Source organism: Cherax quadricarinatus, chromosome 56 (assembly GCF_038502225.1).
Source record: "Cherax quadricarinatus isolate ZL_2023a chromosome 56, ASM3850222v1, whole genome shotgun sequence".
In the NCBI taxonomy this organism is placed as follows: domain Eukaryota; kingdom Metazoa; phylum Arthropoda; class Malacostraca; order Decapoda; family Parastacidae; genus Cherax; species Cherax quadricarinatus.
In genome coordinates, this window is record NC_091347.1 from 24,837,064 (window position 1) to 24,909,152 (window position 72,089).

Genomic DNA, 72,089 nt, shown 5'->3' on the forward strand with positions numbered 1-72,089 from the left:
TGAGTGATGCATGAGTGAATAATATGTGGACCACGGGTGCTTGCACCTGTGGAGCTGGCCAGTTTTTGTGTGAATGGACTTTATACTTATTATACATATTGTGTGTGGTAATATTGATTTACGGTAATGACATTGTATTTTGGAGATTTGCTATAATAATTGCACGTATTTGCTCCAACTTGTTTTCCTGGTGCCTTGCACTGCATGGTGTTGATGCTGTGATCATGCACGGTGTCCAGAGATATGATGTGATATGTTTGTATTAATGTCTGTGCATAATTGTTCGTCACTGGTGTTCGGCAATTCAGTTTTGTTTTGAGAGTAAAGAGGTTAATGCACGTCAGATAGTGTAATAAAGTTGGGCAACAGTGGTGTTATAGGTTTTTGTGGTTAGGTGCGTGCTAGGCACAGTCTTTATGTGTTACTTATGTCATGGTTATATTTTATGTTGTATTGTACTGTTGTCAATAGTACTATGTAATGTCCATATAAGCTGTATAGAGCTTGAATGTCATAGTTGAAGCTGTGTTATTGTTTTAACACTGGAATTGCATGTTTAAATGTGTAAAGGCTTACATGTGTTGGATTTTGAGACTAAGTTTATTCTTATGGTTTTGTAGTAATTTTGTATGTCTTTGTGACTTTTCTATATCACCATTGTTATGTAATACATATTGTTATGTAACTGAACCATTAGGACAATTACATAAATTAATGTTGGATCATTGCTGTGTGACTTTCGATTAGGCAACATTCATTGTTTATAGTATGTTAGGTTGTAAATAGTTTTTTTTTTTTATATTTTATTGAAAAACGCAATACATAGTTATACATGTAGACAATGTAAGCAATGAAACGTATCCATTATATATAACAAAAGAAAACTCCACATTCCCTACCGTAGCACTAAACTTATACATGAGAACTAAACTAAGACAGCCCACAGCTTCATATACAGGTGGGTTTATTACATCCAAAATTGCAGCCATAAACACAATATGCAATATAACCCAAAGAATGTCACAGGTATTGACATTTTACATAAAATTGTATGTACGAAGACATTCTCAATTATCCAAAAATTCTTTACACACTTATTATTGTTGTATATTAAACTTCATATCAATACATAATACGTAACACCTCAATAATTACGAAACAAATAAAGGTTTGAAAATAATCTCCAAACATCACCACAGAAAAACTAAACACAGTACAATATAACAAATGATTCATCCCACCTCACTTCCATACACTACATTCATCCCACCTCACGTCCATACACTACATTCATCACCACAAGCAAAATTACACAATCACGTATATTTAGTAATATTTTCCAAATATAATTTCCAGTTTTAAATAACAAACTTCTTCTACTATATAATGAAATATACATAGTCATTACTATTAAACATTAACTTAAACAAGACTATATTCTTATTCTACAGACCTCAGCAGTTCTTGCCTCACCATCCTAACCCTACTTGACACATTGTACATCAACACGTCCTTATATACCCAACACTCGTCATTAATATTCATTGAACTTCACCAAATACCAATATACAACCCATACTGAGTACATGAAATTCTCTCTTACATACTGCTATATACACTTGATGTATGATAAAAATCACACACATTACATTATCTCATTATTAGCAGTACATTTGGTACACAGACATATTTATCACGCCCGCATGTCCTTTGCTTTAATACAACCACCAGTCCTGATAATACATTACAACATATTCCAAATTTAACTTATCCATAACATACATCAGTATACCATTCTGAGTATGACAGTATACTTTTCACATGCACACAAATATTGCTCATTTCCATAACCATATAAAAAACGTAACTTTTCCCTTACAAACCACCACAAACTTACTTAAAACACACTCCACAACTACGCTGCCATTTCACACCATATCACGGAACTCCTCATACATTCCCAAATTCTGAGACGAGCCCGATGCAACCCCTGAAAATCCGAACACATCGCGCCCCCCCCCCCCCCCCCTTTTTTTTTTTTTTTTTTTTTTTTTTTTTTTTTTTTTTTTTTTCCTTACTCACGCCAACAAACCTCTGACATTCATACTTCGATATCCTTCAGGAAAAACCCTTTCCCATCTACTTCCATATATCCCCCTATTACGACTAAGTGTTTTGTACATTGTTGCAGCCAATACCTTCTTTCGCACCATCCAATCCCCATTACCCCTCATGGCCCATGATACAAAAACAAAATCAGTTATGATGTACACCAAAGCACGCTGCACAGACTCTTCCACACCTCCCACATCTAAACTCAATGCCCTTAATACCGATATCCCTCCCCCACCCACCCTCCTCAAAATCCCACCCATCCACTCCCGTATACACTCCAAATTTTTACAAAAATATACTACATGAAAAGCTGTCTCCCTATCCCCACACACCCTACATACGTCCTCCACCATCAACCCTCTCTCCCGAAGCACCACACCAGACGGCAATATTCCATGAAGGAAACGAAACATTACCTCTCTCACTCTTGGTCTGATGCGCACCAACCGCAACCTTACCCAAATGTCTCCCCATGCATACATTGGGTATATGCCCTCAACATTTGCAATCACCCTCACCCCTACAGCACGCTCCAGCACACCTACCCGTATCCTAGACGGATTTCTAACATACAATAAAGCTCGCAGCACATCCTCACACTCTCTCATCTCTGATCCTACCCACCACCTGCGTGCCTCCTCATATAATGCTTGCACGCCCTTCCCCACACGACCTTCCACTCGGAGAACCCCCCTCTTCAAATATATACACTTAACCCTTAATCTTATATCTATTAAACCCAATCCACCTTTGTCGACCGGTAGCATAACAACACTTCTACCCAACCAATCACACCCAGAACCCCATATATATCGAAAAACCTTTTTTAGCATTCTATTAATGTCCGGTCCTGCCAACGGATATACTGCTGCCACATGCCAGACCATACTATATAACATCACATTCACCACTATTACACGTTGATGTATCGTCAAATGCAAGGGTCTCAAAACATTTAACCTACCCACCAACCTATCCACTGCCCTCCCAGAATTAAGCATCCGTGCCTCCCCGGCATTTCCCATATAAATTATCCCACACACCTTTAGTCTATCCACCACACACCAACGCACAGCTGTGTCCCATCGCGCCCTCCCTACCCAATTCCCTAAGACCAATAATTTCGATTTCTCCACATTCACTTTTAAACCTGTAACACCTTCAAAACCACCAATTACATCCTCCACCTCATGTAAACTTTCCTCCCTGCTCATTAGAATTGTTGTATCATCCACATACCCTATTATTCCCATCCCACCATTCTCCACACCACGTACCTCCCCTAAACATCGCCCCACTGCCCTATAAAAAGGGTCCTGTATACAAGCAAACAACAGTTGAGACAGAGGACAACCCTGCCTTATGCCTCTACCCATTGAAACCCACTCACCCAATTTCCCATTCACCTGCACACGTACACCTACCCTATTATACAAAGTCTCAATCCAACGTACCATCTCTTCCCCAAAACCCTGCCTCCGTAAGATATGCCACAGTGCCTTTCGTTCTACGCAATCATACGCAGCCTGCCAGTCCAATGCTAAGACACCTCCCCCCCTTTCATTCTCCCCCTCCATACTTTCCACAAAATCTTTTATTATTCCATGTCCCTCATACATCGTCCTTCCAGGCACCCCATACTGACCTCTCGCAACAACTCTATCTATCACGCACTTCAGCCTGTTCCCCAAGATTTTTGCGAATATCTTATAATCAGCACATAACAACGACAACGCCCTGTAGTTCTGCACTGTAGTAGGGCCTTCCCCTTTTGGAATCAATACTACTACTGCAGTACGCTGCAACTCGCCCATCCTCCCCTCACTTTTCATCACATTCATCAGGTTCACTAAAAAATCCTTCAACACACTCCAATTCTTCACATAGAATTCACAAGGTAACCCATCTATACCTGGCGCTTTACCTCTCGCCATATTCTCCAAAGCTCTCCATACCTCCCCCTCTTCAATATCCCCACCCAATGCCATACGATCACTTCCACTCAGCACACAAGATACATTCTCTCCCAATCTCTCTAAATCCTCACCGTTCACTCCTACACTCCTCAAATATTTTCCAAACCAACTATCCATAAAACCACTCATACCCTCAGTAGTTCTCAACTCCTGACCCTTCGTATACCCACCTAAGTCCTCGTGTACTACCAGCTTATCAATTTCCATTGCCAACCTGCGTCTCCGCTGACCCCGTAACACACAGGCTGACGGCCTGTCACCCCAAATCGCCTCCTCTAACCCACCTTGCACCCTCGCCTCATCAAATCTCTCATTGTGCATATCCCTTATCTGCCACTTTAATGCTTCAATTTCCTCCATTGGATACACACCTGTCACAGCACCCCTCTGATAACAACCCTGCAACCGCCCCTCTAAATACTGTTGAAGCCCAAATGTCATCCATGCCTCATTCTTTCCCCTTCGCACATAGTATTGCCTGATCCTCGTCTTTGCAACCCCATCCCACCACCCCAATAAATCGCTTGCACTCTTACCCCCACCCCATAAGTCCTCCCACAAACTTTCAAAATCCCCTCCCTCCACCCCCTCACCCAGTAGTCGTACATTCAGCTTCCAGTACCCCAAATATCTCTTAGGCAAACCGTCCCAATTTAAATCAGCATAAACCGCCCTATGATCTGAATAAACGACATTCACCGTCTGCACCCGCGTCACCCTCACTCCCCTTGTCACATACAACCTATCTAATCGTGCAGCATATCCCTTTCTATGAAAAGTGTGCTCTATCTCGCAATCCCCTCCATCAACTATATCCCTCAATCCCACACCTCTCAATAGATCCCCTAAACCTGCCAAAAAACACCCTGCCCCTCTCGGTTCCACATCCTTCCTGCGCACCACACAGTTCCAGTCGCCACCAACTATTGTCACAGACGGTAATGACCGCAAATAATATACCAATACGTTATTCACAAATTCATTCTTTACCCTTACATCATTCTCAGCCGGCACATACACACAAATGACTGCCATCCGCTCACCTCTCCACCACCCATCTATTCTTAACACACGACCCCCCCCCCCCTTCACTCCTAAGAACAACAAACGGGCTCGTCTCTCGGATCAGGATTCCCACCCCCCCTTCATTCGCTCCGAATACATCACAAACACTCTGTACCCATCCACCTCCAATTCCTTTCCCAACTTGAAATTATGTTCCTGCACAAAAACAATGTCTATAGCATAACGTCTTAAAAATCCCTTTACCCACAGACGCTTCTCACTCGCACACAATCCATTAATATTCACTGTCATGCACCGGAAACCTACTTATGTGATTTCACCCTCTGCCCCTTTTCACCTTTCACTGACACGCTTTCAGTGTGTCTGCTGCGTCCACTTTTCTCTCCACTGCCCACTGGTGGCTTCCCCTTATCCAACACCTGATCAGGCGTACCTTTAGTGCTCCCACGCACCACATCAACCCATGGCTTTTTCCCCGGTCTCTGTGCCGGGGTCAAAACATCATCAGAGTCAGAATATGTCGCCGCCCTCTTACGGTTGACACACTCTGCATCCATTTCCAACTCACTGGATGCCTCCCTGTGAATCTCAGCAGTCACCTCAATTACTTCCACCACTCCTGGCGAGTCATCTGCCATGTTCGCCAATCTTCCAAGTTGCTCATCTTCAATCTGAACATTACTCCTCACCATGCTTAAGTTATCCTCAGCAACTTGCTTCTCAAAGGATTTTTCCTGCACGTTCACCAGTAGGCCTTCCTCTACCCGCACGTCACCAATCTGCACAGTCTTCCCGTTCTCCATGGCAGATGCCTCACTTCCCACCAACTGTGACAGTGATGGGCTGGTACCCACCAGTGGCAGCTCACGCTCCACTTCCTCACTCCAGGAAGTGCCACTTCTATGTACAGGTGCCTCATCAGCATGACCCACCTCTGGTTCTGGCTCTTTCACCTTCTCACTACCTAGGTCCTTTCTCCGCTGCCATCTCCCACACTGGGCCGCCATATGGTCATATGCACCACATAACCTACACGTCTTCTGCTGCCCAGCGTAGTACACCATTACCTGTGTCCTAAATGCGTCCAGTATGACGTAAGACGGGATGGCATGCCTCAACTCCATCTTGATCGTGAACGTACCATCCGGCTTGCCGGCATACGCCCCATCCGTCCATTTACCAGCCATAGCCAGGTGTACAGGTCCATACTGTTCAAAAACATACCGCAGATCATTCTCGTCCGCCTCAAATGGCACATTTCGGATTTTCACCCATGTGTAATGCTTCGACACGTCGATTAGGCGAACACGTATCGCTGAATTAACATCCACGCTCCTGTCCTGGTACTTGTCAACCAGCCGTTCATACACTCCAGCTGAACTTAGCTTGACGAAAATACGATAGGCACCATTTAGTGCCACACCATACAGTTCTTGATCCGCAACACCATAGGTGTCACGGATAATTTGCGGTAAAAGCACTTGTGCAGACTGAGGCGTTATTGCACCACGCAATAATTCAATGCACACTGTGTGCAAACGCCTTCTCACAGACTGCGCCATGTTGTGAAAATATGTCTTCTCCAATGGCCAGCAGAGGGCAGTAGTCACACGTCCGCACTCTGCGCAGGTCAAGCGGCGAATGAGTTGTAAATAGTGGGGTGGTTGGATAACCACGGAGGGGGGGGGGTAATATGTCTGTATAATATGTTCAGTGCAATGCATTGTATGGTCTGTAGTCGATTATTAAGTACCATTTCGAGGGATGTGTATATAAAAGTGTTGTTCATATCAGGTAATTCTGTTGGGTAGCTCCAACAGGTTTGGGTTAAGTGATAGGATGAGGGAGCAGGGAGGGGGGGGGGGGTGTACCCACACGGAGTTGTAAGTGTGGTGTGTAATATTATATGTAGGGAGGATTGTGTTAATTATCGACTTAAATGAGTTTTACATATTATATTTTGTAATGTCATGTTCTAAATAAAATATAAAAAAAAAAAAAAAAAAAAAAGAATCCCTGACGTTTCTCGAGACAGTTGTCTCGGATGTTGTGAGCAAACAGTGATATGAATCCCTTGTTACCTGGCAGCGAGTGGTTGGCCAGTCAGTGTGGTAGTTATACACAGTGGTGAGCGTGTTCCCGTTTTATAGTTGAAAAGACTAGAGTTTTAAGAGTTAGTGGTGCTGATAACCTTACAGCTGAAGGACCTCAGGTGTGACGAAGTTGTCTGACATACGCAAGGTAATAATAATTTGATTAACAGTCTTAAATTCTCTATTTCTATTCTTTTTTTTGGGGGGGGGGCTGGATACTTGCACCAGAATATGTCTTTGTCACTTTCTTTCATCCCTATCTCGGCTCATTTAAATGTATACTAGAGGTTTACAGGGTGTGTGTAGCCCTTTTAGTCTATAGTCTTTTTAAGCCTGGTTGGGTATGGCTTAAAGACTATAAAAAATAGGTTGTCAGGTTGCATATCGTCTGACAATCAATAGGAAAACTTCTAGTTCCTAACGACCTTATTGGAAAACTATATTATATATAACGTAGCAGTATATGTGTAAGCAAAGTATAGGATTTAATGTACTCCCCGAAACTCTCTCCAGGTAAACTCCAGGTAAACTCCTTGTGTACACTCAGTACACAGATATATTCGTCAAATATATGATTAACCAATGCTTAAAAAATCCCGTTTTATATAGCCTTTTCTCATTAATTTTTCATATAGTATTTATATGAATGTTTATAGAATTTTTTTAGTTCTCCAAAGGAAAATTGGGAAGTTCTTTATTAATAAAGCTCATTCAGCAGGTTAACTCGGGACACCCAGAAATGTTTCCAGTGTACATACTTTATTATCAGGGAAAAGATGACTTCGATCTATATCAAGGTGAACTGTGATAGCCATTGTTAATCCTCATTATTTTTCATGTAAGTAAATTAAACTTGCACATACCTCTCAAAACTCCTTTCTGAAGTGTGTTCGCGAGAGAATTAAGATTTGCAAAGTGTGGAGTTTTCCACTGTTTCTTAATTTAATAAGAATGAATAACCTGGTGTTCGAAAGTCTTTTTTTTTGGGGGGGGGGAAATTTTGTGTAGGTATACACACGCCTATACATATTAATTGCCTTCTTGTTTCCAGATGTATGTTTGACGTAAACGGCTTTAGTGCGCCTCAGGTGAGTAGCTATTGGGTAATTACAATACACAGATTTAACAAAGATCCCTGAAATGCGCAATTTTATGAAGGTTTTCTTAGCCAGGTTAATTTTAAGAAATTGACGTTAGTTTCCTTTTTTAAATATTAAAAATTGTCATTTTTAAGTGTTAACTAATCCATTGTGGAAAAGTTTGCTATTTAAACCTGATCTTGCGAACTACGTTGTTGTGGCCACTTCAGTATTGTGGTCAACAGCATCCCAGGACTCTGTTCCTAAAGTAATAGGTCAGCATTTTTTTTTTTTTTTAATATTTAACATCGTTAAAATTTTCTCCTGAAGTTTTTATTTTTAATTTACTTACTCAGTTTTTAAAATTTGACCATTTTTAACGACTTGGCATTTTTTTAAGAACCCTTTCATTGTAGGAACTTAACCTCGAATTGTTTTCCCTCGATAATTTTGCTATAAATTGTAATTTTTTTTTATAGCAATGTGACTGTACAAGCAAGATCTTGACTAACAGTAGTATTTTTCAAAACTTATTTAATTTCTCTCAACTTTGTAATACCAGTAAAACACTTAAAATTTCTTAAACATGGAGCCGCACCTGATTTTTATTGCTTTTATTTGAATTTTCAATTAAGTTAAGGGCACCTTAGCACTAAATGTTAACTTCATGATATTCGCGAGTAACTCTGCTCACCAGTCATGATGACTGAACAGAGTTTTCTCTTCCAGATTTAACAGCTACTGGACGCATGATGACCCAAGTGGTGATAGTCTGCTTCTTGACACTGGTAAGCCGCCGCTGATGGTTTGTACAGTGTAATATACTGGCAGCAGGTTCCCTGGCATACTAATGAATGGTTATTACTCCTTTTAAATACTTGCACTAATGAATTCCTGTTTTAATTTTTGGTGGCTTGTCAAACACTTGCATTATTGCATTTTCAATTCAACTGACGCAATGTATTCGCCTGAATGTTTACTTTCCACAATTAGCATTGTCAATTTTATGCCAAGTCCAAAGATTGGTTTAACTTCCAGTAACCGTAATAAATACCCACTTGTATGTGAAGTTTCCTGTTTTTAATCCTAGCACGTAAAACGTGTAGGTGTAGTTTTGTCGTGCAGACGTATTTCTTTTGTTACAGGGAAATTACTAGCAAGCGCCTGGATGTCTTGGTTATGCCATGATCAGCCAGGCTGTGGTGTCTGCTGGGTTACTTGAGGCTAGTACCAACTACCTGGTAACACTGATTCTTGGACCTCTCTTCGAAGATGATCCTCCTCCTCCTCCTCTTCCCCCCCCCCCTCCTAAATCCCCGGAATTTTCAGTAATCTCTGCATGTTGCTAGCGTAGCAGTTATCTTCGAAGTTTAATAGACCGGTGGAGGGTTTACCTGGGTGTTCCGGGGGGTCGACGCCCCCGCGGCCCAGTCCTTAACAAGGCCTCTTGATGGATCAAGGCCTGATCAGCCAGGATTAATGCTGGCCACATGTCCACCTCCCTCTTGAAGGCAGCCAGGGGTCTATTGGTAATTCCCCTTATGCCTGGTGGTAGGCGGTTTTCTGCTTTCGCAGGGAGTGATTCGTGTGTAGATTTGAGATCAAATCATAATCTGCACCTGGAAAAAAAACTAGAGGGACTAATTTCTTTTGTGCTCTAGTAAGTACAGGTAAAGTGATTCCAAGCGTTCCCAGTAAATAAGGTGACAAATGTACAGTAAAGGTTCTCTGTACATTCTACATTCTCTAGGTCTGCGATTTCACCTGCCTTTAATGGAGCCGTTAGTATACAACAGTATTCCGGCCTAGTTATTTAAAAAGTAACGCGGGCTTGGCATCCCATCTTTTTAAAGGTACTCGGTATCAATCGCAATTTTCCTCGCAGATGAGTGACGTGATCGTTTAAGGTTAGATCCTTGGTCATTAACACTCCCAAGCCATTACCACTACCTTTCCGCTCTTTTCCGTAGTTAGTTTGTAGTATACTCGGTTCTAGCTATTTCCTCCAGTTTTCCATAGCTGAGTAGTTTAGTTTAAATTTGTCGTTGTTGAAAATCGTGTTTTCACTTGCCCATCGGGAAACTTTAGTTGCTATCTACTTGGAGATTGTCCTCGATGGAAGTCTCTTGCAGATTCTAGTAGTGTCTGCAAAGGACACTATGGTTTACATTTCTAGTAGGAGGAACAGGATGGGGGAAGAGTACTGTGCCTTGTGGAACAGAGCCTGATCCAAGACAGTGGACTCCACTGCCTTGGACCAAAAGTTATTCTCCCATGAGCTGCATAGACCCCCCCCCCTTTCCCATGAACTACTAGGTTTCCACACAACTACTAAATTGATCCTCAGAATTGGAGTAACCCTCCACCTCTTATCTAAAGTGATTATTCCCCAGACGTTTAGACCCAGGTTTAACTTCTAATGTAACTGAAGCCTTTAATAAAATAGCTCTGTATAATGTTTTCGTTTTTTTCCCTTCCTGCTAATGAAAACAGCGCAAGGCGATGTACGACCCTTGCGGGTTTACAGTTTACTATGAATGAAACTGAACTTTGTCAAAAATGATCCCACAGCAGGGGTCCCTTAAGTTTATTATATAGGAGTGGGATATCCTCTCCTTCCTCAGATAAAACATCACTCATTTTCCCAGGCGCTGTATGACCCTGGTGGTTTAGCTCTTCCCCGTGGATATAATAGAGGTTTAAATTGTAAAATTTACTCCAGCGATGATAGAGGCGAAAATGTAATTCCTGAGTAAAAAATAATTCAGACATGGTATAAAAAAGTTATGCACATGAAGGGTCGAAACATCGTTAATGAAGCACCAGTGAGGCACAATAGTTCTCGCTGCTCTTGGAGTGATGTATTTCAGTTGTGGAGAAACCTTTTAAATTAGATGTTTGTAACTGCTGCTTGATAACTCGCACATTCTGTAAATTGTCGGATCATCTTAAGTCTTGTGAATGGCTCCCAACTATCATCGATAACTTCAGAGACTCGTGCGACGGTAATGGTGTCTCCCTGAAGGATCTTAAGTCCTTTAACTGCGCTTACTGACGAACATTGACATAACTGTAGGAAACTGGATACCCGTAGTTGTAGTAGGGATAACCGTAGTTGTAATAGTAGTAGTAGGGAGAGTAGCCGTAGTAGTCGAGGTAGGGATAGGGGGCATAAATGTACTGAGGTGCCCCACTCACTGCCAGAGTCAAGACTAGCACCACCAGCGCCACTATCTGTAAAGTAAATAATCCTCGTTAAGTTTTACATTATATGGTTTGCATGCAGTTCTACCCATTCCCCGAGGTGCTAAGAGCCCCTACGGCTTGAGCGCTCCCCCATGAACGAAATAATTTCATCCCATTCCTTACTATTATTAAAATATATGGCTAAATAAAATTAACGCAAAATTCCCTAATGATAGTTTACCATTAGTTTACTGCAAAGATGTGAAAGGTAAGTGTTAAGAGGTGTTGCCAGGGGCGTTACCGAGGTACGGAGGGAGGGGGGGTCCTGAAGCCTACCCCCCCCCCTCAAAAAAAATTAAAATATTTCAATTAAAGTTTCCCCCTGGCCCCTTGTCCCAACCAAAGTAACTTAAACTACTATATTAAACTTGTTGGAAAGTTCATAAAATAATGGTAAGTTGACTAAGATAGGTGTAAAACAGTTAGGCATCTTTATTGTTGAAATGTTTCGTACGTTGGTTTGCGTGCAGCCAGGAGGAACAGCCTGGTTGATCAGGCTGATCCACCAGGAGGCCTGGTCACAGACCGGGCCGCGGGGGCGTTGACCCCTGGAACTCTCTCCAGGTAAACTCCAGGTATACAGTAGGAGTCTTCCGTCACATACGGAGGTAGGTGTAGTAGTGAAATGAAGACGTAATCAGTTAGTCAACCTTGGAAAAATAGTAGGTGAGAGCTTCAGCCTAGAGGCTGAGGTATTATTTTGTAGCCACCAATGTGTTTTTGTCCTTTCGGGAGAAGTTCCTTGATGCTGGTGAGGAGCTCTTGATATAGGGAATTGGATCTGTGCTCCCTGAATTGAGCCTAAATGCCTTCCATACACCCTTCCCCCAACAGGCGCTGTATAATCCCTACGGGTTTAACTCTCCCCATAATACGCTTTCATGAAAATTGCATATTTAACTTAAAGGGGGGGAAGGTTGTAAACACGTAGGTACTGTTTGCGGGGTTCGAATCTCTGCTCCTGGCCCCTGCTTCGTTGGTTCCTGGACTAATAGGCCCTGTTATACCTACTCGTTAAACTGTGTTTCTCTACCACTGCATCTAGCTAGTTTCATTTATTTAGCACTCAGAGACTAGGTATTTCCTAGCATCCATATGGCTTCCTCTAGTTTCCAGCTATGACGTCTTCCCTATGCCTCTATATCTGCTCTGTCAAAGCCTCTTAAATTTTTGTCTTCGCGTCTCTCCTGTTCCTCTTTTAATATATTCATAAATAATTCCTTCAGCTCTGAGACTATTATTTTTGCAAGTCTTTTCTATATGCTTGATTGAGCAAGGGCTCCAGGCTGGTGTTTCATACATGATAGTCCTGTGTCGTGTCCTGAATCACTCCTTACTGAAGTTTCTGAAGGCAGTTCTGAGGTTAACTATCCTCGCATATGCTACAAATGCATAAGCACTGAAATTGCACCTCTGGTGATATGTTGGGTGTAATGTTGACTCTCTCCTGTGTGCACGTACGTCTCGCTCGTGCCCTAAAAACTAAACTTGTGTATAATTTTCTTTTTTAGATTAAAACATTAGTTGAAAATAGTTTTTTGTTCTGCGCCAAACCTAGTTTAGACCTCTCCTAACGTACTTTTAGCCTGATATTACTAAACACAGATCAATTAAAGTCTGTTCTTTTTTATTATTATTATTATTATTATTATTATTATTATAATAAATAAAAGTCGGTGATGTATATTTTATAGACTGATTTTTCAGATTTATTGTACAAACGAGTTTCCAATGATTTGGCAAAATTGACAGTTGCTTCTTTATACACACTCGGCACGATACAATCACTAATTCCTATTCTAAAGCAACACAGTGTAAAGTTCGACTCACCAGGAACTTGCTAGCCATACTTGTGTTCAGCTCTGGCGCAGAGGAGTGTCTTGTTACCTCCAACTTGTGCTCATCCTTTTATACCACTGCACCTGTACAGCCTTTCCTCCTCCCCCCCCCCCCCCACACACACACACACACACACACACCCACACCCACACACACACACACACACACACACACACACACACACACACACACACACACACACACACACACACACACCCACACCCACACCTGAACAGCCTTCCCTACACCCTCCCCCACACCTGGACATCCTTTTCCACGCCTGTATAATACATGACGTCTCGAACTCCCATTTGGCATTTCCAAGTTCCAGTACTAAAACTACTGGCGACAGCATTCAGGTCATTTATTTTTTATTCTCCTTTGCAAGCGGTATTCAACATTGTTCATTATTTACCTATCCCTTAAGATATGGCTCCCTTTATGCCGGTGAAGGAAGCTGGAGCTATCCATTTCATTAAATGAAACTTGATTACCTTCCACTCTTACGAATTTACCGCTTCTGCGCGAATGTAATAATTTACTGACTACTTTCCACTCTGCAAGCGCTATTTGTAACACCCTTGGGCTTACTATCATGATGCTGCTTGATTTTAATTATGCAAGGCATTACGAAGCATTACTCTCGGTGAGAAGTTGGACCAAGTGCGAATGTTGAAGTTTGTCCGTGGGAGAAGGAATGGGGTTAATTGTCTAATGCTGTCTGGCAGATCATGTAACCCTGGTCTTCCAGATAACGGGTTTGATCTTCAAGATAAGGTACACCTATGGTTTGACAAATGTCCTATGGTTTACCAAATATTGCTTTCCGGAGATACATACGATTTAAAAAATGTGCCCTACTGGCTACCAGGTCTTTTCTGCCTTTCAGAGGTATTTGTAATTAACTTTATTTAAGTTTTGAAATGTGTTGTACGGTCTTGGAGGTGCCCTTTGTTCTTCAGGTCCTTATCTTTCATGGGCAGCCTTGGATCGTTGACCTGTACCGTGTGGTTTAACAAAAAGCATAAGTCTTTCAGAGGGTATCTGGGGTATCATAAGGTACCTCGAAGTGTTGATGGTATTACAGAAGTATTCTAGCTCTTTCAAACGTGTCCTATGATCTTCCATGAGTGTCCTTCGCTTCTCATAGCTACCTATGTATGGGCTTCCAGATTTTCTTAAAGCAGACACAAACGACTTCAGCAGTGAGCCAGAGTGAGCTTTAAACCAAACAAACTTTAAGATTACTTTTATTTTCGGAGAGAATATTTCTACCTGTAGGATATTTTGGGAACGAATGCCCCTGCGGCCCAGCCCCAGCCCCAGACTAGGTTTTCTAATGGATCAAAGCCTGATAACTAGGCTATTAATGCTGGCCGCATGCAGGCCAATGTACGAACCACAGCCTGGCTGGTCATGAACAAGCTCGAGTTGAGAAATCTTGGACCCCCTACATTCATTGTGATATATTACGGTGTCCCTTCTTTTTTGGAGATACACTGTACAGTCTGCCGTGCCTCTTTAGTAGGTAGTAATTTGGGTGAGCAGATTTAGGACCATTCTAGGATTTTCCAGGTGTAAATTGGGCTTAATCTTTCTCGCCTGCGTTCCAAGGAGTACAGGTCGAAGGACCTTGTAAGTTACCAGTAATTTAGGCATTTGAATTTATATTTTAATGAATTTTTTTTAATCTGCAATTTCACATAATACAAAGGACAGTTGGCATACAGCATCATCACTGACTTACCTCTCGTTTTGAGGCTATCATGACCGTTTTGGTTTTAGAGTTTAAAATAAGTATAATGGTTTTCGTTATCCTATCATTTTTAGTGATAATCACTTAATTCCCAGTCCTGGCACATCAGTCAGCCTCAAACATGGGTGCAAGTCTTCATTCTCCTGTGTGTTCTGACCTTGGAGATTTTCATATCACTGTACCACGCAGAAACTAACTTTTTTTATTTAATTAATATTAGAACGTAGCTACAGACTTGTTGATCAGGAACCAGTTTAAGAAACTTAACGAAAGCGAACTTAAGTTGCAAGGTCTTGATCAGATGTAGGTAGGTTTCGTGCTGCCAGCACCAACAGATTGATCGATCAGGGCATCAACCAGTTATTCTGTACTGGACGATGACCTCCGAAATCGACTACATATAAACTACTGTACCTAATGATACCATTGTGGAAATTAAATAAATATTTCTAGAACACTATAAATACATACAATTTTTGAGCAGTGGTAACATGATCAAATGAGATTGCAAGGGAAAAACCTATCCCAGCAGGAAATGAATTATTGTATCTTGGTAAGCCAAGGACCAGCACCATTACTGTGGCATACAGACAATATAGGTAGGTTGTACCCTGAACAAAGACGAGGGAAGCAGGTTACTTGTTCACTAACAATACGTGAAGGTCACTACTTTGCCACACGCACCTGGCAGCACGAGTGAAGAGAACTCTGGTGTATACTGCACACTGGTGTAGTGATAGGGGATGTTGTGGTTGTATTGGGGGGAATGATTGGTGGAACTGATTGGTCTGATAGTGGTGGTGGCGTTTGTGGAAGTGGTAATAGTGGGTTATACCTTGGGTTATATGGCCTTTGGCCGTTGCTACCCTTAAAGAAAACCAAACTTACTATAGTTTGGCATTGGTTTCATACGGTCCTTGAGCTGATATATCCCTCGAGTACCAGCAACAGCCAAAATCCATTTGTTTGTGAAGTTTCTTTGGGACTTCTGCTCCGGCTTTGATGGTGTGTGGACGTCTTCCTCTGGCATGAACATCGGTGACATGTTTACGATATTTTTTCCTGTGATTCTTGCCACATCTTATTCTGCCTGTTGGACATACCAAAAGCTCAGGCAATTCTTATCAGCTCTATTTTTCCGCTCTACGGATATTCCATTGTTTGGTAGGACGTTTACCCGGGTAAACGTCCTACCAACTCGGGTGGAATTTTTGTTTTAGTACCGCCTTTGAGGCGGCACTTAGCCAATAAATATCTTATTAACCTTTAGGTTGCAGTCTCTTGGAAAACAATTCATTCATCTAGTTGACGCAAAACGTGGATACTCTAAGAAATGTAGATATTTTATCATTAACACTTAGCTTTCCCATATCCTGGTAGGGTTTGAATGGAGATCTGTCTTGCACGTTGGATGTCTGGACAACATTCTCAGATTGTTAGTGTCTGGCCCTGCCTCTGATGTCATTGGCATTTCTGCTAATTATGCTGCCAGAGATGAATAATCATAGCCCAGCCTTTAATCTAGCTGGAACATCTTGCCATATACTGACCTTGTTACTTTTTCCATGAATATACTTGGTACATTATATTATGAAGAACAATTGATCTGCTAGTTCTTATTTATACCGTTATACTTATTTCAAACTCGTTTGCTAGTTCTTTTCTAAACGCCTATTTGAGAAACCAAAATTACATTCAACGTGTCGCCGCACTCCTGGGACTTCAAAGGAGTTCACCTGACCTAATTCTAACCTACTTGCTTCGGTTTCAGTATTCAGAGAGAATTGCTATTCCATTACCTTCCTTCGTCCAGTTTTAAAAAAAAAAATCATTTCTTCCCCAGAAACGTGGAAACAAGGCTCAATACAAGCTGTGGCGTCCCAGGATGCGACCGACACCAGTCTACTAACACCTAGGTACCTATTTTACTGGTAGATGAACACGGACAGCAGGTGTCTTAAGGCAACACGTCGTAAGGTCTCCAGCTACCCAACAAATAATCCTTGATTACTAGTAATCTTATTTACGTACAGGTACACGTACAATTGCCATACTAAGTAAGTTCATTCAGGTGTACACAAATAGTTAGATTATCATGCATAGCACGTGTAGAGAACCTAGGACCCCCCCCCCAAAAAAAAAAAAAAATTAAATAAATAAATAAGTAAACCCTTCTGGCTCTGTAATCCTTTGACTACCACCAAAAGGATGGCTGTGGGGCGCATAATGCACTAAAATCTGCCGGTGTTCAGGGGTGAGACCACCCAATTTCTGCTCTGGCCTTGGAGTGATGATTCCTGGATCTACTCTTGACTTCCCTGATCATCAGTGACTAATCTCCATTTTGTCTCCCTGGACGTTTGTCCTCTTCATGCCTTAATTAAGGGCAACTGGTCAGGAGCGCCATATATCGGCTTTTAGAGAATAAAATTCACGATACTGTGACTGGAACATTACACGAATAACCCGCACATAGAAGGAAACTTATGACTGTTTCGGTCAGACTTGGACCACTAAAAAGTCACAAACGTGTGCGACTAAATGGTCCAACTCGGACCGAAACATCGAATTCAGTTTCTTGCTCCTATGTCCGCTGTATAGCCCTTGTGATTTAGCGCTTCTTTTTTATTATAATAATGCTCCTATTTCCGGGTTATTCGTGACTGTATCAACTCTTAGGTCCTGGAAGGTCCTGTTATTGATTCAGACAAGGATGTGACAGATATGTCTAGCTCTGGCAAGAATTTAGACATGGAACTCCACCTTGTTTAACTGGAAACTTAATGTTCCAGTTTCTTTTCCAGGAGGAAATTTTTGTTTATATAATTTACGACCAGATTTTGACAACATATTCCCTGAACCCCGGGAAACAGGGAGCCATTATTTGTAAGTTTTGGTGGCCCTCGGTAACCTAAAAAAAACAACTTAGTTTTTTCTGATAAACGTTTTTTTCAGGTTAATTTTCATATGCAAGTTTATTTAGATACACAGTACAATTTTCATACATAGTGACGTGTGTAAATTACTTAGGATAACCCCCCAAAAAGTGACTTGTTAAGTCTAATGACGAGTTGACTATTATGTTTAATAAAATATTTATTTCTAGAAGTATTGTTGCTATGTAGCCCTTGTGGTTTAGCGCTTCGTTTTGATTCGAATAATAATTATTCATCTAGTGTTATATATTAGATCTAAAGAACCTATACACCTATCTTAATATAGTTAATTTATGCTGTATGTATACCAGTATATTAAAAATTAATTATAAATTGTTTGAAGGACCTCAACAGCGGCTGTATGACCTTTGTGGGTTTAGCGCTTAGTTTTGACTATAATACACCCTAGTGGGTTTAGCGCTTCGTTTTTATTATAATTGATTATAATAATTAAGGACCCCAATGAAGACAAGTTGACTTTTTTTTTTGGAGGGGTTATCCTAGGTAAGATAGGATTTTTCATTTTTAACCCGGGCGGGGAGGGTTAGCCACCCGGGATAACCCGGGCGGGGAGGGTTAGCCACCCGGGATAACCCGGGCGGGGAGGGTTAGCCACCCGGGATAACCCGGGCGGGGAGGGTTAGCCACCCGGGATAACCCGGGCGGGGAGGGTTAGCCACCCGGGATAACCCGGGCGGGGAGGGTTAGCCACCCGGGATAACCCGGGCAGGTTATCCCTTGCCTACCAGGCCACAGGACACCAGACTTGTGTGTATCATTGCACAAGTGAATTTAGTAAGTATAAATCAGTTCTTGCCAGTGTTAGTGCCACAATTCATGCTGGCAGTTATTCATGTTAACCATTAGTAACAGAAGTTTAACAAAATTTTATATACCGAGAGGCATATGTTTTTCAGCATGTGTAAAGAGTTTTTAATTACGGCGTTACTCTTCATTAACCGAGTGCAAATTTTTCAGACTTTGCCAGTGATGGCAGTGAATAGCTGGCTTGCTGAGCCTATAAAAGGCCTACTTCTTGACATTACTGGTGTTCTCTACGAGTCTGGAGAAGGTTTTGGTACTGCCATACCAGGTAGTGTCGAAGCTGTAAAAAGGTAAACTAATTGCATTTTATTTCATTTGTTGCACTGTTGACTATTAGCATGTTGAAAAATTGTAAACCCTTGATATTTGACTGTGTAGTTTGTGTATTGTAAACACAATTTGCAGATATGCTGCCATAAAAAGTAAAAAATTAACAAGTTAAAACTAAAGTTTACCTTGTGGATTCTGGCCATTATTTCAAAAGTCCATAATATTCAGGATTCACTGTGGTTTAGAAAGACACGTAAGCAGACACTATGACATATTTATTAGAAAACGTTTCGGTCCTGGGACCTTGATCTCTTCTAACATACAGAGGTAGAAAGACATTATATATATATAGGGGGAGAGTGAGGTGTGATGCACGTGACCTGAGGAATGTCATAAGACATAAGAACATAAGAATGGAGGAACACTGTAGAAGGCCTACTGGCCCATGCGAAGCAGGTCCTTATCAAAACAACCTCTGCCTATGATGTCTTTCTACCTCTGTATGTTAGAAGTGATCAAGGTCCCAGGACCGAAACGTTTTCTAATAAATATGTCAGTGTTTGCTTACGTGTCTTTCTAAACCAACTTGTCGGTATTTATTACCAAGGTTTATACCAGGATTCACTGTACATTAAGTCAAATATGTGGAACATCAAAGAGGTGTTTGCTTCTTGTATTTAAACTTAATAAACTAACTACATTCGCTGAAACAGGTGTTCACAACTTTCATTCTGTATGTTGGGTCTGGTGACATATTTGGGAATATGATTTGTCAATTTCACCCTAAAAATCAACAGTATCTGGCCAGTTGGACCTTTGTCAGTCTTCCACTCTCTATAAACCGATTACCATTTTTCTGTGCTGCATTGGGACATCTTTATGACCTGGACATCATTCTTACACCAGACATGGTCAGATAAGCATTCTTTCTACACAGTTTATTAGGAACAAATATGCGTTTGCTAAAGTTGAGTGACAGGTCTAGGTTAAGCAATAGACCCTGTGATAGGCCCAGTTGTTTCTCTGCAGAGCAAGTGTGTGAAATTATATAGGCCTTGTAGAAGATAACACTAAAAATATAATGAAGGATAATGGCTACAGCGAAAAGAAATACCGATAATACATATATTTCTTTTCAAAACGTTGGAATTCAGTTTCTTAAAACATTCTCTCTTAATCAGAAAATTCTGAATTAAAAGAAATTTGGAAAAACTCGCATTAGGAATTTTTCAAAATTGGGAGAGCTTTACAACTTTAACTTCTCCAAATATGAGACTGGATAAGAGAAATTACTGTAATATTTCAGCTTTACCATTAAGAAAGCTTTATTAAAAAATATATCGCAGCGTGAAGCAAGGTCAGGATCAGTAATCACCAGAATCATACAGATGTATAATGGATACGTAAATTTCTCCCCCTCATTGTTACCTCTTGTGTATCTTTTAAATTTTATGTTCATTTGTGTACTTGTTAAATTATTTTATCTTCTCTGTAGCTTATTTGAATTAAAATTCAGCATTTAGATATATTTAATAAATATCTTGAGCCAGGGTGTATAATCAGTATACATGCTGTAGTATACAGTAGTATGCTGTACTTCAGTGAAAATGTTATTGCAGGGAAAATTCCTCTGAAATTTTTCATTTCTTCCTCAGGTTAAGGGAAACCGGCATTCCTGTACGGTTTGTGACCAATGAAACGTGTGCCACTCGGGCAGAACTGATAAAGAAGCTTCATCATCACAGTTTCAGTGTGTCTGAAGGAGATGTCTTCAGCCCAGTGCCAGCTGTTATTTCACTTTTGAAGGAACGTGGGCTGGTTCCACATCTTTTGGTCCATCCTGCTGTTAGTCATCATTAACTTGTTTCTATGGTTTCAGAAATAATGAAGTACAGCTATGTACAAGAGTTGAGCCTTTCACTGTCCAGACCCTCAAAATTAAAATTGTTCTGTATCCACACTTTTCAAAAAAAAAAAAAAAAAAAAAAAAAAAATCTTTTGAAATGGTAGAGAATCTTTTCTTAAGTTAATGACGCCGAAAGTACGAAAACTTCCATTTTTTAATTACCACAAAAACTCTTAAGATTTACCCTATTTTTTAGATAAAATATAACCAGGAATGATTCATCATGGTTTATGACATCTCAAAAATTGAATCAGATCTAGTAAAAATCTATAAAATAGACCAGGGAGTGTAAGGGGCCTTACCTTTCCTCAGGAAAAGTGGCAAAAATCTAATATTTCTGTTGTTTTGAGCCCAATTTCAAGCTGTTTCCAGTCATGAAAGCAACTAAAATAGTCTATTTCAGTAGTAAATCTTCCATTCTATCAATTGATACCAAGAAATTCAATAAAACCATCACATAAAATACTTTGATTCACTATTTTAAACCAAACAGTCAGTTTTTTAAATTGTGCACACTAGCCACACAGCCATTCTGTTATATATAGGCCAAAATTTACTGCTCACAGCTTACCTGAGAGAGCTGTGCTCAAAACAGATCTACGTGAGGGACCCAGGAGTCAGTAACATAGATCAGTGTGGCAAACGGTGAACAGGTTAATACGTAGAATATAGTTCATCACACTGTTTTTACTACTTATGTGAAAGCTTAGTGTGAGTGTACATGACGTCAAGCACATTTAAGTGATCCATTTCATCTGGTTAATACTGACACGATGATGACAGTAAATGTTCAATTCTGGCGCTGAGAATTAGACTTTAATCTACAACTGCACCTATAATTATCAGGGGATTTTGTGCTTACAGTTTACATGTACAGTACTGTGTCAGTATCAATGTAGTCTATTTAGTATCCAAATATAAAAGTTTAACACTGGTCAGTGGGGTTAGTTAAAATGTGTGTTGTTTTGTAGTAGCAAGAAAGGGATGGAGGGAGAAAAGTAATAGGTGAGGGAATGGTACTGAAATGCATGTTTGTGTTTTGTGATGGTGTCGCTACTAAACAAATGTACTGCATTACGTATTTTATGTATATTATTAATATAAATGTTATTTTTTAGTATAGTATTATTACTCCAGTATTTTTTTGTTTTATTGTTACAAGATTTATTAACACCACAATGATTAACTGAAAACAGCAGTTCCATTGGAATACTAAAAAATTTTTTTCTTAAAGCAGTGATAAAACTCTATTGTATCCAGGAAGATATTACATGTGCCACAACCAGTGAAGCAAAAATAATGACTAACATTCTGTATGTGACAAATTAAATACTAAGGACAAGACACCATGAGCACAGCTCTGCTTCTGTAGCTACAAAACCACTGTCTGACATTGTTCATACAAGATTTGCTGTGTTCCCATCCATTATTGTTATTCTTGAGGGTGCTGTTTTGGTGAAGTATTGAAGATTAATGGATTTTTTCTGATTGTGAGTTATTTGAGTGAATATGCTGCTAAGGTAAGGGACTGGGATAAAGCAATCCAATCTGATGATGGGCACCTAGTCAATTATTGCTTGATATGTGCATTGTCCTGTAATTGTTTTACATGTTAGTAGGATTGCTGGTGTCTTTTTAGTCTCGTACACATGCGGGATAACGGGTATACAGTATCTTGCTACTTCTACTTACACTTAGGTCACACTACACATGCATGTACACGCTATATATTTACACACTCATCTGGGTTTTCTTCTGTTATCTTAATAGTTCTTGTTGTTTTTCTTTATTTCCTCTTATCTCTACAGGGAAAGGGGAAAAAAATTCTTCCTACTTAAGTAATGCACTTTGTAAGAGGCGATTAAATGCCAGGAGCAAGGGACTAGTAACCCCTTCTCCTGTATAAATAGCTAAATTTAAAAAGAAGAACTTTATATGTGCAGTGTGGATGTATAGATTGCTTTAATGGGGTTTATTTAAAAGACAAAAAATGTAGCCTTTTCCCAGTACAATATGTATCTATGGTATTTAATTTCTTAATAGTGTACCTTAACACTTCAGGTAAAAAAAAAAAAAAAAAAAAAAGAAAATTTGAATTTCGAGTTTACCTTCAGGTATAGAGAATGTACTTAAAACATGTGCTAATTTTAGTTCATGAAAAAAATAGTCAACTTGCTGAAGGAGTTTTGTTTTCATTGAGTATAATGTATGAAATCAGGAAGTAAAATGTCCTTTTCACTACAGATCGAATGCGAGTTCAGTGGATTAGTGGCAGGTAATCCAACGTGCGTAGTAATGGGCGATGCAGATGAAGCATTCTCGTTTGCTAATATGAATGTGGCCTTCAGGGCCTTAAAGGCCATGGAAGATCCGAAGCTCTTTGCCCTTGGATTTGGGTAAGTCTTGAATATGACATCTGTTGTGAGATGGCATCAAAGTTGTATCATGTTGGTGTAGTTGTGCATGCTACAGTATTTTTGAATGGAGCCCTTATCTAAAATCTCGCCACAAAACTATATAATAGAATAAAATGATTTACTAACTTCATGCAAAATTCCACATTTTTTTTATTCTTTAGTTTAAGCATCATATAATTAATAAGCATAGGCATATGTAAAACATGGGTATCTCCAGCAGGAAAACATCTTGTATACTGTTACGGAATTGAAAAGTAGTAATCTTTTTCCAGATGCAGGCAGGACCGGATTGTACGGCAAGTTAGGTTCCGGGCTACTGCTGTATAGCAAAAATTGATGTAAAGAAAAACATAACCTTTTTTTTTCAATTTCAAATGCATATGAAAGCCTGATGTTTTCACTATCATATATTGAATGAGCAATAGAAGTAGGCCTAAATGTGCATATACAATACACACATTACTTGCCTTCAAAAATATTTTTTCCTTAGCTTATAGTGAGTGGTGAATATATTGTAGGAAGTCTGAATAAATGAGGAATGGGTTTTTATGAAAACCACTGTATAATTGGAAACCGCTGTGGCTACCTCATTCACATGAGTGATTTAAGTAAATCTAGTTACTACATGGGATAAACCTCAACAAAAAAGAAAAAGGAAAACAAAAAAAAAAGATGCAAAAGATAATGACCAGTATACAAGTAAACAGGAGAGAACAAACCTTAAAACAGTATTGCAGAATGGAAGGGCATGTTTTACCATTTCAAACAATATGTATATGCGCTTGTGTCCTCAGTTGTAAAATTTTTTTTTATGGAGAAGTATTTAATTCAGAAATTTATTTACCCAACATAAGGTAATGGTCATTTTGTCTTCATTAAGACACTGATACTAGTATCACATAATTATTAAACTACAGGCTAGTGCATTCACAACACTACTTGTTAAATTTTAGCATTAAATTAAATACATTAGTCCCAGTTATCAGGTCTCTCTGCCACCTTTTTTTTTTTTTTTTTTTTTTCCCATAACTGGAGCCTTTGTTATTTATCTATTATTTAGCTGAAAGGAATAATCAGGGAGAAGAAACTGTTAATAATCTGCTGTCTAACCAAGATGTTAAACAGTGTATTATGTTAATGCTGTAATTTCATTCTTTAATACCATTTGCCACTAGCTCTGCAGTAATCTAAACTTCACTCAGGGTTACTGTCTCCAGATTCTAAAATTAAAGTTGTTTTCTAGGAAATATTACAAACACAAAGGCCAGCTACAGCTAGACGTGGGAGCTTTTGCTACTGCGCTAGAATTTGCCTGTGATATCAAGAGTGAAATAGTCGGCAAACCTTCACCGTTGTTTTTTGATGCAGCTTTATCAGACATTGGGATTACAGCTAAAGAGGTCAGTGTACTGTGATAGCTGTGTGAGGTTGCATGTAGTAATAGCCTGGCTGATCAGGTAGTAAGAAAGTAAGTCTGGCCACACGTCAGGTTGTGCGAGTAGAAAAACTTAAAATATATCGATTAATAAGCTGGTACCCCTTTTCCATGTGATGATTCTATTTTGCCTATTCTGTTATAGTTCCACTTGATTGTCTACTCAGTTTCTGTCAGCTTTTCAGTACTTTCCTATTATTTATTTTCACCACCTCTGCCATTTCTCACTAATGCAAGAAATTTGTTCACCGTCACCCACTCTGTAACTATCCTGAAAGAAGTGCTTAAATATCAGTGTAAATAACCCACCAAACTACAAAATTTTTGCCCATTCTTCAGAGTACAGTCACTGTACTTCCTACCGCCAGAATTCAAGTCTTAATATTGTCTCTATTTTTTTCTAGAGATTGGAAGCCTTCCATTGTATTTATTTTCCTCTATTTTGTTTCCCATTGTAAGCAAGTGACAGCTGCTTTACTTTCACAATAGATAAACCATCATGTAGAATTATATGACAATTGCTTCAAGTGTTTAGTATTTTTATAAGATATAAGAGCATTTGAAATATCATTGAGAGGTTCTATGTATGACTAACATGTTCCTTCTTCCCCCCCTCCCAAAAGATATATGAAAGAGAGATATATGTAGGGCATACAGTTGCCCAAACTTTAATTTTTGAAGGGAAAAGTACGATGTCTGCAATGTTAGGTAACTATATTCGGAAATGTTTTGCCTGCACAGTAGGCTGCTTCAGTCAAGCACAGGAAGCAGTAGAGATATAAGACGATGTACAGGAGGACCCAAGTTATGCAGCAGGTTAGGCTCTGGGCTACTGCTGTAGAGTGAACATCACTATAAAGTGAAACATAGCCTTGTTTCACTTTTAAATGCATATAAAAACCTGATTAACTTGTTTACACTATCATATATTAAGTGAGCAATAGAACTAGGCCTAGAAAGTGCATATACAGCACACACACATTACTTAACTTCAAATATTTTCATCCTTAGCTTAGTGAGTGGTGAATATATTTATTGTAGGAAGCCTGAATAAATAAAAAATACGTATAATTGAAAACCGCAGCATTAGCAAAATGCCGTAAAGTGAAGCACTGCATAATGGGGCCCTCCTATAATCAATCTGGAGGTTCATTGGAATTGTGAACACCCCTGGCAATACAGCTATTCAGTGATTGTGAATGTGCATTCTTCCTCAAATCACCATATCTTGATGGAAAATTACTAATGTGATAAAAGAAACTAGTCCTTACATGTAATATGACATAGGTTAGAAAAATACAGGAAGGCCATGCTTGTACAGCACGTTATGTAAAATTAATCTGTCCCCTTTTTTTTTTTTTTTTTCACTTTCCAGTGCATATAAAAGCCTGTTAACATGTTTACACTATTATATATTAAGTGAGCAAAAGAACTAGGTCGAAAAAATGCACATACCAGGCACACATTACTTGCCAGAAATATTTTTATCCTTAGCTTATAGTAAGTGGTGAATATATTTATTGTAGGAAGTCTGAATAAATGAAGAATAGGTATAAATGAAAAGTACTGTATTAGTGAAATGCTGTAAAGTAAGGTGCTGTAACATGGGGCACCCCTGTATAGGTCAAATGTAGTTTTCAAATACAGTGGTCCCTCGATTTTCGTAATTAATCCGTTCCTGGAGCCGTTACTATAAACGAAATTTACGAATCAATTTTCCCCATAAGAAATAATGTAAATACAATTAATCCGTTCCTGACACCCAGAAGTATTAAAACAAAAAAATTTTTTACATGAAATATACATGTAGTACATAAACAATACAATGGGAAATGATGAATGAAACATTAACAGCATAACACTTACCTTTATTGGAGATTCTTCTTAGTGTATGGGAGACTGGAGGAGGAGAGAGAGTGGATTGTTTATAGTTTGGAAGGGGAATCCCCTTCCATCAACACCTCAGGTACCATTTGCGTTTCTGGGGTTGCTTCTCTTCTCTGTTTCTTAATGGCACTAGGACCACCTTGAGAGTCACTGGAGTCCTGTCTCGCAAAATAACAGAGAGAGCTCTGTTTCTGGTCTCTTTAACACTTCCCTAAAATGGCCCAAGACTTTGTCACTGTATATGTTGCCAACCTGGCTTGCAACAACCTTGTTAGGGTGATGTTTCTCCATAAAGCTTTCCATCTTACCCCACATAGTAAAAATCTCTAATTTCTGAAGAAGGCACTGTTATGCAGAAATGTGGGATAGCTGGGGGCTTGAGCCTGGTCTAAGGGCAAAGGTAAAAGTTACACACATCTCAAGCCCAAACCGGCCACCCAGGGCTATCCCAGTCAAAACAGAAAGTGCTAAACCAGTATGTGTTACTTCAAGGGGTTGGTTAACAGAGGGTTAGGCAAAAATCCCAATTAGGAAAATATATCTATTTAATCACCATAACATAAAAACCTTAATTCTAAATGCCCAAAAGAGGGTACACACAGCTGGCTGGAGGTTCAGCCACCATAACACTAGGCTTCCGTCAGCGTCAGGCCGTCATTACACTACAAACCTCATTTCTTACTTCATCACTCATCCCACAGCACCCTGACCATGTCAGAGCCTGGGTGAACATACAGGTAAGCAATATGAAAGCCTATGGCTTGAGTTGGATAAACAAAATGAGTGTACAACTACAAACTTAGCTTAAATACACAGCATCTCCGACGCCAGCCTCTACACCCCATGCTCACGTCACGTGACTCCCTCCCCACGCTTACTCTGCGTACCCAAACATCCTTGGAAAATAAATCATTAACACAATTTCTTTATAATTACAGTTAGAGTACTTTACAGTACCCCTAAATGCACATTATCAATTATAAAATTATTCCTTACAACTACAATATTCATATTATGGCACACTTCACCACTATATGTACATTACGATGTCATGCAGGACCCTGCATAACAGGCACCTTCTTCCATATCTCTTCCTCCTCCTCTGCAGCAAGATTCTGAGCTGCAATGTGTTGGTCTTCCTGCTGAAGCTCTTGCAGCTCCTCAGTGGTGAGCTCTTCATTGTGGTCTTCCACCAATTCTTCCACATCCTCCAAACTCACATCCAACCCCATGGAACTCCCCAGTGCCACAATTGATTTTACAACAGACATAGTCTCATTAGGGTCAGTCCCAAATCCTTCAAAATCCCTCTTGTCGACATAATATGGCCACAATTTTCTCCAGGCAGAGTTCAAAGTCCTGGTAGTCACTCCCTCCCAAGCCATACCTATAAGGGCTATGCAATGGACGATGCTGAAGTGTTCTCTCCAAAATTCCCTTAGGGTCAAGTGAGTGTCTGTGGTCACAGTCAAGCACCTGTGAAACATTGCTTTTGTGTAGAGTTTTTTAAAGTTTGCAATAACCTGCTGGTCCATGGGTTGGAGGAGAGGAGTGGTATTCGGGGGCAAGAACTTTACTGTGATGAACCCAAACTCCTCGAAAATTAGGTCATCCAAGTTTGGAGGATGAGCAGGTGCATTGTCCATTACTAGCAGGCACTTGAGATCCAATTTCTTTTCCAGGAGATACTCCTTCACACTAGGGCCAAACACTTCATTGAACCACTCGACGAAAATTTCCCTCGTGACCCATGCCTTACTATTAGATTTCCAAAACACACACAATTTACTCTTCATAACATTGTTTTTCCTGAACACACTGGGATTTTCAGAATGGTACACTAGTAATGGCTTCACTTTGAAATCCCCACTAGCATTGGCACAGAACATTAGCGTCAGCCTGTCTTTCATAGGCTTGTATCCTGGCATTGCCTTTTCCTCTTGTGTAATGAAGGTCCTCTTTGGCATTTTCTTCCAAAAGAGGCCTGTTTCGTCACAATTGAACACTTGTTCAGGTTTCAGTCCTTCAGCCTCTATGTACTCCTGGAATTCATGCACATATTTTTCAGCCGCCTTGTGGTCCGAACTGGCAGCCTCACCATGCCTTGCCACACTGTGTATGCCAGTACGGTTCTTAAATCTCTCAAACCAGCCTTTGCTGGCCTTAAATTCACTCACATCACCGCTATTTGCAGGCAATTTCTTTACCAAATCTTCATGCAACTGCCTAGCCTTTTCACAAATAAACGAAGTCATAAGAGTATCTCCTGCTAATTGTTTCTCATTTATCCACACCAATAATAACTTCTCAACCTCTTCCAGTACTGGTGATCTCATTTTTGTCAGCATAGTTACTCCCTTTGCAACAACAGCATCCTTTATTTCCTTTTTCTTGGCCACTATGGAACATAAAGTTGTGTAGGGTTTCTTATACATCCTGGACAGTTCAGCCACACTTGTACCACTTTCATATTGTTCAATGATGGTTTTCTTAAATTCAATCTTATTTCTCACCTTCTTTACCACAGGCTTGGCACTAGCTTTCTTTGGAGCCATGGTTGCTTATTTAGTACTTGCAAGCACTAAAATAAATGGAATATTATGAAATATTTCGCTGGAGCACGTGAGGGGACCTTCGCTCACTGGTAAACAATGCCAGACTGGCTGCTGCCCTGGCTCACGCCGTGGGTACGCGTCCCGGACAAACTACGACTTGCGAGTCAACCTATGAAAAGCGAGTCCATGTTTATACGAAAATACCCCTATGATTGGCGAAATTTACGATTGCCGGGAACTACGAAATGCGGGGGACCACTGTACTACAGTGAAACCCTGAGTTTCGAACGTATCGGCCATCGAACACTTAGTTTCAACCGTTTTTTTCTAACCAATTTTTTCCCGAGTATCGGACGCACCCTGTGTTTCTAACCGCCAGGTACCAGACCTATCCACCTACCCGCTCTGTCCGCGTCCCCACACAGGCGTCGTGAGCCAGTCTGGCTTTGTTTATGCTTGAGTGAACACTAACCTGTGCACTTGTTTAAACATTTCACAATTAATTCATTGTGTATGGTGCTTGCTTATTAAGTGTGGCTGTTAAATAAGCAACCATGGTGGTGGATGGTGGTGTTGGTGTTGGTGGATGGTGCCTTCTTCAGAGATTAAGGTGATCTGTGCAATGTGGAATATGGTGCAGGCATTTGATGGAAAAATATCACCCTGAGCAAGCTGAAACAAGCCATCTCTGCAACAAGTTCAGTGACAGAACCATGCCCCATTTTATGGAAATCTTAAAGAAGGGAAGTAACCCCAGGTAAGAACTTGTTACATAGTCTTTATGGAAGGGGATTCCCCTTCCAAACAATAAGTGCTCCCTCACTCCTCACTATCTTCCAGATGCCATCAACAATCTTCAATAAAGGCAAGTAAAAATGTTATATGTTTATTTAAATGTTTATTTATCTATTACTAATTGTACTATGTATGTTTGTTGTATGTAAAACTATAATTAATCTCCATAAAATGTATTTTTTTGTGAATATTTTTGGGTTTCTGGAACAGATTAATAGTATTTACATTATTTCTTATGTGAAATAACGCTTTGAGTTTCGAATATTTCGACTATAGCTCTAGCTCCTGGAACGGATTAAGTTCGAAACTCGAGGTTCCACTGTACTAAGTAATCAGCATGAGAATGGTTTAAAAATTTAGAGTTCTTGTTTGAATAACCAAAGTAAGTGCTTTCTTTGTCATGGAGAAGATTACTTACTACATACTTTATACAGCCTCTCCTCACTTAACAACGGAGTTCCATTCCTAAGACAAAGTCATTAAACGAATTCGTCGCTAAGTGAGGAGCATACTATAATGGTAGTGAGTTTGTCAACCTTCTTTGATATTGTTTTAATGTCACCTTTGCACCATTTATAACATTTCTGGTATATTTTTAAATGTTTATACAGTAGTGTACTGTATATTGAAATAAACAGAATAGAGGTAATCAACTCAAATGTACATTATTTAGGTATGAATACTGGTCAGAGAGCCCGTCGTAAGTCCGAGACATCGGTAAACGAGTGCGTCGCTAAGTGAGAAGAAGCTGTATACAAATAAGAGATTGAATACATAAAGAAGTTTCAATTCATGTGCTTTTAGAATAAAAATGTCATAATTTACATTGTCATTTTTTTTTTTCAGGCTGTGATGATTGGAGATGACATTGTTTCTGATGTTGGTGGAGCTCAGAAATGTGGCATTAGAGGAGTGTTAGTCCGCACAGGAAAGTACACTCGAAGCTGTGAAAATCATCCCACTGTTACACCTCACTTTATTGCTAATAATCTCTCAGAAGCTGTTGACCTAATAATTGAGGCTCAATCCAAAAATATACATCAGGTTTAATGAAGGCTGAATATTTAACTTTTCATTGTTGACATAATATAAACCATGAGAAATGTAACTCACGGTATTTTGTTTTTTGGCTGTTTAATTTTATGGTATTTTATTTTTTAATGCTTAATTTTATGATACTGTACGAATATTTCACTAATTTATAATTGAATCTGTGGACAATAAAATCCCTGGTATTCACAGAACATAATTTTTCACTTTATTTAATTTTATTATATAACTGTATTGATTCTAGGTAGTAGGTTGGTAGACAGCAACTGCCCAGGGAGGAACTACCATGCTGCCAAGCGAGTGTAAAATGTAAGCCTGTACAGTGGTCCCTCGTTTATTGTATTTAATCCGTTCCTGGAGGTGCTACTATTACCGAAATCTACGGTTTTCGAATCAATTTTCCCCATAAGAAATAATGTAAATACAATTAATCCGTTCCTGACACCCAGAAGTATTAAAACAAAAAATTTTTTTACATGAAATATAGATGTAGTACATAAACAATACAATGGGACATGATGAATGAAACATTAACAGCACAACACTTACCTTTATTGGCGATTCTTCTTAGTGTATGGAAGACTGGAGGAGGAGAGAGATTGGATTATTTACAGTTTGGAAAGGGTAATCCCCTTCCATCAACACCTCAGGTACCAATTGCTTTTCTGGGGTTACTTCTCTTCTCTGTTTCTTAATGCCACTAGGACCAGCTTGAGAGTGACTGGAGTCCTGTCTCGCAAAATAACTGTCCAGAGAGCTCTGTTTCTGGCGTCTCTTTAACACTTCCCTAAAATGGGCTAAGACTTTGTCAAGGTACATGTTGCCAACATGGCTTGCAACAGCCTTGTCAGGGTGATTTTTCTCCATAAATCTTTCCATCTTACTCCACATTTCAAAAATCCCCCTAATTTCTGAAGAAGGCACCTTCCATCTCTCTTCCTCCACCTCTGCAGCAAGATTCTGAGCTGCGATCTGTTGCTCTTCCTGCTGAAGCTCTTGCAGCTCCTCAGTGGTGAGCTCTTTGTTGTGGTCTTCCACCAACTCTTCCACATCCTCCAAACTCACATCCAACCCCATGGAACTCCCCAGTGCTACAATAGATTTGACAACAGACATAGGCTCATCAGGGTCAGCCCCAAACCCTTCAAAATCCCACTTGTCGACACAATCTGGCCACAGTTTTCTCCAAGCAGAGTTCAAAGTCCTGGTAGTCACTCTCTCCCAAGCTGTACCTATAAGGGTTATGCAATGGAGGATGCTGAAGTGTTCTCTCCAAAAATCTCTTAGGGTCAAGCGAGTGTCTGAGGTCACATTCAAGCACCTTTGAAATATTGCTTTGGTGTAGAGTTTTTTAAAGTTTGCAGTGACCTGCTGGCCCATGGGCTGGAGGAGAGGAGTGGTATTTGGGGGCAAGAACTTTACTGTGATGAACCCAAACTCCTCGAAAATTAGGTCATCTAAATTTGGAGGATGAGCAGGTGCATTGTCCATTACTAGGTGGCACTTGAGATCCAATTTCTTTTCCAGGTGGTAATTCTTCACACTAGGGCCAAACACTTCATTGAACCACTCGACGAAAATTTCCCTCGTGACCCATGCCTTACTATTAGATTTCCAAAACACACACAATTTACTCTTCATAACATTGTTTTTCCTGAACACACTGGGATTTTCAGAATGGTACACTAGTAACGGCTTCACTTTGAAATCCCCACTAGCATTAGCACAGAACATGAGCATCAGCCTGTCTTTCATATGCTTGTGTCCTGGCAGTGCCTTTTCCTCCTGTGTAATGTAGGTCCTCTTTGGCATCTTCTTCCAAAAGAGGCCTGTTTCGTCACAATTGAACACGTGTTCAGGTTTCAGTCCTTCAGCCTCTATGTACTCCTTGAATTCATGCACATACTTTTCAGCCGCTTTGTGGTCCGAACTGGCAGCCTCACCATACCTTACCACACTGTGTATGCCACTACAGTTGTTAAATCTCTCAAACCAACCTTTGCTGGCCTTAAATTAACTCGCATCACCACTAGTTGCAGGCAATTTCTTTACCAGATCGTCGTGCAACTGCCTAGCCTTTTCACAAATAATCGACGTCATAATACAGTGGACCCCCGGTTAACGATATTTTTTCACTCCAGAAGTATGTTCAGGTGCCAGTACTGAACGAATTTGTTCCCATAAGGAATATTGTGAAGTAGACTAGTCCATTTCAGACCCCCAAACATACACGTACAAACGCACTTACATAAATACACTTACATAATTGGTCGCATTCGGAGGTGATCGTTATGCGGGGGTCCACTGTACTATCTCCTGCTAATTGTTTCTCATTTATCCACACCAATAATAACTTCTCAACCTCTTCGAGTACTGGTGATCTCATTTTTGTCAGCATATTTACCCCTTTGCAACAACAGCGTCCTTGATTTCCTTTTTCTTGGTCACGATGGAACATATGGGTGTATAGGGTTTGTTATACATCCTTGCCAGTTCGGCCGCACTTAAGCCACTTTCATATTGTTCAATGATGTTTTTCTTAAATTCAATCGTATTTCTCACATCTTTACCAAAGGCTTGGCACTAGGAGCTTTCTTTGGAGCCATGGTAACTTATTTAGTACTTGCAAGCACTAAAATGAATGGAATATTATGAAATATTTCGTAGGAGCAAGTGAGTGGACAGTTGCTCACTGGTAAACAGTGCCACACTGGCTGGGAAGGGAGGCCGCCCCGGCTCACAGCGTGCATACACGTCCTGGACGAACTACTATTCGCGAGTCACAATTAGCGATCCCATGTTGTTGCGTACAAGGCCACTACTTAAGCCTGTTTAGCCCTTTCTTGCAACAAATAAACAGGACTGAATATCCTGTTCTAGATGAAATCATTCAAGGTTTCAGTAGTAAACAATCACAATGTTTCTTTCCGGTTTTTTATTAAGTTTCTTAATAAACCATAGAAGGGTTTTATATTAACTTTAAAAAGGTTGCACCATAAAACAGAGTACTCATGAAATTTACACTTAAGTTCACTTAAAAGATAATACACAGTATTATCTTGATTATAGTACTGAATGGCTCTAGTATCATAACACCTTCTCTTCACATAATAACACTTTACTTAACTCAATCCAAATGAGACAGAAGACGTAACACTTCAATAATAATTCACTCTTATTCAACTTTCATAATATACTAAGTGAGATTAGGAATATTTTACACTTAAAGGAATTTTGAGGCGAGTCTGTCTCCCATGACTTTTTCACCGTCCTCTTTGAACCAATACTGCTTAAATTCACTCCTAGCAGAGCTAGGGACAATCACCAGCGTCTCCAAAACAGCAACACACACTTCGTCCGAGACATTTCTGTCAGATACCATCCGAGGTACTGGAGGGTCACTAGGGAACCTCATGTGGGACCAGAAGTTTAAATCCAGGAATCGGGGAGCTTCCCTCACGAGAGGTGAGGAAGGTAAGAACTGAACTCTGTGAGGCTTTACCAGCCCACTTTGCCTCGGTCGGAGCAGGGGTCGAGCAGCTCAAAACACCTACTGGTGCTTGGCCAGGTCACCAGCAGTTGACACTAATTAAATGACCTACCTAAATACAAAGCTAAGTAATACAACCAGATAATATTATAAAGTCGAGTAAATCCATTTTAGCTACTAATGGAATTACTCCTGAATATAATAAGTGAAATAGCAAAAATAACATGCAATAGTATACCATTGTGATAATAAGAAGAAAATGAACAAAATGAACGAAAGGGTGTAACATCCCCTCCACACGATCAAATGTCGCACTGACAATAGGACAAAAATAATCCTGAATTCGTCCCAGACAATCTTCTTGTGTTCTGAAGGTATTCAAGGAGGATATTGTTGAGACGACAGACATCTGCCTCAACAGAATTGGGTTCTCTCTTGGCCTTGGGTGACACGAATGCTGTCTCAAGTAAAATGTAAGGACACAGCAACTGGTCTCCAAGCTTCATCCTCCATAACTAAACTGTAAACAGTACCACTCATTCACATAACTGTAGGCAAAAAAGGAAATAGGCGTAAGTTAGAACAGGGGCATATTGGTGCAACTGGTTTAAGGGCGGGACAAAGCATCCGCAATTACATTGTTTGCCTTTTATGTGTAGGATTTTAATAGAAAAAGGTTGAATTCTAAAGGCCCACCTCTGTATTCTGGCATTCTTAGCCTTCATGGTATTAATGAATGTCAAAGGGTTGTGATCTGAGTATACTGTAATCTGATGAGGTGATGTTCCCAAGTAAACTTCAAAATGCTCGAGAGAGATAACCAGGGCTAGAGCTTCTTTTTCTACGGTTGCATAATTCTTTTGGTGTGGCTTTAAGGTGGAGGAATAATAACATATCGGATGTAGAATATCAAAGGAGGGGGAGGACTGCAGTAGTACTGATCCAACAGCATAACTGCTGGCATCTATATGTAACAGGAAGGGAAAGTTAAAATCAGGGCTCTTCAATACTGGAGAGGAGTTCAATAATCGCTTTAACCTATTAAAAGCCATATTACATTCCTCAGACCAAGCAAATTTAATTTTAGAACTAGTTAGCCGCCCCCCTTTTCGCACTGTGTGAAAAGTTAGGGCAGAATCGTCTATAATACCCAGCCATTCCCAAAAATCTCTGCACCCCTTTTCTGTCTCTTGGTATAGGAAAGTCTGCAATGGCTCTCACTTTTGCACTGATAGGTGCCACCGTCCCCTGACCTATATTGAAGCCCAAATACTTAATCATTGCTTGTCCAAATTTGCATTTGGCTAAATTGATGGTAAAATTATAAGCATCTAATTTCTTAAAAAGAGCCTCCAGACGGACTAAATGTGAACTCCACTTGTCACTAAAGACTACTAGGTCATCGAGGTAGGCTTCAACCTCCTCAAGGTTATAAGTAAGGTCATTCATAAGTCGCTGGAACGTGGATGCTGTGTTGCACAACCCGAATGGGGTAACCAAGTAGTTGAACAAGCCTCCATGCACTGTAAACGCTGATATGTTCTGAGCTCGGTCCGTCAGGGGCACTTGATAGTAGCCTCGCAGTAAGTCCAGCCGGCTCACATACTTGGCTCCGGCAACCATATCGATTAAATCATCTACCCTAGGCAAAGGGTAACCATCAGGAACTGTGACGGAATTCACCTTTCTATAATCCGTACACATACGATAGGTTCCATCTGACTTTGGGACTAACACACAAGGTGAGGCCCATGGGCTTTTGCTTCGTTCAATTAGTCCATGGGTCAGCAAAAAGTCGATTTCCTCCTTTAGAGCTTGGTGTTTAATAGGGCTTAAGCGATAAGGGGACTGCTTGATGGGTGCAGCTCCTTGGACATCCACGTCATGTGTCCCCAACGTGCAACGCTTAGGTATATCGCCAAACAATGATGGGTACTTCAAAATCACATTTTTCACTTCTTTGGCTCGGTCACAGGCCAGACCTTTTAAAAAATCGTCCAGGGATCGTAGAACTTGAGTGTTTCTAAGACGGACTTCTATTCCTTTGGAGCAGTCCTCCAAATCCTCTGCTTCTTGCTGGGACTCCAGAAGAATGGCAGCGGTCGGGGCTAACCCTCCATAATATTTCTTCAATTGGTTAACATGGTACGTATGGTCTGATTTCTTTTTCCCTGGGGTACGAACCAGGTAATTCACTTCACTCAGTTTTTTAATGACTTCCAAAGGTCCTTCATATCTTGGTTTCAGTGCATGTCCGGGCATGAATTTTTGAGCCAATACTTTATCTCCGATGTTGAAAGAGAGAGAGGTCGCATGTTCATCATGTCATAGTTTCATTTTAGCCTGGGCTTTCTTCAAGTTCTCTGCGGCTAGGTTCCTCGTGAAAGTGAGGTGTTCCTGCATCAAAGCCGGGCATACCTGAACTGACGGAGTACGTCTTCCGGTCCATACATCTTTCAATACTGCGAGGGGTCCACGTACCGTATAACTATATATCAACTCAAAAGGGCTATACCCTAGACTTTCCTGCTCGCTTTCCCTTACGGCCAGGAGAAGGAAAGGAATGCCCTCGTTCCAGTCTTTACTGAATTGTTCACAGTAGGAACGCATCATCACCTTCAATGTTTGATGAAACCGTTCCAATTCTCCTTGGGACTGGGGCCTATAGCTCGTAGCGAGGATAGATCTTACACCAAGGCGTGACATGGCCTCCTTGAAGATTTTTGAAGTGAAGTTTGATCCTTGATCAGACTGGATCTCACGAGGCAGCCCTACCTGTGAGAAAAACTTTATTAAAGCGTGGACTATTGCGCGAGCATTTATTTTCCTCATGGGGATGGCCTCGGGGTAACGGGTGGCAGAATCCATTATAGTGAATAGGTACTGATTCCCCGCCTTGGTCCTGGGGAGTGGACCTACGCAATCGATGATTAAACGGGAAAAAGGCTCGCCATCTGAGGTGATAGGACAGAGGGGAGCTGGAGGCGGGGTATGAGCAGGTTTACCGATGGTCTGACAGACCCGGCAACTGCGAAGATGTTCCACCACGGTTTCCCGCATTCTAGGCCAAAAAAAGTATTTTGACAACTTTACCATTGTTTTCCTTAATCCCAGATGTCCTCCCATTGGACTGTTATGGGCGACCTTCAATGCAAGCTCACGATAAATCCTAGGCAGGATTAATACATGCTTGGCCTTAGCCAAAGGTGCCCCTAGAGAATGTCTTCTGGTGGATTTCTTCATAAGTATACCGCTACTAGAATAAACAGTCCTCTAGTTTCTCGGCCTCTTCTTCCGTTATCAACAGCTTTCTTACTTTCTCCAACGAGGGGTCTTCCATCTGTGCTTGGATTAGATCTTCAGGTCTAAACTTTTTAGCACCTAAAGAATCTAAAGTTGAGTCTAGCCCTGCAGACACAGACGTCGCATCCTCGGGCCAGTGGGTCGCACTAAACAATAGGTTCAAACCCAGATCAGCTTTGTCCTCTTCCTCTGTTGATTCAGGAGGTAACCTGGTCATTGCCATGGACCTAGTGACAACTCCCAGCGGAAATAATGATAGGTCCTTCCTATGAGCCTCAATCACATAATCCTCTCCCGAGGTATTTTCTATCACCAGAGGTTCTTTCTTGATTCCTTCACAGCTTAGGTCATTTCCTATCAGTAGGTCAGCAGACTTAATAGGAAATCCTTCATCTGATATACCGACAGTCGCATATCCTTTATAGCAACCCAGGTCTAGGTATATCCTATGGAGGGGAACTCTAGAAACGGCTCCTCCATAAGCCTCCAGAAGTGCATCTATCTTCGTATAAGTGCGGTCAGACAAAGAGAGGATTCCCTTTTTTAACAATGTCAAGTAACTCCCCGTATCCCTATAGGTTTTAACCGGCACCACTTGACCCTCGTCAATACCAGCTTTTCCTTTTGAAAAATATGGGCTCATTGCCTTTTCAATTTCTTGCCCTGAGATGGCCCTCGTCTCAGGTCATCTCAGTGAAGCAGTCTTCGGTCCTGCCGGCTCTAGATCCGCCTGTAAACATCTCTGCATGTGGGCTACTGAAGACACCATCTGCACAGGAGCACCTTCTCGATACTTATATTTCCTGTCCCTTTCCAGCTGATAACATTGGTTTCTCACATGACCTCCCTTTTGGCAATATGAACAGGACAAGTTCTTCCTGGCTTTATACACCTCCCGGTTCTGTCGTAGTTGAAACCGGTCACCATTACATGGCTTATCCAGGGTTCGAGAGGTCACTGCTTCTGAAGGAAACTTTTGGTGAGGTTCTGTTCTTGACTTAACTGGTCGAACCTTCTGGCCCAATTTTACTGCTTCCTCTCTGGATGTTCTATCACGGATCAGCTGGCTGGAGATCTCGTAGCGATTGGCCAGTGCAGCGGTCTCCATCACATCAGGTGTTGGACGGTCGATCAGGAACTTCCGCAAATCCCCAGATATAGAATTATAGAAGTCCTCTTGTAGTATTAATTGGGTTAAGCTGCTTACGGTGTTGCTTTGTGAGGCTCTTTGCCACCTCTCGAAAGCTACCTTCTTCTGCCTGGCGAAGTCCACCCAAGTTTGCCCTGGTAACCTTTGTAGAGTACGGAAGGCTTGCTGGTAGCTCAAAGGGAGTAGATCATAGGTCTCCAGTATGACCTTTTTGACGGAGTCATATTGTATGTACTTTTCGTAAGGCAAAGCCGCGGTACATTCTCGAGCTTTACCAGTCAGCGTCGTATGCAACAAGACAGCCCAGAATTTTTGAGGCCACTGCATAGCTCGAGCCTGATTTTCGAACGTATCGAAGTACGTGTCCAGATCAGACTCGCAAAACTTGGGCACCAAAGATGCTGCTTTATGAATGTCGAAAATATTTCTGGGGGCCTCGGACCTCGCAACTCCTTCCCTTTGCCGCTGACGTTCGTAGAGTATGGTGTCCCTCTCGAACTCTTCTGCATTCAGCTTCCTTTGGGCTTCTATTTGGGCCATTTGTAAAGTAATAAGGTGCTCCATTCTTTCGAACTGGCTCTGTGATATGGGCCCAATCGGTAGTGGAGGAGCTGGAGGATACGAGTTTTCCCGTCTTTCCTTGGGTCGAGCACCTGCGCTGGGTGCTTCTTGTGAACCAGGGTCAGAAACTGGGTGATTAGACGCCCCAATTTCAGGCACCTCTCCCAGAGATGTCCACTCACCAGCAGCTCCCTTTGATTCTGGCTCAGCCACATCACTAGAGGGTAGGGAAGTTGGAAGGCCACCAAGATCAAGTCCTTGTGCTCCAAGCGGTCGGTCCAAGTGTTCAAATTGAGATATTAGACTTGCCTCATCAGTATCGTCAATGTCATCCACCTCCCCTTGTTCCGGAAACAGCATGTTTCAAAAAATAGATCGAGTGGTCTCGGCGGTGTAATATTTGTTGTACTTCACTCCTAGGCATACAGCAATTTGCCAGCACTTCTGAAGTTTTAAAGACCTCAAATCCTCCAAGGTTAACTCACATATTAACTGTTGCATTTGAGCCTCCATAGTTAATTTTATGGGTACCTGAACAGCAGCTCACTTTCATGGGATTGGCACTTACTTCCTAGGGCTGATATTTCCTCCGGCACCTTGGATCAACTCGCGGACGGGTCCCCACTTTGTTGCGTACAGGGCCACTACTTAAGCCTGTTTAGCCCTTTCTTGCAACAAATAAACAGGACTGAATATCCTGTTCTAGATGAAATCATTCAAGGTTTCAGTAGTAAACAATCACAATGTTTCTTTCCGGTTTTTTATTAAGTTTCTTAATAAACCATAGAAGGGTTTTATATTAACTTTAAAAAGGTTGCACCATAAAACAGAGTACTCATGAAATTTACACTTAAGTTCACTTAAAAGATAATACACAGTATTATCTTGATTATAGTACTGAATGGCTCTAGTATCATAACACCTTCTCTTCACATAATAACACTTTACTTAACTCAATCCAAATGAGACAGAAGACGTAACACTTCAATAATAATTCACTCTTATTCAACTTTCATAATATACTAAGTGAGATTAGGAATATTTTACACTTAAAGGAATTTTGAGGCGAGTCTGTCTCCCATGACTTTTTCACCGTCCTCTTTGAACCAATACTGCTTAAATTCACTCCTAGCAGAGCTAGGGACAATCACCAGCGTCTCCAAAACAGCAACACACACTTCGTCCGAGACATTTCTGTCAGATACCATCCGAGGTACTGGAGGGTCACTAGGGAACCTCATGTGGGACCAGAAGTTTAAATCCAGGAATCGGGGAGCTTCCCTCACGAGAGGTGAGGAAGGTAAGAACTGAACTCTGTGAGGCTTTACCAGCCCACTTTGCCTCGGTCGGAGCAGGGGTCGAGCAGCTCAAAACACCTACTGGTGCTTGGCCAGGTCACCAGCAGTTGACACTAATTAAATGACCTACCTAAATACAAAGCTAAGTAATACGACCAGATAATATTATAAAGTCGAGTAAATCCATTTTAGCTACTAATGGAATTACTCCTGAATATAATATTAAGTGAAATAGCAAAAATAACATGTAATAGTATACCATTGTGATAATAAGAAAATGAACAAAAGGGTGTATACATCCTGGCCAGTTCGGCCGCACTTAAGCCACTTTCATATTGTTCAATGATGTTTTTCTTAAATTCAATCGTATTTCTCACATCTTTACCAAAGGCTTGGCACTAGGAGCTTTCTTTGGAGCCATGGTAACTTATTTAGTACTTGCAAGCACTAAAATGAATGGAATATTATGAAATATTTCGTAGGAGCAAGTGAGTGGACAGTCGCTCACTGGTAAACAGTGCCACACTGGCTGGGAAGGGAGGCTGCCCCGGCTCACAGCATGCGTACGCGTCCTGGACGAACTACTATTCGCGAGTCAATCTACGATTAGAGAGCCCATGTTTATACGAAAATATCGCTATGATTTCCGAAATCTACGACTCTCTAGCCCTACGGTTATCGAGGGACCACTATAATTGTTTTACATGATGGTAGGATTGCTGGTGTCCATTTTTCTGTCTCATAAACATGCAAGGTTTCAGGTATGTCTTGCTACTTCTACTCACACTTAGGTCACACTACACATACATGTACAAGCATATACAGTGGACCCCCAGTTAACGATGTTTTTTCATTCCAGAAGTATGTTCAGGTGCCAGTACTGACCGAATTTGTTCCCATAAGGAATATTGTGAAGTAGATTAGTCCATTTAAGACCCCCAAACATACACATACAAACGCACTTACATAAATAGACTTACATAATTGGTCGCATTGGGAGGTGATCGTTAAGCGGGGGTCCACTGTATATATACACCCCTCTGGGTTTTCTCCTATTTTCTTTCTAGTTCTTGTTCTTGTTTATTCCCTCTTATCTCCATGGGGAAGTGGAACAGAATTCTTCCTCTGTAAGCCATGCGTGTTGTAAGAGGCAACTAAAATGCCAGGAGCAAGGGGCTAGTAACCCCTTCTCTATATATTACTAAATGATGTAAAAGGAGAAACTTTAGTTTTTTCTTTTGGGCCACCCCGCCTCAGTGGGATACGGCCGGTGTGTTGAAAGAAAGAAAGAACTGTATTTATGTGTTGTGTATCTTTATACATATATGCTTCTAAAGTGTTGTATTCTGAGCACCTCTGCAAAAAGTGATTGTGTGTGAGGTGAAAGTGTTGAATGATAATGAAAATATTTTCTTTTTGAAGATTTTCTTTTTTTTTTTTTTTGGGTCACCCTGCCTCAGTGGGAGACGGCCAACTTGTTAAAAAAAAAAAAAAAAAGTCTTGTTGGGAAAGTGGAGAAGAATTCTTCCTCCACTTCATTTATACCATGTGTGCTATAAAAGGCAACTAAAATGCCAGGAACAAGGGGCTAATAACCTCTTCTCCTATATAAATTACTAAATTTAGAGAATTTTTTTTTAGGTCGTGTGGCATACGACCAGTTTGTTAAAAACAAAAAAAAACTGCATTGTGAATAACCTTACTTGTTTATGGTATACACATTCTGGTTAGAGGACTAGCAAGAGGGAAGCCAAGAGAGCGAGCGAGTTTAATATTTACTATGATTAAAATGAGTTATTTTATAACATAAGTGGAGAGTCAAGATATCATTTGTTATACAGCCACCCCACATCCAAATCCTCAAACCTTACCTTCAAAACTAATCTTTTTATAAAAGAAATGGAAGGAATAGTTGGTGGAAGTAACACACACAAGCAGAGCATCTCATTCCTCACTTCTGTATTCTGTATATGTAAGTTATTCCTCAGTATCTAAAGGCATAGAATGATAGAGAAATGACTCCAGGTTTAATAGAGCCATTCACAATTCTCGTATCCCATACCATACATCCAGGATAAATAAATGCAGCAATCACATACAATGATTTTGTGTTATTCTCCTACATTCAGGAAGTAATCAAGCATTATACTAATCCTGAGAATAAAATAAAATTGAAGGAGTCAGCAGCTAGCATGAAGAGAGGAGGAAAAACTAGCAACGTTTTATAAATACAGCCTCTTCTTTCTTAGTGACATACTCATTTACTGATGACTTGGACTTATGACAGGCTCTCTGACCAGTATGCATACGTAAATAATGTACATATATTAGAGCTGATTTCCTCTGTTCTGTTTATTACAATATGCAGTACACTACTGTAAAAACATATAAAAATACATCCATACTAAAAATGTTATAAATGGTGCAACCCCTCAAGGAAGGTTCCTTGATGTTGGTGAGGGGCTCTTGATTTAGGGAATTGGATCTGTGCTCCAGTTCCCCGAATTAAGCCTGCATGCCTTCCACATCCCCCCCCAGGCGCTGTATAATCCTCCGGGTTTAGCGCTTCCCCCTTGATTATAATAATAATATAAATGGTGCAAAGGTGACATTAAAACAATATCGAAGATGGTTGACACAAACCCACTACCATTATAGCATGCTCCATTTACAGACATGGTCTTAGGAACAGAACTCTGTCGTTAAGTAAGGAGAGGCTGTATCCATTAAGTGCTTTGATCATTACTGTACTAAACTGTTGTGTATACTGAACATCTTGTACTTTAATGATGCTTGCACTATCAGTGTAATATGCTGATAATGCTCAGTCTTTTATGTGGTTACCTCTGTGTAGCTACAGCTGTCAAACATATTTTCAGCTACAGGAATGGAACTAAATTTGTGTCTTGTCTTCAGTAGTTAGTCTCTTGTAAAGTTTGGGAAAGTTTCCAGTAATTACCTATTTGTAGATGCAGGAGCAGAGTTAAAATTGTGTGTCTCGTCTTCAGTATTTAGTTAATCATAAGGTTTTCTGCTTCCTATGGATGTGGCACTTGCTGTCTCCACCTGTCATCACTCTGTGCCCCTAGTAGGTTTAGTGCTTTGCTTTGATTATAATAATAATGTCTCCACCTCTAAATGCTTCTCTTGTTCTACCAATATTTGCCATGAATTATTTTTTATGTCTTTTCAGCAGGTGTTCTTCCCTGTTTATAGTTGAGTATAATGCATACTACTGTAATAGTTACAGCCACTTGTTTATGTACTGAAAGCAGAATATCTTAAGAAAATTGTGTTGAAATGCTCAGCAGTGAAGTGCAAAAAACTATCATGTGTTGGAAAATTTATGCTATGCTCTAAGTTATGAGTAGCACTGCATGTGCACCTAAGTTTATTTTGTGCTTTAAGAAAGATACACAGTGTAAGGAGTACTCATAATTCTCAAGTTAACTGGCTGGACATTATTACCAAGAGTCTTGAATGTTTGGTGTCATGATGCCACAGGTAAATCTGACAGTCAATGGACAGAGAGCCAAACCTCCATCACTCCATATACTGAATTGCCCACATGTGTTTAGCATTCAACAAATATACCTGCTATAACTTAGGTCCCAATAAGATCAGAGACCCTCAGAGCCTTGAGCAAGCATGCACTTGTGCTTCTAATTGAGTTAGGTGACAAACTCAGTCACAGAAACCAATGACCCAAGAATAACCAGCTTCCTTTTCTAGAGAATGTGTGGCAATCCAGAAAGAAACTGCTTGCAACATCTGGGCACGAGGCCCACTGCTGGGGAACTGGACAAAGTATTTTAGATATAGGCTGTGATGTCGTGCATGTTCTTTTCTAGTGTATCGTTTTTACATGCATTTTTTTTTTATAAATGAAAGTCATAAACATTGCATATAGGTGTGGTAGGGAAAGAAAATACTCACAGGTTTGGAGAGAAACCTGATTTTTCTCCTCCAGCTCATTTATATACTTCTCCAAGGCTGACTTTATTTCATCAATTATGCTGTATGAACATGTTCCAGACTCGAGTCATCCTGAGGATAAATGATCTCGGGTGAAATGATGCTCTTGAGAAGGGTACAGCCAGAGTTTAGTTGCTATTTGCTGCCCATCTTGTGTATAAGCTATTTTCTCGCTGACTGCCAAGTGAAGCCAAGCATGGTAATTTGACAACATTGGCCTTGTACATAACAGTAAGGCTACCCACATCCCTATGGTGTTTCAGGCTCTGTCCAGACAAAATATGAATCATCTTGGTCTGTTCTCTATTCAGTCAAGAAGTTGTAGATGGGATGGGGTAATTCAAGAAAGCGGAGCATACTCAGTATAATAGTAATGCAGCCTCTCCTCACTTAGCGACGTATTTGTTTACCGATGACTCTTGAGTTACAACGGGCTCTCCGACCAGTATGCATACCTAAATGTACAGTGGACCCCCACATAGCGATTTTAATCCATGCAAGAGGGCTCATTGTTATGCGAAATGATCGGTATGCAAATGAATTTTCCCCATAAGAAATAATGGAAATCAAATTAATCCGTGCAAGACACCCAAAAGTATGAAAAAAAAAATTTTACCACATGAAATATACATTTTCCTACACACAAAGAGAAGGATACATGCACAATAGTAGAGTAGTACATGCACAATATATATTGTGCATGTACTACTCTACTAAATGAAGAATAAATGACACTTACCTTTATTGAAGATGCAGCAATGACTGATGAGACAGTGTGTCCTGGGAGTGCCTTTTCCTCCTGAGTACTGTAGGTCCTGTTTGGCATTTTCTTCCAGAACAGGCCTTATCACACTGTGTATGCCACTACGATTCTTAAATCTCTCAAACCAACCTTTGCTGGCTTTAAATTCACCAATATGAGCACTAGTTCCAGGCATTTTTCCCTGTTCACCTGGGTGTTAGTCGACTGGTGTGGGTTGCATCCTGGGAGACAAGATTAAGGACCCCAATGGAAATAAGTTAGACAGTCTTCGATGACACTGACTTTTTTGGGTTATCCTGGGTGGCAAATCCTCTGGGGTTAATTGTTTCTTGGTATTCTCAATAAGCCACACCAACAACGGTGCTACAGCAGCAGCAGCAGCAGCTGACGGTGGTACAGCAGCAGCAGCAGCTGACGGTGGTACAGCAGCAGCAGCAGCTGTACCACCAATAGTAGCGATGGTTGATTGGGGTTTATTATACAACCTGGCCAGCTCGGAGACACGCACTCCACTTTCATACTTATCAATGATCTTTTTCTTCATCTCTGTAGTAATTCTCACCCTTATTGCTGTAGGGTTGGCACTAGAAGCTTTCTTGGGGCCCATGGTCACTTATTTTGCAGATAAAATCACCAAAAACACTGTAATAATACGAAATGTTCCGATTGCATGCTTGGATGTTACCACGGAGGCTGGCTGGTAAACAATGCCACCGGCGGCACATGTGAGGCTGGCTAAGGGCGCACATTGGACGCGTCTCGGACGAACAGCGGTGAGCGGGTTTTTGAGCGGTATGCGAGGCAAAATTTTTGCGATAAAAGCGAACGGTATGCGGATTAAACGTTATGTGATGCCAACGGTATGCGGGGGTCCACTGTATATTAGAGCTGATTTCCTCTATTCTGTTCATTACAATTTAAAACACTACTGGATAAACATTTAATAATGTACTACAAATGTTATAAATGGTGCAAAAGTGACATTAAAACAATATCAAAGATGGGTGACACAAACCCACTACAATTATTGAATGCTCCTATGCGACAAATTTGTTTACCAATGTGGTCTTAGGAACAGAACTTCATCGTTAAGTGAGGAGAGGCTGTAGCAATAATTTATTTTACAATGAGATATATTAAGTACAAAGAATAGTATATGGAAAACATGGAAATGCCTAAATTTTTATTTTAGGCTTCCTGCATAATTTGAAACCTTTACAGTGGTTTAATACCTGAGCCTCATACAGTCTTGCAGTCTATACTGTCAAGCAGATGTGAGACACATCTGAGTGTTGTTAGCTTCTTGGCTGCCTTGTTTGCAAGATTTACTATATGGTTCTTTACAGTCAGCTGAAAATAAAATTTTGCCTTAAGAATATCAGCCTCCTCCCTCCCTCTCTTTCTCTTTGTTTCTTTGTTTGAACTTGATGGCCACCTCTCACCAAGTCATCTTTTCAGAAGCGTGCCGACGTCACAGTGAAATTACCATCTGCAACATCCCCCCCACCCATCCTGTTCAGAGAGCAGCCACTGTCCATCTTACCAACACACTCTCACAATCCTGCATTTACATCTCGCAGCCAACAACTGGGGTTCAAAATCAAGTAGTAATATTCCAGGCAGGCTGGAATGGTCAGCCCCTTCAAGGTAAGTGCCTTGATGCTAGTGAAGGGCTCTTCATCTTGTCCATGACTGAAGAAACCATTCATAGAGAAACGCATCCTTGTTAAAATGTAACGTTGCACATGTGTTTTATTCCACACTTACGTCATCTTAAATTTCTAAACAGGGACTGGACTGATAAAGTAGCTAAAAGCTCGCCCTTTGACCGAATGACTGAAAGTTCCATTGATTAGGTCAACATATGATAGTGTCAAGAGAAACCATGATGTCTGTCATTAGTTTAATACTACTACCGTCACCCCTCAAGGGAGGTTTGTGGATGCCAATGAGGGGTACTCTTAAAGAAATTGGACTTATCCTCCCATTCTTTGGATCAAACCCCAGGCGTGTTGTTTGGTCCCTAAACATTCAGCATTTTTTCCCCTGACTCCTCTATTATTATTCTTACTGGGATAACATTTCTTCTCTCCAGATGTGGCCTGCTGCTCGTTTCTATAGTTACTGAATATTCATGATGTGTTTAAGGGCAGGAGCTCCTCACAATATCTATGGACATAGGTTGTATGGGCTTTTCTGTTGGATCTAGTTCAGTGATGTATTCTCTGCTTTATTAGTTTACATTGCCAGTTCTGCTATTTCTTCTCCATAGGTTTCTTTGTTTCTATTTATCTTACTAATTTAAAAATACTGTATAAAAAATATTTCTGAAGAACCTACTTTTAACAAAGACTGAGCATCAATCCAGGCCCTGAAATTGTAAATACAATGAAAGTTTTAATGTTCTGAATAGCACAAGTAATCCACAGTATACCTTCTGCAGTACTACACAACATGTCATAACTTGAGAACGCTTCTTCTGATCGGCTTCAAACTTTCAACAATGGTGCTTCCTACTTAAAGGGTTCTGATCGTTTGTGTTTAAGCAGTGATGCATTAACCCATAGGAAAGTTCACTGTTTTAGTCTGCTAAGGTACGAATGTGATCATTCTGTGTAATAACCGAAGAATGTGTCTCAAAATTAACTTCACAATCTGTGCTGGTGTATTCTGCTCTAAGGTTCACATTGCAGTGCAAGCTGGCATCAAGGTAACTCCTCAAAGGAGTTTCCTTCATGCCAGTGAGGAGCTCTTTATCCAAGGAACTGGACTTATCCTCCCCTTCCTTCGACTAAGCCTGAATGCCTCCCAGTCCCCAAGCACTATATAACTCCAACGGGTTTAATGCTTTACCTTGAATAATAGAAAAATGTAATGTGTCCATTAAGTACCTGGAAATACATTTTCTAATCAGCTGGCTTATCTTATTGAGAGGAAACTTCAGATTAGTTCTGATCTGCAGTTGTCAAATTTATTGAACAAATTTGGTTATTGATCAAGAAAAGATAACCCGCGAATGCGTCTCCTTCAGCGCTGGCTTATCTTTAAGAAAAATTTTGTTACTCAGCATCTTGGGGACTAATTAACACTGGCTGGGTAATGGAGTTTAAAACCTATCGACTATGCTAGAATCAAATCAGGGAACAAGTGAGGCTCTAACCCATGGCAATGTCAGCATAGTTGCTGATCCCCTTATATATGTTATATAGATTAGCTGAGTATCATAGTACCATCCATGTGTGTATATAGAAGATTCCTTAGGCCTGTGACTGTATGACATCACGGGGTACAGCTTGAGTCAGGGTGATCCCACCGCTGCCACCAATTTGTCGTAGGGGTTCTTAAGGAGATACGAGGGTTGAAGGTAAACACCTTGTTGGATGGTAACACTATATATTGTCAGACTGTGATGAGAGGTTTGAGCCCAGGCCTGCCCTGTTCTGCCTGCTTGTAGGTGGTCCGTCGAGTGAGAACGAGGCAGCGCGTCTCACCCTATAAAGGAAATGTCAATGGTCCTAATCCAATCCAGGTGTACCCAACCACTAGCGAACCGTGGGAAAGAGTTGCCCTTGATTTGTTAACCAATTATAAATGTTCCCTCCAAGGTAACAAACATCTGTGTGTTATGGTAGACCATTTCACCAGATATTGTGAGTTAGTTCCTATTGCAGATAAGACTGCAGAGACAGTAGCTAAAGCGTTTAAAGAACGCATTATCTGCAGGCATACCACCCCTAAGTCCTTCGTAACAGATAATGGAGATGAATTCTGTAATGAGATTCTTGAAAATTTGTGTACTTTGTACAAGATCTCTAAATCCACCATTGTTCCTCATCATCCTGCCAGCAATGGGTTAGCTGAACGAACCAATAAGAAAGTACTTGATGTCTTGAGAGCCACTATCAACCCCAATAGTGAAAATTGGGATGAAGTTATACCAGATGTTCAATGTGCCATAAATTCTGCTTACAATGCTTCCATAGGTGATACTCCACATTATGCATTGTATGGTGTAGACAAGCGTTTACCCTGTGAGTTGTTATATTCCACTCCGAAACCCAATTACAACCCTGATGATTTCGTAGCAACTCGTACAAGCATGGCTCAGTGTTTTTAGAAGAATCCGTGAAACACTTCATAAATCAACAGCAGAATTTACTAGAGTAACTAATAGCCCTGCTAAACTATCAAAAGTTAAAGTAGGTTCGAGAGTAATGCTGACAAATTTCAACAAAGCATCCAAAATGCCTAAGCTCGATCAAAAGTTTGTTGGCCCTTATCGAGTTGTAGAACATTTCTCGGGCAATAAGTATAAGGTTAGAGAAATTAGTACTGGTAAGTACAAAGAATCGCATTTAGATGATATGAAATTAGTATGCGATGTTGATGATATTGCTACCCAGACTAATGTGACAGATGCTGAAAATCCTCTTGACTCTGTACCCTCTACCTCAAATACTCAGTCAGATATTCAACCTGAATGTCGTTACTCCTTGCGTACTCGACAAGTAATGAGAAAGCCACAAGTATCTTTTGTAGATAATCGCTCAGATCTCCCTCAGTCAAGGCATGTATTAGCCATTGCAGAGGAATTCGATCCTCCCAGAGATAACCATTCTGCATATGTAAACCTCACCCTCGCAGAATTGGGTTTAAATGTACATAGTCTGTATAATTAGATGACTGAGATGAAGGAAATTGTCAACTGTTTGTTATTAACTGATCAGTTTTTTTTTCAAAAAAATTTTTTTCGTGCTCACGTTCCCTCCGTATTCTGAGAGTTTGACAGTAATGATCTGAGTGGGCACCAGATGCCTTTGCTGTTAATTTCACCTTGTATATATATATTTATTTCCTCAGAATCTGTAGAGTGCATGAATACAGATCGATCGATCAATTCCATCCCATATTGTACCATGATTTGTTCTTATAGTTTGTAATGCATTACGTTAAAAGTGATTACGTTAACACCCATTACGTAAAACTCATTTTCTTAACATCCAGTATGATACCATCCATTAGTTCTAAGTTATATATGAATTTGTTATTGTATAGAATCAGCCCAGAACCACCTGCCTGTTCAGCCTATAGCATAGTAGTGTATGTCGGGACGACATACGTAACATGACCGAGCTGTCAGCATAGTTGCTGATCCCCTTATATGTGTTATATAGATTAGCTGAGTATCATAGCACCATCCATTTGTTTATATAGAAGATCCCTTAGGCCTGTGACTGTATGACGTCACGGGGTACAGCTTGAGTCAGGGTGAGACGCGCTGCCTCGTTCTCACTCGGCGGACCACCTACAAGCAGGCAGAACAGGGCAGGCCTGGGCTCCCACCTCTCATCACAGTCTGACAATATATAGTGTTACCATCCAACAAGGTGTTTACCTTCAACCCTCGTATCTCCTTAAGAACCCCTACGACAGCAAGTGAGTCATAAAACTCACGAGTCAGTGCATTAACCACTGGGCCAGCTGGCTCTAATATCTTATTAGAGCCGCCAGTGGTTAACACATTGGCCTGTGAGTTTTAGGACTCATTAGCCATGGGTTCAAACCCCACCCATTCCCTGATTTGTTTGTAATCTGTTATTACACCAGAATTAAACTCTCAACCTGAGGAATAAACTCCTCAACCTGTACTCCCTGGAATGCAGGCAAGAGAGATACATGATTATATACACTTGGAACATCCTAGAGGGATTAGTACCAAACTTGCACACGAAAATGACTCCCTATGAAACCAAAAGACTCGGCAGACGTTGCAACATTCCCACAATGAACAGCGGGGGCGCTACTAGCATGATAAGGGGTAACAATAAATGTCATGGACCCAAGACTGTTCATCTGCCTCCCAGCATACATAAGGGGGATTACCAATAGCCCCTGGTTTTCAAAAAGGCACTGGACAGGCACCTGAAGTCAGTACCTGACCAGCCAGGCTGTGGTTCATAAGTCATGTAACAGCCTGGTTGATCAGGCCCTGATCTACCATGAAGCCTGGTCACAGACCGGGCCGCAGGGTCGTTGACCCCCGATACCTTCTCCAGGTATACTCGGGTATATATACGCTGAGAAACGTACACCTTTCAGTCATTAGTATATATATCATTAATATAAAAAGAGAATAGGTTACAATCATAGCCATAATTGTCAAAGGAGTGGAGGGGTAAGCCAGTGGAAGGCTTCGGTCAGATGACCAACATCTCCAGTTGCGGCTCATCATATGACTAGGACCCGAGTCAGGAAACTCTTGTCCTATTTCCTGACACATCGACATCTTTCAGTGAACATTAAGATGGTCCTCGATGACGCACTGACTTCCCTGGGCTATCCTGGGCGGTTAATCTTCCGAGTTAAAAAAAAAAAAAATAACGAACGAATCTTAACATATCCTGTGATCTTCTATGACATGTAAAGACGTGATATATGTATGCTCGAGATTGTAGATGAATGGTTCAGAGAACTGACAAGTTGATAAATTAAACACATGTGCAACTCTTGGGTATCTTTATTGAGGAAACGTTTCGCCACACAGTGGCTTCATCAGTCCAGATTGTATACGGATGTTTTATCAACTACATACAGTACGTTCTATCCAAGGAAAGTATAATCTATGCAGTAAGGGTAAATATTTATTCAGACTGCGTGCAAAATATACTACATTTTTTACAACGATCTTGAGCGTAAAATGGGTGATTTATTTTCAAAGTTACAGCAGCATCTAGACTGGGTGCTGAAACTAGTGGTTTCCAACTTTAACTGAGGTTCCCCTCAATTACATTTTCTGTGTCATCGTTATTACATTAGCTTTTATTACATTTTCTTCAAAAAAAAAAATCGCTGCGCGGAATTGAATTATGGCACATAATGCAACCTGTACTGATCAAAGTGAATTTTATATTTACACGAGCTTTTTTTTAATTCATGAAAAGCGCTAAACCCATAAGGGTCAGTTTTTCTTACACCTTGTTGTATAAATTCTATTTTTAAATAGACAAACACACGTAACTGCAAACAGGCGATTTTAACAATGCAGTACAAGCCATATGTAGATAGAAATCTTTAGCTCAAGATCTTTCGCACTGTTTTGCGTCGTCAGGTGCTATGCAGTGTTGCAAGACTAGCAACAGATAGTAGGGGACTAATTCTCTCTGGAGCAAGGCAGAAGCGTAGTGTCAGGTCATATCACAGTGGATGTGACGTAGGTCATCTGTTTCTTGTCGGGACACAAGCAGGACCTGTCTAGAAATTTGCTGATCTGCCACACCCTGGCCCTGTCAGGTATGTTTGAAATCGTTGCAATTCCAAGGACACCTGTGTTCTGGCTTCCCAGATCTTATTGGTTGAGTAAACGAATATCCTTAAATTCTGACGCTAGTGGAGAAGCCTATCCTTTGTGTAAAGCACAGATGGTATGCTCCCATGGAGGGTGATTCCTAACTCTGGAGTTGAGGAGGGGGGGGGTGCATGAAGGATCATATAAGCCCATGGAAACAGCTAAAACGGAGAAGTGGTTATAACTGACTATAATTTTTAAAGGGGTGGGCCGGTAAGCCAGCGGAAGGCCTTGGTCAGATGACCAAAAGCTCCAGAGGCGGGTCATTATCTAAGACCCGGGTCAAGAAACACTTGTCTTGTTTCCTGACAACCCTTACCTAACGTAACCTAGCTAAGAGAGAACTTGAGGCGGAGGACTGACAAAATGCAGTACTCTGGCCGGGCGAGAACTGGAGGCTCTGTAAGAGATTCGGGTTCAGCTTTAGCTGGGAGTAGAGAGCTCAAGAGAGAGCTCTTGATGGGAGACAGAGCTGGAGGCTCTGGAGAGAGAGCTGTCGCAAGTGTGGAGTATCGGGACCTGTGGCTGGAGACTAACTGAGCTCCTAGTGGTGAACTCTCCTACTGATCTTATGCTGTAAATGTATATTCACTTCATCAGCTAAGTTGTATCCCCTGTCTCAATAACTTGTGTACCAGCCCCATTGATCTTAATATCAAATCCCTTTCCTTTTTTTCCAAAAATATGTATAAGTGTTAATACACTGTAATAGAGTGGAATAATATATTTACTGTCCTCGTCTTTATAAGGTTATAAGTGCAGTGTAGTGAGGTAAGGTGGGGGGGTAGTCTCACCTGTTACCTGGACGGCTACCACCTTCCATCCTTCTCTCTCACCTTATTTTCATCTCATACTTGTTTACCCCCCCCCCATCCTCTATATAACATGGAGTTTCCACTGTGACATGGTCCGACACTCCTTCCTTGCCTCAGAGAGAATTTTCCCACCTTTCATATGTTGCTAGTCTTGCAACACTGCATAGCTCCTGACGACGCACAGAGTGCGAAAGATCTTGAGCTGAAGATTTCCGTTATGTGGTGTTCTGCATATATATATATATATATATATATATATATATATATATATATATATATATATATATATATATATATATATATGTATATATATATATATATATGCGTGAGCGTGTTTGATAGGAGTGAATGGAGACAAATGGTTTTTAATACTTGACGTGCTGTTGGAGTGTGAGCAAAGTAACATTTATGAAGGGGTTCAGGGAAACCGGCAGGCCGGACTTGAGTCCTGGAGATGGGAAGTACAGTGCCTGCACTCTGAAGGAGGGGTGTTAATGTTGCAGTTTAAAAACTGTAGTGTAAAGCACCCTTCTGGCAAGACAGTGATGGAGTGAATGATGGTGAAAGTTTTTCTTTTTCGGGCCACCCTGCCTTGGTGGGAATCGGCCAGTGTGATAATAAAAATAAAAAAAAGAAATAAATATATAATATACTGGACTGGCAAGTTAGAACTAGAAAGCAAGGGTCATTTCTGCAGAATAAGCATAGTGAAAATTGTTTTATGCAATATGCGAAAATCAGTCTGAATAAAAAATATATGTCATTTAAGTAATATTAAATCAATTTAAAGTGATCTGTGATATATTTAGTAGAATTCGGCCAAAAAAATTACCTTAGGTTAGGTTAGGTTCGTAAGTTAGGTTTGGTGCCAAAATATACATTTTTACACGATATTCAGAGAAAAAATGTGCCTGTTAATCCATAAAAGAAAATCTGGGAAAAGGCCAAAAGAAAGTACAGTAGAAAGTACAGAATAAGAAAGTTTGTAATCTAAATGGAAGCTACAACCTGTTGCCTGCCCGCGTTCTTTATATTGATTCATATTGATGAGTGTCGGCATCCCTCGTCGGCATCCCTCACCGGCATCCCTCAGGCTTCACATTACTCATGGGATAGAACCCATACAATGGAATGTTAAGCTCCAGTGTGTATTTTTTTAAGCAAATAACATGTTACACTTTGGCGGGGAGAATCAATGGCTACTGCGCGGTTATCGTACTGTATATGGAGTTTACGCTGGAAGACCAACGGGCGGGCATACGACTAAACCTGCACATCACGCGCGACATGACAGGTCACGAGCGTAGGTCATATCGATGCTCCGACCTCTCACGGATATATGACGTAGAGTAAGCATTAGTTTCAAGCATTTATGACCGCGTGGTTAAAGGAAAGCAAATCTTAATTACGTGATTCGTGCGGCGGCAGCTCCCCGCAGCGGCAGCGACTCTGGGATCACCAGTAAAGTGGTCAGTGTGAATTGTGCTGTGAAGGGGGGTGTGTGTGTGTCAGTGCTGCTCAAATATTTTCCCCATCATATCAGTTGCCTCTTTATTAGTGTCAGCGTGATAGTGTTGGCTAACCATACATATCCAACTCAGGGTCAGTGGGGTGTAGTGTTAGTGAGTGACTGGTAGAGAGGTTGTTCTCAAGCTCCTGGGATACTACAACATTTTGCATCTTGGTGAATTACAGCCCAGTGGAACCCACGTGTACAGGTAACACCAGCCTCCCGCCTTCACTCATCTCTATTTTAACTCAGTTATCTCTCTTCTAGGTCATTTATAAATGCCTTTCCCCATCCAGAATCTGGGTGCGACGCTGTTAGACCTAAGCTGGCCTTTTGATGGGATTTAAAATCTCTTAGACGTCCAAAAGCGCTGTATAGCCCTTGTGGTTTAGCGCTTCTTTTTTATTATAATCATAAGAGCTCCAATGGCAATAAATCACTTCGACTTGACCTTTTTTTGAGGGGTTATCCTAGGTAATTTGTGTGTATCTAGGCATAATTGTGTCTACCTGTATCTAAGTGAACTTAGACAATGATATATGTTCAGAGTTACTAATGGGAATTAACCTGTAAAAATATTGGCTTCAGATTCAGAATTTAGTAAATTAGTCACGGAAGCACTAAACCCGTAGTGATCAAAGAGCGCCGGGGGAATGGGAGGACATCAAGAGCTCTTCGACAGCATCAGGAGTCCTTCGACAGCATCAAGAGTCCTTCGACAGCATCAAGACGTCGTCGACACCATCGTGAGTCCTTCGACAGCATCGTGAGTCCTTCGACACCATCGTGAGTCCTTCGACAGTATCAAGAGTCCTTCGACAGTATCAAGAGTCCTTCGACAGCATCAAGAGTCCTTCGACAGCATCAAGAGTCCTTCGACAGCATCAAGAGTCCTTCAACAGCATCGAGTCATTCGACAGCATCAAGAGTCCTTCGACAGCATCAAGAGTCCTTCGACAGCATCAAGAGTCCTTCGACAGCATCAAGAGTCCTTCAACAGCATCAAGAGTCCTTCGACAGCATCAAGAGTCCTTCAACAGCATCAAGAGTCCTTCGACAGCATCAAGAGTCCTTCAACAGCATCAAGAGTCCTTCAGCATCAAGAGTCCTTCGACAGCATCAAGAGTCCTTCAACAGCATCAAGAGTCCTTCGACAGCATCAAGAGTCCTTCGACAGCATCAAGAGTCCTTCAACAGCATCAAGAGTCCTTCGACAACATCAAGAGTCCTTCGACAGCATCAAGAGTCCTTCAACAGCATAGTCCTTCGACAGCATCAAGAGTCCTTCGACAGCATCAAGAGTCCTTCGACAGCATCAAGAGACCTTCGACAGCATCAAGTGTCCTTCGACAGCATCAAGAGTCCTTCGACAGCATCAAGAGTCCTTCGACAGCATCAAGAGTCCTTCGACAGCATCAAGAGTCCTTCGACAGCATCAAGAGTCTTTCAACAGCATCAAGAGTCCTTCGACAGCATCAAGAGTCCTTCAGCATTGAGTCATTCGACAGCATCAAGAGTCCTTCGACAGCATCAAGAGTCCTTCAACAGCTTAAAGAGCTCTTCGACAGTATGTACACTAAGAAAAAACACAGTAAGTGTCCAGGGCCCAAGACTGTTCAACAGCCTCCCACCAGTCATCAGGGGCATTACCAATAGACCCCTGGCTGTCTTCAAGAGGGAGGTGGACAGATACCTAAAGTCAGTGCCGAATCAGCCGGGCTGTGGTTCATACGTTGGACTACGTGCGGCCAGCAGTAACAGCCTCGTTGATCAGGCTCTGATCCGCCGGGAGGCCTGGTCGTGGACCGGGCCGCGGGGGCGTTGACCCCCGGAATACCCTCCAGGTAGGTAGCATCAAGATACTTCCGCCAGCATCAAGATACTCCCGCCAGCATCAAGATACTCCCGCCAGCATCAAGATACCCCCACCAGCATCAAGATACTCCCACCAGCATCAGGATACTCCCACCAGCATCAGGATACTCCCACCAGCATCAAGATACTCCCACCAGCATCAAGATACTCCCACCAGCATCAAGATACTCCCACCAGCATCAAGATACTCCCACCAGCATCAAGATACTCCCACCAGCATCAAGATTCTCCCACCAGCATCAAGATTCCCCACCAGCATCAAGATACTCCCACCACAAAATACAATTTCAACAAGAACATCAACTGGGACCAGGTAAACCATGTCCTAAACGAAACATGTTGGGAAGATGTCTTAAATGACATGGACCCAAACCAGTGCCTTGAAAGGATCAACTGCCTGGTAGCCGAAGCATGTTCTAGGCATATTCCTCTAAGAAAGAAGAAGAGCAGGAGTAAACTGGAGAGAAAAAGACGCTCCCTCTACAGAAGACGACGAAGAGTCACTGAGCTCCTCAGGAGTGCTAGAATATCTGATACACGAAGGGAGGCGCTGACCAGGGAAGTGGAAACTATCGAACTTAAGCTAAATGACTCTTACAGGAACCAGGAGAGGCAGGAGGAGCTTAAAGCTATTAGTGAAATTGAAAGAAATTCAAAATATTTCTTTTCATATGCCAAAAACAAGGCAAATACCACATCTAGTATCGGGCCCTTACTCAGACAGGATGGGACTTACACAGACGACAACAAGGAAATGAGTGAAATATTGAAATCCCAGTACGACTCTGTGTTTAGTGAACCACTAATCGGTCTGAGGATCGACGACCCAAATGATTTCTTCATGAATGAGCCTCAAAACTCCATAAATGTATGCCAGATTTCCGACATTACCCTAACTCCGATAGATTTCGAAAAAGCCATTGACAACATGCCTATGCACTCAGCCCCGGGCCCAGACTCGTGGAACTCTGTTTTCATTAAGAACTGCAAGAAACCCCTCTCGCGTGCCCTAAGTACACTATGGAGGAGGAGCTTGGACATGGGTGAAATTCCACAGTCACTTAAAACAACGGATATAGCCCCACTCCATAAAGGTGGCAGCAAAGCATTAGCTAAGAACTATAGACCAATAGCTCTGACATCCCACATCATAAAAATCTTTGAAAGAGTGCTAAGAAGCAGGATTGCAAATCACCTGGATTCCCAAAATCTGCACAATCCAGGGCAACATGGGTTCAGGGCAGGTCGCTCCTGCCTCTCACAACTACTGGATCACTATGACATGGCCTTGGATGCACTGGAAGAAAATCAGAATGCAGATGTAATATACACAGACTTTGCAAAAGCATTTGACAAATGCGATCATGGCGTAATAGCCCATAAAATACGTGCTAAAGGAATAACTGGGAAAGTGGGGAGATGGATCTTCAACTTCCTAACAAATCGAACACAAAGAGTAGTGGTCAACAGAGTTAAATCGGAGGCTGCCATAGTGAAGAGCTCTGTTCCACAAGGCACAGTACTCGCCCCCATCTTATTCCTTATCCTCATATCAGACATAAACAGAGATATACACCACAGCACCGTATCATCCTTTGCGGATGATACTAGGATCTGCATGAGGCTGTCATCTGCTGAGGACGCGGTTAACCTCCAAGAAGATATAAACAAAGTTTTCCAGTGGGCAACGGTAAACAATATGATGTTCAATGAGGACAAATTCCAACTACTCCGTTATGGAAAACTGGAGGAGATAATAACTAGAACAGAGTATACTACTGACTCCGGCCGTACAATAGAGCGGAAAAATAATGTAAGGGACCTGGGAGTAGTAATGTCTGAGGATCTCACTTTCAAGGATCACAACAGTGCCACGATCGCACGTGCAAAGAAAATGATAGGATGGATAATGAGAACTTTCAAAACGAGAGATGCCAAGCCCATGATGATCCTTTTCAAATCACTTGTTCTCTCTAGGCTGGAATACTGCTGTACATTAACATCTCCATACAAAGCAGGTGAAATCGCAGATCTAGAGAGTGTACAGAGATCCTTTACTGCACGTATAAGTTCTGTCAAGCACCTTAACTACTGGGAACGCTTGGAAGCACTTGACTTGTACTCGTTGGAACGCAGGAGGGAGAGATATATCATAATCTACACTTGGAAAATCTTGGAAGGAATGGTCCCAAACCTGCACACAGAAATCACTCCCTACGAAAGTAAAAGACTGGGCAGGCGATGCAAAATGCCGCCAATAAAAAGTAGGGGCGCCATTGGTACACTAAGAGAAAACACCATAAGTGTCCGGGGCCCAAAACTGTTCAACAGCCTCCCATCAAGCATTAGGGGAATTGCCAATAAACCCCTGGCTGCCTTCAAGAGAGAGCTGGACAGATACCTAAAGTCGGTGCCGGATCAGCCGGGCTGTGGCTCGTACGTCGGACTGCGTGCGGCCAGCAGTAACAGCCTAGTTGATCAGGCCCTGATCCATCGGGAGGCCTGGTCGTGGACCGGGCCGCGGGGGCGTTGATCCCCGGAATAACCTCCAGGTAACCAGCATCAGGATACTCCCACCAGCATCAGGATACTCCCACCAGCATCAGGATACTCCCACCAGCATCAAGATACTCCCACCAGCATCAGGATACTCCCACCAGCATTAAGATACTCCCACCAGCATCAAGATACTCCCACCAGCATCAAGATACTCCCACCAGCATCAAGATACTCCCACCAGCATCAAGATACTCCCACCAGCATCAAGATACTCCCACCAGCATCAAAATACCCCCACCAGCATCAAAATACCCCCACCAGCATCAAGATACCCCCACCAGCATCAAGATACTCCCACCAGCATCAATATACTCCCACCAGCATCAATATACTCCCACCAGCATCAAAATACCCCCACCAGCATCAACGGACCTTCGCCAGAATCCAGGAACCTCCCTGGCAGGGTAATACGTACTCAGGAATGTGCATTGATGCCGATGAGAGGCTCCATCGGATCTGGTTCCCCCCCCCCCCATTCCCCAGGCACCATATAACCCCTACGGGTTTAGTGTTCTCCCCATAATTATAATAACACTGCATAAAGATGATTAAGTAGAAAGAGCAAGATTGTATTTTGAGTGTCGACTCAGAAGCCTAGTAACCCAGGAAGCCTAGTAACTAACCCAGGGAATTTTGATTTGACTCCAGATTCAAATTTTTATTTATTCTTTGTGGTACAAAAATAATGTAGTTTACATGTAATTTACACACATGTTACTATGTATAGCAGTTTGTGTAACTGGATTTATATGTACCCGTACCTAAATGAACTTAACGAAGCGTTTCGGGCAGGTTGATCCTAAATGCTTCGCATTCCCCAGGCTCAGTATGATCCCTGCAAGTTTAGCGCTTCCTCATGAATACGGTGAAAATAGTAGCCCAGGAATAAGCCTGGAAATAAATATGCTGGTGGCTTGTTCCCATTGGAGTCCATTGCTTCTCTTTCCCAAGATACCGACCGCAGCAGTCGGCCAACACCCGGTTACTACTTACTGCTAGGTAAGCAGGGGGCAGCAGGTGTGGGAAAACAAGCCTAATGGATATATCACTTGATTGGGTTATCCTACGTTAAATTTTCATAATGTGTTTTGTGCCCATGAGATGTGTGTTTATACTCATGACCACGGGTATAAAAAGTTATGTACCCAAAGTCTAAATAAAAATAAAACCACTTTTACTTACCCGCCCCTGAATCGAACCCGAATAATTCGGTTGTGAGCCAAAGACGCTACCCCTTGAGCCACAGGCTATTGGATCCTAGTATAAATAACTCGAACTTATATGAAGATATTTTATTTGGAATCAGTGTATTTCAAAAGGTATATGAAAGCTTTCAAAAACTATAGCTAATCTTTAGAAAGTAAAGCTATAGAAAGCAAAGCTCCATAAAGCAAAGCTCTAGAAAGCAAAGCTCCATAAAGCAAAGCTCCATAAAGCAAAGCTCTAGAAAGCAAAGCTCCATAAAGCAAAGCTCCATAAAGCAAAGCTCTAGAAAGCACAGACAGTGATGGTACTGGAGGATAGCAGTGCCGGACAAGCCAGTAGTAATTTTTTTTTTTTTTTTTTATTTTTTTTATTAACTCTTCCTCAAATTAATCATCCTTGCTCTTAATTTACACTAGAATAATAAAATACAAGTATAATAAAGAGCAGTTTGAATCAAAGAACATTCCACAATTATCATAAATTTACCCTAACCTAAGCCTAGTATTTCATCTGTATTATAAATGTCTAATCAACACGAAAATTTTACCACATTCCCCTAACCATATTTGTTGGTGTACATAATACAACCTTGTATTACCATAGAGAAAAAAAAGAACAATAAAAAAGGAAAACCCATTCTTCACCTTCAAAATCAGACTTCAATTTACCATTAGGTACATACATATAAATAAGTATATAAAGTATATTGTCTAATTGAACACAATCACTTACAACGTCAGTTATAATATTACGTCAACTCAACCACGAATAACTTCATCCAATTCTTACAACTTCAAGGTTCGTAAAACTCTTAAACTACATACATAGTATTGCCACCATCTAGACAAATTAAAAAGAAAAACAATACTCAAATATATCAAAACAAACTATGCTTCTATTGGCACCAAATCAATTGTGCTTACAAAAATACATTGTAAATTAAACTGAAACATAAAAAGCCATTTTGACATTTACACATTGTATCAAAATCATAAATGCGCATAGAAAATATGTATTGAATATCATTGAAAATGTTCATGAGAAAAACCATTAAAGGTATATACAAGAAAGTAAACATACATACAATACATACATATACATATATATATATATATACATACACCTACATACATACATACACATACATACATACACATACACACACATACAACACATGCATATATATATACACATACATAGTTATAAGTCGATAATTCCAAATATAACTGAATTGTACTTGAAACACTCGGAACAAATAATGTTAAAATTGCACCCCGGACATACCTCATATAACATTCATCAAACTCATCATGCTACCGACCATTCTGGGAAACCAGCCCATTTCATCCCCCTTACCTGCCTTTCAACTCCCGTAAATCCCGTAATGTGAAATTCCTATAACCCTCACTTAAATCCCTCTCCCATCTCCCCCCATACACCTCCTTATTTCTACACTTTGTCCTATAAAAAGTTGCTGTTAATGCGTTAATTCTTTCACACACGTTCGCTCCTCTCATAGCCCAAGACATATAAATATAATCCGTAATTATATACCCTACCGCATTCTCTACCATCTGATTCACCCCACCTATGTCTAAGCTTAAAACCCTCAACACCTGCAAACCCCCCCCTCCCACTAACCTTATTACCTTACCCAACCAAACCCTTATTAGTTCCATACATTCGCAAAAATACACTATATGGAAAACAGTCTCCCATCCACCACAAGCCTTGCATATCCCATCCTCCCGTATTCTCTTATGGAATAAAACCATTCCAGACGGTAAGATCCCATGTAAAAATCTATACATTACTTCTCGTACTTTAGGTTTTAAACGTAATTTGTTCAAACGCCCCCAGATATTACGCCAATCATACATCGGATAAACACCTTCTACCACTGCTACCACTGCCTTACCTTCCACCCCATCAAGGTTTCCCAATTTAATATGTGAAGGATCGCTCATGTTTATGATGACCCGTAACATTGCCTCACCGATTATGAACTCCCTACCCACCCACCACCGTTGCATATCCTGACGTATCTTATGAAGTCCGCCTTCCCTCGCCCCCCCCTCCCGCTTATAACTACGTTTCAAATACACACTCATAATCCTCTTTTCAACAGCTATAAGACCCAGCCCTCCTCGGCCAACCGGGAGTGTGACAACCGCTCTACCTAACCATTCGCTTCCAGTACCCCAAATGAATCTAAAAACGCGCTTTTGTAACCTTTGTATCTCACTACGAAGTATCGGATATATTGCTGCTACATGCCAAAGTTTACTATATAATAGGACATTCGTTGTAATTACTCTTTGATGCAAAGTTAAGTGTGCAGCTCGTAAACCACTGATGCGCTTCAGTACACCATCTACAATACGCACTGAATTTATTTGTTGTGCTAACTTGATATCACTTACATAAACGATCCCACATATCAGTAATTGGTCCACCTTTTTCCACCTTTCAACTACTTCACATTCCTCATTTAACCTATCCCCAAGATCCATATACTTCGTTTTCTCCTTATTAATTGACATGCCAGAAGCCTTTTCAAAAACATTTACTAACTTTTCCACCCGAGGCAAATCCCTGTTACCACTTACTAAAATCGTTGTGTCATCAACATATCCAACAATGCCAGCCCCCCCACCCCTTTCGTCACCAACCCCATTTGCTCCCAATAAGACCCTAATTCCTCTATAAAAGGGATCCTGTAAACACGCAAAAAATATTTGTGAAAGGGGACAACCTTGACGTAGACCCCTGCTCATCTGAATTTGTTCTCCTAACCTTCCATTTACCTGCACCCGCAAGGATGCATCTTGATACATTAATTTGGCCCATGATATAATTTCCTCTCCAAACCCCTGCCATCTCATAATCTTCCATAACGCTTCCCTTTCTACACTATCATATGCCGCCTCCCAATCTATAGCCAACACCCCCCCCACTCCCAATTTTACTCTTTCTTCAATAAAACTTCTAATCAAACCATGCCCGTCATACATAGACCTTCCCGGCACCCCATATTGTCCCTTATCGATCACTTTACCCAGGACCTTTTTTATTCTGTTAGCTAAAATTCTTGCAAAAATCTTATAATCACCACACAATAACGAAATAGCACGATAGTCTTTAACTGTTAATGGCTCACCTTTAGGCACTAAAACGACCACAGCCATCCGCTGCTGTGCCCCTAAAACCCGATCCCGCTTAAGGATATTGAATAATCTTACCAAAAATTCTTTTAAAACGCTCCAATTTTGGAGATAAAAGTCACTGGGCAACCCATCAATTCCTGGTGCCTTACCTAATTGAGCCCCAGATAAAGCTTCCCATGTCTCACACTCCGTTATCGGCCCTTCCAAAACGAATCGATCATGCTCTGTCAACTCACACTGCACAAACCTTCCAATTGACTGTAATGCTATTTCACTTATTCCCACACTTTGCGTTTTCAACTTAACCCAAGCATCAATATACCCACTCATACCCTCAGTCGTCGTCAACACCTGGTCCACTTTATACCCTTGCATACCTACCTGAACATTCAACCCCATTAACTCCATTGCCTTGCGACGTGTGTGTTGACTCCGCAACACACACGCCGACGGCCGATCTCCCCACAAAACCTCCTCAATCCCGCCCTTAAGCCTTTCCCCATCAAACCTCTCATTTTGTAAATTCCGGATATTTTCCTTCAAACTTTCAATTTCAATAACAGGATAATTAGCATTAATTTGTGCATAACAGTCGCGCAACTGCCCCTCTAAATATTTTTGAAAACCGTATTGTAACTGATTATATCTCTTCCCTCGATTAATATAATATTCCTTAATACGTTTTTTAGCTATTGTTTCCCACCAATTAACCATGGCAACATCCCCTGGTGCTTCTACCACTAAACGATCCCACATATGTCCAAAAGACAAAAGACTATCCTCTTCCTTTAATAACTTTACATTCAATTTCCAAAATGATGGACCCCTCCGAGGCACACCCTCAATATCCACATCTATTACCACTCCTCTATGATCCGAAAAAACCACATCTATCACATCCACCCTCCGCACAGTAACCGCACAAGGCACGTACATTCGGTCCAACCTCGCCGCATAACCTCGTTTAATGAAGGTATGCTCTACCATCCCTCCCCCCCCACACACATCCTTTAACCCCACCCCGGTCAATATATCCCCCAATATACCCAAACAACACCCCGCACCTCTGGGCTCCACATCTTTACGACGTATCACGCAATTCCAATCTCCGCCTATTATTGCAACATTCGGTAAACCACGTAAAAAATAGACCAGCACGTCCCGAACAAATTTAGTTTTAATACTCACGTCACCCTCAGCCGGACCATATACACATACTAAACTAATGGGAACCCTACCCCAAGTTCCATCCACTCTAATTACCCTCCCCTCCCCCCCTTCACTACGCCTTACTATAAATGGGCTAGTTTCCTTTACCAAAATGGCAGCCCCACCTTTCAGACGTGTCGCATGTTCCATGTACACATTATAACCACTCATATCCAACTCATAACCAGGCCTAAAATTATGTTCCTGTAAGAATACCACATCCACACCAAGTCGCACCAAATACTCATTAAACCACTTAAGCTTCCTCTCAGCTCTCAACCCGTTAATATTTATAGTAAAACACTTGAATTCAACAAATGGGTTTTCCTTTTGTCCCCGGCATTGACTTTACCCCAGTTCGTTTTGCAACACCTCTGTCCCTCCCCCCTTTGTTGGGAATCACCTTTGCAATCCCTTGATCCTTGGGTTCACCATTCCCTCTCTTCTGTACCTCCACCCAAGACTTTTTCCCAGGGCGTTGGGCAGGAGTTAGCACATCATCAGAATCCGATGATGCTGCAGTCCTCTTTCGTGTCCCGCCCTCCACCTGCATTTTGACATCTGAAACACCGTCCTGATGCACCTCCACCTCTACTGCATGCACCTTCAGTCCTTTAGACTCTCTCGTCGCCAAACCGTCATCTTCTGCCATACCATCATTCACAGCCTTCCCCAGAACTAAGCCTGGGTCTTCCACCTGATCTAGGACCGATTCCTCTAACAAGTCATCCAACGCCTTTACCAAAGACGCCGCCACTTCTTCACCCATATTAGGTAGTTTCTCCTCAAAAACCTTATGTATGTCCAATGACTGAGATTCTCCTTGAAGCGTTACAATTGGCGATTCGAGCTCCTTTTCTTTGTCCACCTCCTCACTCCATGACAACCGTTGTTGGGGCGGTGTAGCAAGAGACTGTTCTCGCTCATCGCCAACCTCGTCCACTGGCTGCTGTTGCTGCTGTTGCCGTTGCTGTTGCTGTTGTGCCGGGTACCCGCTTCGTTTCCCACACTGCGCCGCGATGTGGTCATATGACCCACATAGCCGACACGTACGTTGTTGCCCCGCATACGTTACATAGACTTGAGTCCTTAATTCTTTCAACACAATATATGAAGGAATAGGGTGTCTAAGAGTCATTTTAACTGTATACGCGCCTTCCAGCGCACCTGCATACGGTCCAGTTGCCCATCTCCCTGCTGTGGCTACGTGAACCGTCCCATAAGTACGCAGTTCACTGGTAATATCAAAATCAGTCGCCTCAAAAGGCACATTCCTTATTTTCACCCAGGTGTAATGTCGAGATACATCATGAAGTCTCACCGACACAGCTGTATTAACCGGTATGATGGTCTCCTGATACTTGTCGACCACTGCCTCGTAGACTTGTGCAGACGTCATTTTAACGAAGATTCTTGTCATTCCATTTAATGCGACACCACATATCTCCTCATTTGCTATACCATAGGTATCGCGAATGATCGCTGGTAATAATAAATCCATGTTGGATCCTGTGACAGCACCACGGATCATCTCAATGCAGACAGTGTTGATTCTTCTTCTGCTATTCAGCGCCATGTTGGAGAAAATGAGCCAGTAGTAATTATTGTCTTGCGTGACTCCTTGTTAGTGAGACAGTTGGCTCATGATGGTTTCCCCACAGCTGGCTCACGATGCTTCCACTACAGTTGGCTTACGATGCTCCAACCACAGCTGGATCACAATGTTTTCACCACAGCTGGATCACGATGCTCTCCCCCGACAGCTGGCTCACGATGCTTCCACCACAGCTGGCTCGTGATGCTTTCACCATAGCTGGTTAACGATGCTCTCCTCCCACAGCTGGCTCACGACGCTTCCACCACAGCTGGATCACGATGCGCTTTTCCACAGCTGGATCAGGATAATTCCCACAGCTGGTTTCCTCCACAACCAGTTAGCGCTGCTACCACCCTCCCTGTCTCTCCTCCGCCCACAAACTGCCGTGTGATCAACCAGGTTATTACCTCAAATAAAAATCAAGGTCCTTTGATGCTAGTGAAGGATTTTTTATCCAAGCTATCTTCCTCCTCCCTTCCCGATAGCCTCCCATTCCCTAGGCGCTGTGTGACCCTTGTGGGTCACACAGCGCATCTGCGTGATTAAAATAACGCTTTCAAAAATATAAGCATTTATAGATGTACTGCGGGCCGCTGGCACCAACAGTCTGGTTGGCCAAGGGTGGAAGAACCCTCGAAGCCTTTCACGGGCATGGCACGGGTTTATGTCTAGTTGGTTTCTCGATTTTCTAATGCGTTTATATCATATTTGTGACTGGCCTGAATTCATGGTTATTCACCCGAACCCCTCAAGGAAGGTTCCTTGATGTTGGTGAGGGGCTCTTGATTTAGGGAATTGGATCTGTGCTCCAGTTCCCCGAATTAAGCCTGAATGCCTTCCACATCCCCCCCCTAGGCGCTGTATAAACCTCCGGGTTTAGCGCTTCCCCTTGATTATAATAATATTATTCACCCGGAGTGTCTGTAACCCAGGATACCTAATATGATAATACCACGCAATGTGGCCTATTTCTCATTGCGGTCCATTGGTCCTCTTCCTCAGGACCAATGGACCGCTGCTAAGTGAAGAGGGGAAGCAGGTGCAAGAAAACATACCTATCTCTTCGTACTCAAGAATCGAACCCGTGAGGTTGTGAGGTGCATATCGCTGCTACTGAGCCACAGCGAACCCGTTGAGCCACGGGCAAGAAAAACATCAATGGCAATGTTTATATATGAGGATCCTTGGTACGCAGAACACGTAGTCTATCCTACAGGAGACGTATCCTAGATGGACCACCCAACGGCAAGAGTAAAGGATCTTCAACGGTTTATTGCTTTAATAAGGATCTTGAGGGACCCAGTGGGCGGCGCCATGGCGGAGAGGTGGAGTGGGCGGGGGTGAAAGATGATGTGGGCGGGAGGTAGGTGGTGGTGGTATTGGGAATGGGCGGGAGTAGGAGGTGGTGTAGGAAATGGGTGGAGAAGCAGGGGGCAGGAACTCCTGTCAGACGATCCTCGGGAGTTCTAATGATATAAGCAAGAGAGACAAGGATGGGTGAATTACATCTTCCTGGATTGCAAGAAAGCTTTTGATACGGTTCCCCACCACAGACTGATTCACAAGCTAGAAAAGCCAGCCGGGAAGTTAAGAAGTAGAAGAAACAGTCTGATGAACTGGGGGAGGCACACTCCATACATAGTTTTATAAGTAGGTATGATAGGGTTCAAGTGGCTAGAAGCGAGTATTGCCGCTTAACGAAACTTAAAATGCTTGGCCAGAAGCCAAGACGGTGGGTGCGTACACTAGTATATATACCCCAATAAGGGTAATTCCCAGTGGAAATTACAAGGTCCCCAATGGAAATAAGTCACTTTGACTTTTTTGGGTAATTCTAGGTAATCTACACATATGCTGCTATGTATGATAATTTATGTAACTATTTATGTGTACCTATACCCGAATAAACTTACCGACAGTGCCAGATTAACCAAGCTGTGACGGATATGTGGGCCAACGAACCGCCAGCAGCAACAGCCTGGTTGATCAGGCACGCACCAGATAAGCCTGGCTCAGGGACGGAATGCAGGAGTAGGAAAACTCTCGAAACCCGCCAAAGGTGCATCAAAGGCACGCACATATAATTCAATAACATAAGTACATAAAAATAGAGGTACAAATTCAAGATACCAGCAGACCGTGCTACTGCAGCCAGATTCATGAAAGATAATGAGCTACAATACAACTGGAGTCAGTTTTGGGATAACCAGAGGGGGGGGGAAGGTAAACAGAGCTCTGTTTCAGAGTAAATAATCTCACTGCAGAGAGGTTAGAATTAACCCCTGGTTTAAGCTGTTAAATAAAACACTTTCCCCAATTTTTTTTTTCTCAAGGAAGGTTCCTTGATGTTGGTGAGGGGCTCTTGATTTAAGGAATTGGATCTGTGCTCCAGTTCCCCGAATTAAGCCTGAATGCCTTCCACATCCCCCCCCCAGGCGCTGTATAATCCTCCGGGTTTAGCGCTTCCCCCTTGATTATAATAATAATCCCCAAATTTTGAAATTTAATTTATACCCTCGGCTATTATTTTTAAGTTCTTCCCAATATATTTGTACAACTTTATTAGTCTCAGAATGGCGGCTGATTGCTGACAGTGTTTGTTTAGCAATCCGAGCATGCAGACTTAGTTCTCTATATATTCAGTTTTGTACAGTCTGGCAAGTGTCTCTCGGGGTGTCTTGCTTATTTCCCATCCTCCCCTTCACTATTCTTTCAGCTTCTTGCCTGCAGCAGTGTTTCCATAACATGTCCAGGTGTGATCAATCGATTTTTTATCCGAATGTTCCTGGCTAACTCACTCTTTCAAGGACATAGCTCCTGAAGAAGACAGGTTGCTGAAAGATCTTCAGCTAAACTAATCTTTGACATTTTACTGTTAATAGTGAAATTCCAGGTGCTTGAAATTTCACTGTTTTTTTTCACATTGGTTGTTCTGCTTATTGTGATATCACCTGTTTGCTGTGATCTTTTTGCATATATATATATATATATATATATATATATATATATATATATATATATATATATATATATATATATATATATATATATATATTTATATTTTCAACCTCTTTTGCAATACATGCATGGGGTCATATATAATGGAAAATCTTGGGCAGGATTAGGTTATATATTTTCATTCGAATTTAGCATTTATAGTAACAGTTTATTACGTATATTTTTAACCAGGCTGGACTAAGCTGCTAAGTTAGTTTTGCTGTCAATTAAAATATTTGCATATATTAATTCAAGTATATACAGCTATTATTTCACTGGAGACAGGGAAGACGGAATAGCAACACTTGACGGTGCTAAGAGATGCAGTGGGTGACGGTGGACAGTGACCTGCACGGTAGGGTCAGGCAGTGTTGCGAGACGGCGGTGGGTAGGTCTGACCTCGCTTGATCAGGGGTGAGAGGTAACGAGTTATGCACCGCATTTGCAAACAAATTAATGTGGAGAGTCGTGATTATGTGATGTGACAGTGTGTGTGTGTGTGTGTACTCACCGAGTTGGACTCGCCAAGTTACATTCACCGGGGAGACTCCGTTCCTGGCCCCGCCTCCTAGATTCCCGATTCCTATAGATAAATGGTTCAGAGAACCGACAAGTTGATAAATTAGGCATATACGCAACGTTTGGGTATCTTTACTGAGGAAACGCTTCACCACACATTGGCTCCATCAGTCCTATACAAAGAAGAATGGTGAAGATCAGGAGTAGTTTGAAATAATTAGTCTCACAGCCTGGAGTCGATGTAATTTACCAACTTGGAGGTTCTCTGAACCATACATCAACATTCCTTGGGAGCTTGATACAGGGAATTCTTTACTTGCCTGACCTATAAACATGACCTACTCCCACGTGTGGATTTGGCTAATATGATATCGCCTACGACTGCTTCACCTCACCTGTCTACAGTATATAAGCCACTTCTTCGAGCATATGCTGTAATCTTTTCAAGATTGATGAACTGATTACATCGACTCCAGACTGAGGGACTGATTACCTCAAACTTCTGATCTTCACCATTCTGCTTTGTATTAGACTGATGAAGCCACTGTGTGGCGAAACCTTTCCTCAATAAAGATACCCAAGTGTTGCACATGTGTCTAATTTATCTACTCCTGCTTTCTTGGCCCTTATAATATCTACCGTTGAAGTTGTGTGTTGAGTTTGCCTCCACCATTGCCTCATTCAAGTCATGCTACTTTTTAATCACCTTGAGACTAAAGTAATACTTCCTTACATTCCAGTCGGTCCTTGTGTTGACAGCTTCCATTTGTGTTCCCTTGATTTTTGCCCTCTTAAATCGGTCTGTCCTTACCTATCCTATCAATTCCTTTTAATGATTTAGTATGTAATAATCATGTCTCCCCCCTTGGCTCTCCGCTGAGTTCAGTTGAGACGGGAGAGGTTTCAATGCAGCGGGGTTCAAGGGAGCACCTGGAATTCAATGGGTTAGGGCTCATCTGGGATAGCGTGAGGCTCAAAGAAGTACTGATGTTGTCCTTGGGCTGACTTGGGCACACGAAGGTTCAGAGGGTCAGCCAACAAGGAAAACTTTAGTAATTGAAGTTCTAGGAGATGAACTACCAACACTAGTATTTTCAGCCATTTTTAACACAGCAGTCCTAGGTTTTCCCTTATACGCTCTGTTTACTTTGTAATTACCCAAAGCAAACCTTCCTATTACTTATAAACAACACACACACACACACACACACAAAAGGTTCATCTCAAGCAACTCCAGCGGGTAGCGCTTCCAGGATTCAGGACATCTGGAGTTTCATGATCTCAGTCGCATTCCACCACAACAATAACACAGCTCAGCCATAGTCCATCCAGGTGTCCCTTAATGTTTGTGTTTTGTGTTGTGGGGGGGGTCCCTTAGTATTGGGAGTGAGGGGGGTCCCTAAATCTTGGTGTTTGGTAGTGAGAGGGGTCCCTTATTCTTGGTGTTTGGTGGTGAGGGGGGTCCCTTATTCTTGGTATTTGGTGGTGAGGGGGGTCCCTTATTCTTGGTGTTTGGTGGTGATGAGGGGCTTCCTTATTCTTGG

At 41.4% G+C, this 72,089-nt stretch overlaps 2 protein-coding genes across 8 annotated transcripts in view; both read left to right on the top strand.

Annotated features, from left to right (window-relative positions):
- Nucleotides 1-7,202: 7,202 nt before the first annotated feature.
- Nucleotides 7,203-43,109, top strand: LOC128700695 (phospholysine phosphohistidine inorganic pyrophosphate phosphatase). Of its 6 annotated transcripts, none has more exons than XM_070097229.1 (9): nucleotides 7,203-7,358; nucleotides 8,262-8,298; nucleotides 9,019-9,077; nucleotides 16,974-17,163; nucleotides 19,045-19,181; nucleotides 20,817-21,006; nucleotides 23,312-23,463; nucleotides 24,728-24,884; nucleotides 31,003-43,109. In XM_070097229.1, the coding sequence occupies exons 5-9, from the start codon at nucleotides 19,057-19,059 to the stop codon at nucleotides 31,204-31,206; spliced, it is 828 nt and encodes a 275-aa protein (XP_069953330.1). In that variant the 5' UTR covers nucleotides 7,203-7,358; nucleotides 8,262-8,298; nucleotides 9,019-9,077; nucleotides 16,974-17,163; nucleotides 19,045-19,056; the 3' UTR covers nucleotides 31,207-43,109. The 6 variants fall into 6 exon arrangements, with proteins under 6 accessions (XP_069953330.1, XP_069953329.1, XP_069953328.1 ...); XM_070097228.1 differs by having other exon boundaries at nucleotides 16,974-17,046; XM_070097227.1 differs by lacking the exon at nucleotides 16,974-17,163.
- A 12,275-nt stretch (nucleotides 43,110-55,384) lies between these two features.
- Nucleotides 55,385-72,089, top strand: part of Ent2 (Equilibrative nucleoside transporter 2) — a 949,180-nt gene continuing 932,475 nt past the window's right edge. For both annotated transcript variants that reach the window (XM_053794012.2, XM_053794013.2), the window contains exon 1: nucleotides 55,385-55,624. The gene's annotated coding sequence lies outside the window, so the exon portion shown is untranslated. The remainder of the gene's footprint in view (nucleotides 55,625-72,089) is intronic.

What these genes read in the sequence shown, in the direction of transcription:
- LOC128700695 (XM_070097227.1), top strand. Translation starts at nt 9,039, where the DNA reads ATGATGACCCAAGTGGTGATAGTCTGCTTCTTGACACTG. An exon ending in TAGTCTGCTTCTTGACACTG is followed by an intron (nt 9,078 to 19,044) that starts GTAAGCCGCCGC and finishes CAAATTTTTCAG; the next exon opens with ACTTTGCCAGTGATGGCAGT. An exon ending in ATCTTTTGGTCCATCCTGCT is followed by an intron (nt 21,007 to 23,311) that starts GTTAGTCATCAT and finishes TTTTCACTACAG; the next exon opens with ATCGAATGCGAGTTCAGTGG.